Raw genomic sequence first — 72,089 nt, 5'->3', positions numbered from 1 at the left:
AACAGCATGTTTTATTAAAAATAAACATGTTCACCCGAGTATTAGACCTTTTTAGTTTGATGAGGGCAGCGGTGGCTCAGACGGTCGAGCAGGTTGCCCACTAATAGTAAGTATGGGGGTTAAATCCCCAGTTCCTCCGGCCCACAGGCCAGAGTGTCCTTGGGCAAGACACTGAACCCTCCGTGTGTGTGTGTGTGTGTGTGTGTGTGTGTGTGTGTGTGTGTGTGTGTGTGTGTGTGTGTGTGTGTGAGGCAGATTAAAATTAAAATAAATCCAGTAACTAAAACAATATCATACTTCTAGATTGTGATCAATTTAGTTAGATATTGATGTCATCTTAATTAGTTCTAATCAGATAATTGTGGGTAAATATTAGACACCAATTATTATTAAAAGCAAAGAATTTTATATATATGAATATTTTCTGAACTTAAAGACCAAACACGTGACGGAGCTTTACATGAATATAATATAGATGTGCTGTCAAAATAAGATCTTTAAATCCTGTTTGAATAAACTGTATGTACAGAAACTCACAGCTGGAAGTCTGGATGAACTCTATTCAACACTAACTGTACCATCACACTGATGCAGGAAGTGGGATGATTGACAGCCTCATTTTCATCATAAAACCACAGTCCCCATAAACCCTTTTACTTCCCGTTTTACTTTGTTTTTTTCCCCCCAGTCAAGCTGCATTTGGTTTGTTTTGATGATGAGGAGAGGATGAAGAGCTGCTGACTGAACATGAGGAGTTATGTTGATGAAGAGGCAGCTTTTATTTTGAAAAGTGTGCCTTAACACCATCATGGGAGAACTTTAATGTGGAGGAAACACAGGAACTTTGTATAAATCTGGTTCAGACTGGTTAAATCTGAATTTATTATTGTGCTTCCAAGATTGTGATTTTTCTGAAAGGACTGATAATTTCGAGCTGCATATGGAGGATCGTCAGGAAAAGAACTTCACAATAAATCTACAGTTTATGGGTGAAATCAGGCCTCTTAGAATAATGTGCTCTGACATGTGAATCAAAGATGGATCTGTTTGGTGGTTCAGGGAGAACTTCAGCCCAGCGGACTTCCTCCTGATCCAAACCATCGGTATCATATCGGCCTCGTATGACTGAACGTAAAGACAAGAGAAAAAAAAAAACAGCAGTGTTCCTGACGACTTCTGAAATCATCCTACCAGTCGACAGAGTTTAGAAACCGGTGTGTGTGTGTGTGCTGCCGGTCCTGGTCCTGGGGATGGTTCCGACCGGCAGACGTACTGGACCTGGTGTCAGTGAGACGAGGTGTTAGACAAAAGGTCTGCCGTCCTCACGGATCTGATTCACAACATCATACTGGATATTAATGTCCACTTCCGAACTAAGTGATTCATAACCTCGGGCGGTACTGCAAAGCATTATGGGATATGTTGTTGACACCACAATGTAGAGGATGTCACAGTGTCTTTAAATATCAATCGGTTATTTTGAATGAACTTCAATGGAGGTGCTGCTGCTGCTGTGAATGGATCAGAACAATGGTACCGGCAGCACCGATGGACAAACATTCATTTCTATAAGATTTCATGCTGAGGGATTTTTATACTGGTTAGTCTAGTACACTCAAGAAATAAGCAGTATTCAGGACCTGTGTGGCTCTCGGACCTGGATCAGAGGTCCAAGTCCACAGGAAGCACAAGAACCGGAGCCGTGGTGGGATTTTAAGAAAGAATGAATGAAAACAATGAAGTACATCATCCACGGTTCATTTTTCAGACTCATCACAAGAAAAAACTTCAACCAGGCAGGTGGGGCGTGGATGGGTGGGGAGGGAGCGTGCACGCGTGTGTGTGTGTGTGTGTGTGTGTGTGTGTGTAACATCTGTGACAAACCTCCTTATTTCAATAGTCAACAATGTCAGAGCACATCACACCGACAGAAAGAAAAGAGGAGCACACAGAAAGATGTCAAGTCACGGTTCCTCCAGATGTGCATGAGCAGCGCCTCCTGCTCGTCCCGGTGCCCGACTGGGAGCAGCCATCTCCCGGCAGCAGAGCGCCGTGTGCCTCCACTCCAGGGCAGGGTAGGGGCTGGGGCTGCTGCGGTAGCTAAGCTAGCGGCTAGTGTTAGCTGCCGTAGCGGATGAAATGCTGCAGGTCCGCCGAGGACAGTCCGGGCTGCTGGGACACCTGCAGCCCTGCAGCCGTCGCCATCCCGCACGGAACACCGCATTAAAACCCACATATGCTGCCGGTATATCGATAAGTTTCGATCACGGATCAGCACATTCATTCATCTCCCGTCCCTCCCCCGTTTTGCTCCGCCGGTGTCCCCAACCCCTTTCTACCGGCCGCCTTGAATCAAGTGAAGGCAGGTCACATAAGCGCCGTCACAGAAACCACCGCCTCACCCCTCCACATAGAACCCACAGTGACTGCATGAAGTACCGGCCCGATTCTGACCACCTCATCCCGGCAGATGGTGAGCTGTCAGACACGACGCCGTCAGCAGGTAGAGCAGAAGGCAGCGGGTCGGTGACGAGCCGTCGTTCAATGCACCGAGAACATACCAGCAAGGCGGAACCGTTTAGTATAATCCATTGTCCGGCAACGCCGTGAACCGGCCCGGTTCACCGGAGTCCGCCTGTCGCCCCGTTAGCCAGCGGCGACAGAGGCATGGTGGCACGAGGCCGGGTGGCACACGGGCGACAGGCGGAACATTAATCTACCGAGTGGCGTTAACGGTGACCGACCTGCAGGCATCCGGCACATGTACCGACCGACCGGCGGCGGCTCGTCCTCGTTTCATGCAGGACTAAAAGACAGCCGGCTCGTTCTTACCTCAGGCGGTGTGTCGAACCAGGTTCCGCGTAGCAGCCATGTTCGGAACCCCTATCTCCCTTCGTCCACACGAACCGAGCCCCCTCCCCCGGGTCAGCCGTCCCTCTTCAAACAGCACAAATCCAAAATGCTGGAATGCAGAATTATTGTCCGATAAAATCCCGGTGATGTTAGTTCCCAGTAGAACTGCGGGGGGTCTCCGGTCTCCGGTGCTCCGGGGGAGCGGGGCTGTCGATGGGAGTGATTGCCGGCGCGGCACAGCTAGCCGTGCCTAAGGGGAGGTGAGCAGCCCGCCGCCTCAACCCCGGACACCTCCAACTCAATTCAGAGAACTTAATGTACTGGATGGAGATTTATTCTCGGATGTACAAGAGGTCCCGGCGCGGCTGCAGCGGTGGGGTGAGGGCGGGAGTCCGGAGAAGCGATCCCGTCCGCTTTTAATTAATTTAAAGGCAAGAAGCTAACATTAGCTAGCTAGCGAGTAGCTAGCATGCTAGCCGTCTAATAAAACTTAGCCATTGGAGGGAAGACAGTCCGCAAACTGCAGGCTGCTCGGCGGCACCGGCCCACCGGGGGACCGAACATGCAAACCGCTGTGGGGGTGGAAAAAAAGCCCCGTGTTTGAAGCAGGCTCGGCTACAGCTAGCTCTGCGCTGGCCAGCCCCTCTGTGATGTTAATATCGGTCAAAGGAGAGGGGCTGCATTGAGCGCGCGCTCCCGACGCCAGGCGAGCACGGCCGGCGCGCGCCAGACGAACTCCCCACAAAATGGCTGCCAAAACAAATCCGCCGCGGACGGTCACTCCAATTTACCCCAAATTACTCTTTTAAAACGGAAGATTATGACGACGCTACACCGTCCGGATGAATGCAAGTCCAGACGCAGTCTAGTGTCGAAGCTCGGAGATAAAGGTGCCGGGTTAACACCGAACCGGGTTACGTCTTTACATCTAAACCGAGTCAGATGGACTCCCGCTGCCAGAGTGCTGCATATAATCCCTGTTTTTGTTTTACCGACAGGAGAGTCTGGCCATCATCTCGGTGCAGGTCCAACACACAGACGGACCGAGTCACCGTGCAGGACCTGAACTGACAGTCCGGCCCGGATGTGAGCCCGAACCAGAGTGCAGTGCTGCTGAAACAGTTCATCACATTATAAACCAATCAAAAACGAGAAATCCTTTATTAAAACAAAGGCGCCAGTTAGAAAAAATACACATGAACTGGTTCAAGCACACGTTGTAGGAAACAAGTCTACAAGCATCCTGCTGACATGAAGTCACCCTCATATCACATCACAGTCAGAACCGCTTCTCTATATCCATCTGCATACTCCGGTCCAGTAAAGACAGAAAAGTGGGTCTTCACATGATCTCCACAAGTACACACAACATATGAAGCACATCATACTGACAGGTCACATACAGGCTGAAAGGAAGCTTTCAGCAGAATAAAAGAAAAAAAAAAGGAGGGAACACAGGAGCCAAACATACATGAAAATAAAAGCACTGTCCAGAGGTCTCCATCAAACCATGTTTCAGTCCAGCTTCTTTTTTTTTTAGATAAATGGTTTCTAATATCTGTTGAAGTCGTCCTCGGTAAAGAAACGGACGTCACGCTGCCACGCTGAGAAGGAACCTGTAGACGGCCAGGAGAAGGTGGTTGGAAATGGAAATTGTTTGTCTGATCTTTCATCCACGCCTCATTTCTTTCCTTTGGGTGGAGGTCTGAGGAGAGAGAGAGAGAGGAGGTTAATACCGAGCTGAGTGCTGGTTCTGTGGGTCCAACACCACGGTGGAACATCTGGAGAGAACGGGGATCATTTTTCACAGTCTGATTTTATTTTGAAGAGCTGCAGGGCTGAGATGCATAAAAAAGGGTGCAAGTAAAAATGTGACGGATTTCGAACACCTGGATGATCTGGACGTGTTTGAAGAATCACTGAACTCGCATCCTACAAAATTACCAAAGCGACAACATTTTCATAACTAGAAAGAAGTTCAATGATGAAAATAAAACTTTTAAAAAAGAGAGAAAAATGATTGTCTTTTGTACATTTGTCGGTTTAGACGTGAACTTTTAACAAATGTTTATTCTGAGGTTTATTTTGGACCGGGGACGCTGACTTGTAATAGAAGTCCTTCATGAGAAAGAGACTCAGGTTCTGAGTCCGGGTTGGCGTCCTCATCACGCGTTGTTACTCCGATATCAACCAAAAACGAGATCTTTTATTTTAGGTCATATGTAACATTTAATTCTTCCCACGGTCCACCAGATGGCGCTGTTTGACCCGATCACTGCAGCTGCCATGTTACGTTCAACCAGAGAAACCCGGAGCTGCAGAACTAAAACTATTAAACACATCGAAGTGTGACGGCCACCAACAGGACGCATATTAAAAACAAACAGCAAAGATTGGAATGAAATTATTTTTTTATAAAGACGAGCAGAAGTTTTGAGTTTTCAAAGAAGTTGTCAGATATTCTTGACTTGAAGCCAAAGAAAAAAGATTATAAATTATAACATGGACTGATAAAATAAACCCACAACGACATTAATAAAGGACGAACTTTGACCTGAATCTTCAGAGAATACGCCGTAAACGTGTCGATGCCAGAAATCTTGTTCTTTTGCACATCTCACACCTCCCTCTTTCCCGGTATTCATCGTAAAGGAAGTTCATCCTCATGTAATCCATTATTTCCTCTCTATCCGTCCTTCAGATTTAAACGAGGAGAGTCATTACCTGTAGATGCCGACCACCACCGCGTGGTCCCTCTCGTATGGCTCCAGTGTGAGCTGCTCCTGCGGCTTCATGTTCTCAGAACTCATCTTCTTCACCTCGGCGGCAAACACAGCCTCCGGGGCTGCTGTGGAGTCTATACAGTTGGCCTAGAAGAAGAAGAAGAAACTCATGAACAAACACACAAAGACCTATAAACTGTGGACTTTGAGAAGGAACAGCGAACTGTTCAGGAAGTTGTTCTTCAATATCAAGATCCTACCCGGTGCCCTCAGAGAGGAACCAGGACCTTTATGGGTCTGAACTGGAGGACATTGACCGATCCTTTGATCTTTGGCCCTCTGATCACCCGGCAGCATCATGCAGCCGTGATCTGATCGCAGCGGACCGGCTTTAAGTCTGAGTGCTTTAACACGTCACTTCACATACATTGAGATTGGACCCTAACAGCCTGGCTTGTGTATGCAAATCAACATCACGTAAACATACAAGTAAATAAACACGTGAAAAAGTAGACATTTTAATCCTCCGTCAGTCAGAAATTTATTTCACGTTTGTAAATGTCTTAACACTCGAGGTTGTAATTTCTAACCTGAACCGTCAGACTCGACCCAATCAAGTCGGTTCAGATCACTGAATTATTCCAACGGGTTTGAGAGGTTCGGGCTCTGCGCTGCAGTGGGTCAAGGAACTGTGCGAGAGGGCAGAGCCCTTCAACAGCTGTAGGACTGATGCGTGTCAGACATTACAGAAAAATTAAGACTAAATAAACAAAACAATAAATAAATCCAGATGTGACCAGGGGAGGACCTAACTGAGAACACCATGCCCCACCGACCTAAAGCAGAAACCTGACTACACTCCAGACCTGTCAATCAAAAAGCCCCGCCCCCAAATATATCTGTGTTTGAGTCCTAATATGTAATGTATGCTGGAATTATTTCCAGATGGAGGGAGTTTCTCTAATGACACCATGACTCCTGTAAAACATTTACTGACTGTGTTTCAGGAGAGAACTTGATCCTTTTTTTTTTTTTAAATGGGAGTCTGTTGGAGCCTCTAGTGGCCCAGAGTGGTACTACAATTCCAGACACTTCACTGGCTTCACAGCTTTATACACCATGTATATTAGAATTATATATAATTGCACCTTTAAAGTTTTCATGTGATGGCATATTTTTTGTGACAAACAAAAATGAAGACAAAAAAACCTAACAAAAACCAAAGCGTAACAAAGAGTATTAGTGTGGTGTAGGTACAGTAGCAGTAACATGTTGGTTAACTTGACAGGTGGCCGTGACGACCATTAGTTTTCCATCTGCTGAGTCAGCGTACCTTGATGGAGATGACGAAGTGTCCACCATTCCTCAGGAAGTTGTGAGCATTCAGAGCAACGATTCTGGTCTGGTCCGGCTGAGCAACATCAGCAAAGATCACATCCACCATTCCTGCAGAGGAACCAGCAACACGTCACAAGGAGAATGAACACGCACGCACGCGTTACTGGAACCAAACATTAATGGACTAAATTCCTCCAAGGTCTCGGAGACAATCAGACAGAAGGCCTTTAATAGTTTGTTCTTTTTCAGGTCTTTTACTTTATAGACGTTTTGGGATTCATACCGATGCATTTCCTGTTACGCTCTTATTCTGAAGGACTGGAACCAGACGTAGTCCAGAAAGAAGCAGTAGAACGGAGAGATGACAAAAGACAAAGAGAAAGGTGGTTTCTGTTTGTTTAGCAGGTGGTTGCTATGGGAACAAGGTCGGCACATATCTGATCCCATTCTGGGAAAAATAGTCTGAAGATTGTTAAGTTTTTCATGGATGGTTAGTGGTATGAATGAGAGTTTAAGATGGCAAACTGCTGTTTCAACTTAAAAGCAGTGCCGTGCTTCAGCCTGCTGATAGGAAGGATCCAGTCCGGATGCTGAAACGTGGTTTAGTAACGTGTCTGTGCCGAGGTCCTGGACTACCTACCGACCAGCATCCTGTACTTGTGAGGGTGCCGAGCGTCTTCGATAATCGGGATGATGTTGGTGCGTTTCTTTGCCACGTTGAGGAGGTCACGGCCTGATCGATGGGAGAACTCCACGGCGTAGACCAGCCCTTCCTGTAACACCACAACAAACGTTACTGCACCGTGACCTTTCAACTACAAGAGCCACGACATTACCCATCCACCCTCAGAACAACAACCATCTAGTCTCCTCTCACTGTAAATATAATCATATACTGTCCATCTCTGATGAACCTCCTCATGTCTTCTCCATTGAGCATGTGCAGCACTCACCGGTCCAACGATGTCGGAGACGTGGGACACCGTGGTGCCCGAGGCGGCTCCCAGGTACATGACCTTGGTGCCGGGCTTGATGTGGATCTGGTCCACTCCTCCCAAGATGGCAGCAGCCAGCTTGGAGCGGAACGGGTTCCAGGCTCTGTACTCGATCTTCGACTCTCCTTCCTGACGAAGAGGACGAAGGTTGGACTGACACTCAGCTCGTATTTGACGTCTCACATTGTTTCAATTCAACTGATGACATCATCGCTCACCTCCACGTTGATCCTCTTCTCTCCGTACACCGATTCCCCCACCACCATGTTCTTAGTCACCAGGGCGTCCTCCTTCCCCCGGCAGATGAACACTCCTGACACACACACACACACACACACACACACACACACACACACGTTAGTCACCATCTTCTCCACTGCAGGTTTTATTCAGTCTGAATGTGGATTTGTGTTTCCTGTTGTTTTTCTGCCACTTTAAACAAAAATACTATAAAAAATACTTTTCTGCTTATGTTGTTTAATGGCAGTTGGCCAACAGCTTTCAGGTTCATTACTGCCACCTTCTGGTGGGAGTAACACATTACAACTAGGTGCTGATAAGTATGGGGCCCATAAGGAAGGATGTTCGATTTTCTATGTTTTAATGACTATGTCATATTCAAAATGAATGGCTCAGCTTTCTTTAGATTTACATGACGACATCTCTTGAGTTGTAACACTGATGTCGTTGCATTACAACAGAGAGTATGAACACAACCTACAATAAACAAACTCCGAACCCACGAAAAAGGAATTAAATCGGAGCTGCAGAGACTGAAAACAAACCTTCATGTCTGTGTGGCTCGATCAGGACTTTCCTCCCGGCTCCGAAGCCTCCCCTCCCCCCCGGCCTCCTCCTCTCCCTCTCGGGGCTCCTCTGCCGCCCCCTCGGCCCCTGAATCCTCCCCCATCTGGAGACTGGAATCCTCCACCTGCAGAACAGGTGCATGTTAATAGAAGCACCGTTTCACCTCCTTCTCTCACCGATTAGTCAATCAATGAGGATGCACATTCAGCGATCAGACGACCGGCGTCTCACCTCTTCCTCCTCTGAATCCTCCTCGTCCCCGGTCGCCGAATCCTCCTCGTCCTCCCCGGTCGCCGAACCCTCCTCGTCCTCCGCGGTCGCCGAACCCTCCTCTACTTCCACCCCGTCCTCGTCCTCCTCCTCTGTCCCCGCGAGGACTGAAACCTGAAACAAGACAAGAGGCATGTAAAAACGTGTGGAGCTCAACAGAACCACAACACGAAGCTCAGAGAGACGGGCTGCTGCAGACCAGAGACCTCCGGCGGTGGAAGAGCTCCGCCCCCTCACAGTTCACTGATGCACAGCAGCAGAACATAACACACTAGAATATTACTTAAATAATCTGACCCGAAACAATCGGGTCCTGACAGTTCAGGTTGTGAATTACAAACGGTCTGAAATGGTTTTCAGACTAGTGATTGACTAATATGGCTTTTACAGGGCCGATTCCCATTATTGGTAATCAAGAGACCGATATACATTTGCAGTAAAAATACAAATCTTTGTCAAAATTTTGAATAACAAATCCTAAGGGGAGCACAGGGACTTTTAATTAATTAATTTTATCAGCAATTGAATGAAAGAAATACCGATAATCATGAAAATGCTAGATAGATTTAAAAAGAGCGGGAAAGTGAGATCCAATCACAGGTGGTCACTGGAGTAGAGACGAGCAACAACATCAGGTATGAACCGGGTCATTGCTTTAGATCCAGATGTTGCTGCAGAGAAGTTCCAGATTGTAAAAGGTTCATGTTTCACACACAACCAGTTTAGATCAGAGTGACACATTCAGGATATGAACACAGCACAGTCAGTCCTTCTGTAAATCACTGGTGGAGCTGAAACGCAATGTTTGAATTCTGGAGGTAAGTGTGACGTCACCGTGACCTTTGACCCCATCGCCCAGTCCTTTCATCTTTGTGTTCAGCCTGCCAGCAAATCAGATTTTCTTTCTAAAATCAGATCTTTATGACAGACCACTGTTATTGGAGCGTGAACAGCTCGGATTTGGCGTCTCCAGACATCACCAATCTATCTGCGTGGGTTGCCACGGTAACGACGTATCAGGGATCGCTATTTTCAAGCAAAACTACAATTTTTAGATTTCTTTGAATTTGGCTGCAGCGGGGAACAGCGCGTCCTCCACAGCGCCCCCTGGAGGCCGTCAGACATGAGGAAAGATCGTCTTCTGTTTGTTATCGGACAACATGAGAAACTTCCAGGCTGCTCTCAGATCAGTGCCGGCTCCTCTGCAGCCGTGTGTCCGACACCAGAACATCCAGGCCCAGATGAACCCGCCTCACTGATCCCGGGATTACTCCAGAACACGGCGGGCACACAGCTGGACTCGGCCCGCTTTAAGAGTACACACGGGGACATGCAGTCCGCCACTCGGGCCTTTAACTTGTAAAACAGAAAAATAATACTTTTTGAGACGAAGACCACCGAACCGCTAAATTTGGTCAACACAAAACACACGAGCGCGGTTAGCACGAGCTGTGGTTCACCTCGGAGCCTCGTGGCAAAAAGAAAAGCAGCTCGGACAGTCCCGAACGAGACTAGCGACGAATTCCTGAGCGAAACACGGTTCAATACACCGCTGAGTGGACCGGGCTGCACCGAGCCTCGAGCGGCGTCTCAGCACGTGCTGACCGGACGGAGGACAACACGGGGCGCCGCCGCTGGTCGGTTCTCTGGTCAGAGACACGTCTCTCTGGTCAGAGACACGTCTCTCTGGTCAGAGACACGTCTCTCTGGTCAGAGACACGTCTCTCTGGTCAGAGACACGTCTCTCTGGTCAGAGACACGTCTCTCTGGTCAGAGACACGTCTCTCCACCCACACACATCATTAACATCACATATGTCTGAGGAGTTTCCGACACTAACGACGAAATGTTCACGTGGCTGGCGGCAGTTCGGCGGTGATGTTCACTGAGCAGCATGGCGGTGTAGGCCAGGCACACGTAAACACTTCCATCCCAAAATATCCATCAAATGTACCGACTAACGGGCCCTGAACACGGTCACAGACACACACAGTGTACCCCTACTGTACCTGGCCTCATGTCGTCTGGAAGAACGCGGTGAATAGACGCAGTCTGCGGGACTCTGTGTTTCTGTGCGGCGGTGATCGTCTCTGGACGGACGCAGAGTGAAGCACATGTGCAGCTACTGAATTCCGACTGCTTCCTCCTCTTCCGCTTTTAAACCGTGAACTGGCGCCACCCGCTGGCCTGGAGCTGAAATACACCAGATACGCTCATCTTCAGGTTTGGATACATGATAATCACCCATATTAACATTTAATGAAATCAAATTTGGAGTTATATTACAAGACCAAAAAGTGGAAATGCTATAAAACAGCCTAAATATTATGGCTAAACAATTCATCCACAGACGCAGATTCATTCATGTCATCTTTCTCTTCATTAATGATTTCATCAATTTTTAAATTAGTACAAACTAAACAAGCCTTGACAGTTTACAATCATATACAGAAATGTCTTTCTGATTAGATCTCTGACCTCTTTAGTTATTTTTCTTTGTCTTGTTTCTTTCATTTCATTTAATTCTTATTATTTATTTATTTATTTATCTATTTTCTGTTGCTGCAACTGATTTGTACTTTAAAAGAAAGTATTATAGCTCAGTTTATAATATATTGTTCCTTCTGTATAATTTCTTGTATATGCCAAATAATATTTAATTAAAGTTAAAAAAATAAATAAAAAAATAATAATAATAAAAAATTTAAAAAAAAACATCCCTTAACTTTCTGCAACAAGTTTTTTTTTTTTTTTTTTTTTTTTTTTTTTTTTTTAATTTATTTTATTTTTTTAAAAACTTTTTTAAAACTTTTTTCATTAGACAGGAAATTCCATTTTCTCCTCTTGTCCACAAAGGTCACATCTGCCTGCATCATGTTTAGTAGTGAACTATTTGACCTTGATAAGATTGACTTCCCCTGTAAACCACCATCCTGTCCTGAACTCTGGAGCTGTAGATGTGATGTTACAGACTGAATAATCTCTCATAATAAAACTGTAGAAGAGATGTCACTACAAATTGTTTCTACTTAGTGAAGGTATGATGATGAGTTGAGTTATTCTTGGTTCTTTGTGTAACTGTCCATCTATGTAAATATGTCTATTTCAAAGTCTCTGCTGTGACTATGATCCTATAAATTACTTCAGAGGAGACACTGTGTTCCTGTCCTCACCAGAAACACTGGTCTTGGACTCATATTAAATGTATTGACTAGTATTAATTCTGTTCTCTCTCCCTTCTATTGACTTTCAACCAGCCGTCTCATTGCATGTAATATTTTCTTACTGTTCTTTACTATCATCTCAAAATATACTGCTCATGTACCTCATCAAACCCAAATCCTTGCTTTAAATTACCACCAACTCTTAAAAACGTCCCTGCTGCTTGTAGTTTCTTGAGGATGATATAACCTATTGAAAACATCCATCAGGACTGTGTGATGTGGGTTAAAGAAGAAGACATGGTGGGACATGGTATTTGTCTGAGACAGACATTTAAAACCAAAAACTGTATATAAAAGGTATAAAACACACGGAGAGACACTCTGGATATAACATATATCTAATTAATTATTAGAAATGTAATATTAATTGTGTAATTTTCTACTCCATAATTTTTTAATTGTATTGTTTTTAGAAAACTGAGTTCGTTTTCAGTGGGAACTGGCTCACCCTCCAGTCCAGTAGGTGGCGGTAATGCACCTTCAACGATAGCCTGTAAAAGAAGAAGCCCCTCCCCCACGGCCACGCACGGTTGATGACGGAAGTAGTCGGCACGTTGACACGTCACTGAGGTCATACGTGAGGAAAGATGGCGAGCACCTATGAGAATTTCAGCCTGTAAGTGAATAAGTGAATAACGTGTAATATCACCTGTGGCTTCGTGTTGGTGAGGAGGCGCGTGAGCCTCCGCGAGCACTTCAGTGACGCGGTTAAAACCCGAACACGTCATCTCCACTGTGGAAGCACTGCTTCGTGATTCGTTCAGCCAAAGCTAACGTTAGAGATCCCGGAAAGTTTTATTCATTAACGATCTCTTCCGATCGAGCTGCGTCTGATAGCAACAAATCAATAACTCTATGTAACGGCCCGCGGAGTTCCGGTACTGTTTCTATCAGCTGTGGTCCGTTACAGTCAGCTGTGGTCGGTTACAGTCAGCTGTGGTCCGTTACAGTCAGCTGTGGTCCGTCAGCTGTGGTCCGTTACAGTCAGCTGTGGTCGGTTACAGTCAGCTGTGGTCCAGTCAGCTGTGGTCGGTTACAGTCAGCTGTGGTCGGTTACAGTCAGCTGTGGTCCGTTACAGTCAGCTGTGGTCCGTTACAGTCAGCTGTGGTCCGTCAGCTGTGGTCGGTTACAGTCAGCTGTGGTCCGTTACAGTCAGCTGTGGTCCGTCAGCTGTGGTCCGTTACAGTCAGCTGTGGTCCGTTACAGTCAGCTGTGGTCGGTTACAGTCAGCTGTGGTCAGTTACAGTCAGCTGTGGTCGGTTACAGTCAGCTGTGGTCCGTCAGCTGTGGTCGGTTACAGTCAGCTGTGGTCCGTCAGCTGTGGTCCGTTACAGTCAGCTGTGGTCCGTCAGCTGTGGTCCGTTACAGTCAGCTGTGGTCCGTCAGCAGTGGTCCGTTACAGTCAGCTGTGGTCCGTCAGCTGTGGTCCGTTACAGTCAGCTGTGGTCCGTCAGCAGTGGTCCGTTACAGTCAGCTGTGGTCCGTCAGCTGTGGTCCGTTACAGTCAGCTGTGGTCCGTCAGCTGTGGTCCGTTACAGTCAGCTGTGGTCCGTTACAGTCAGCTGTGGTCCGTCAGTCAGCTGTGGTCGGTTACAGTCAGCTGTGGTCGGTTACAGTCAGCTGTGGTCCGTTACAGTCAGCTGTGGTCCGTTACAGTCAGCTGTGGTCCGTCACAGTCAGCTGTGGTCAGTCAGCTGTGGTCCGTTACAGTCAGCTGCTGATAGCGGGATGGCGGCGTTGTGGTGCCCTGTTGTTGTGTTGATGGAGTTTGGTGGTGTTGTGGTGTTGTTATCTGTTCTGAATCGGTTGTGTTGTGCTATTTTTGTGTTATAGCGTGGTATTGGTGTGTTGTTTTTGTGTTATAGCGTGGTATTGTGTGTTGTGTTGTTTTTGTGTTATAGTGTGGTATTGTTGTGTTGTGTTGTTTTTGTGTTATAGTGTGGTATTGTTGTGTTGTTTTTGTGTTATAGCGTGGGTATTGTTGTGTTGTGCTGTTTTTGTGTTGTAGCGTGGTATTGTTGTGTTGTGTTGTTTTTGTGTTATAGTGTGGTATTGTTGTATTGTTTTTGTGTTATAGGGTGGTATTGTTGTGTTGTGTTGTTTTTGTGTTATAGCGTGGTATTGTTGTGTTGTTTTTGTGTTATAGGGTGGTATTGTTGTGTTGTGCTGTTTTTGTGTTGTAGCGTCGTATTGTTGTGTTGTGTTGTTTTTGTGTTATAGTGTGGTATTGTTGTGTTGTTTTTGTGTTATAGGGTGGTATTGTTGTGTTGTGCTGTTTTTGTGTTATAGCGTGGTATTGTTGTGTTGTTTTTGTGTTATAGTATTGTTGTGTTGTGTTGTTTTTGTGTTATAGTATGGTATTGTTGTGTTGTTTTTGTGTTATAGCGTGGTATTGTTGTGTTGTGTTGTTTTTGTGTTATAGTGTGGTATTGTTTTGTTCTCTTGTTTTTGTGTTATAGTGTGGTATTGTTTTGTTCTCTTGTTTTTGTGTTATAGTGTGGGTATTGTTGTGTTGTGCTGTTTTGTGTTGTAGCGTGGTATTGTTGTGTTGTCTTGTTTTTGTGTTATAGTGTGGGTATTGTTGTGTTGTGCTGTTTTGTGTTGTAGCGTGGTATTGTTGTGTTGTGTTGTTTTTGTGTTATAGTGTGGTATTGTTGTGTTGTGTTGTTTTTGTGTTATAGTGTGGTATTGTTGTGTTGTTTTTGTGTTATAGTGTGGTATTGTTGTGTTGTGTTGTTTTTGTGTTATAGTGTGGTATTGTTGTGTTGTTTTGTTTTTGTGTTATAGCGTGGTATTGTTGTGTTGTCTTGTTTTTGTGTTATAGCGTGGGTATTGTTGTGTTGTGCTGTTTTGTGTTGTAGCGTGGTATTGTTGTGTTGTCTTGTTTTTGTGTTATAGCGTGGGTATTGTTGTGTTGTGTTGTTTTTGTGTTATAGCGTGGGTATTGTTGTGTTGTGTTGTTTTTGTGTTATAGTGTGGTATTGTTGTGTTGTTTTGTTTTTGTGTTATAGCGTGGGTATTGTTGTGTTGTGCTGTTTTGTGTTGTAGCGTGGTATTGTTGTGTTGTGTTGTTTTTGTGTTATAGTGTGGTATTGTTGTGTTGTCTTGTTTTTGTGTTATAGCGTGGTATTGTTGTGTTGTTTTTGTGTTATAGTATGGTGTTGTGTTGTCTTGTTATCTGTTCTGAATCGGTTGTGTCCCTGCAGGCGCACTACTCCAGAGAAGTTTTACATCGAGGCCTGTGACGATGGCTCCGAGGACGTCCTGGCTGTTGACCGGGTGTCCACTGAGATGACTCTCACAGGTAAGAACACACCTGGCTGGATGAGAGCACCTGGATAATCAATGAATCAATACAATAATGATTAGTAATAAAATCCTGTTTTGTGTTGTGGACGTTTGTTGACACTAACCGTTGTCGTGTCCTCAGTGAAGCGGGACGTCCCCGCATCAGCAGAGACCCGGTCTATCTGTGGACTGATGGGGACCGTCCGTCTGGTGGCAGGTGAGTTCAGGGTGATGCGGAGGAGGATCGCAGCTGGATCTACCTGACAGGTGCGCTCTCACCTCCACCTGTCTGTTTCAGGGACGTACCTGGTGGTCATCACCAAGAAGAAAAAGGTGGGAGACCTGCTGGGACACGCCGTGTGGAAGGCTCTTGACTTTGACATCATCTCCTACAAGAAGACGATCCTCCACCTGACAGACAACCAGGTGGGATCTGAGAACAGATCAGCTGTCACTGGTTACAAATTATGAATGCATCGTTTCGGTCTCACATATCTTCGGCGGGAGAAACTCAGTTTAAACTGATCCGGGTCTCATCGGTCCTCCGAACAGAACTGAGACATCTTAAGAAGACGACCTCCAGACTTTTTATGTATTTTCTCTGAAGACTCTCACTGATGGGTTTTCTTCACAATCTGAATGTGGTGATACCGTTTGGTGCCGTTTCCCTCGACGGCCTGCAGATGGTGCCAAAGCTCTCTGAGAAACATCCTGCTCATGGATTCAAACACCATTTATCTGAAAGTCAGTGATGAGTGAACCCAGATAGTAGCAATAATTTAGATAAATATTCAATATCAAATAAATATATAAATGTAAATAAATGGCTGCACTGTTCCAATCTTTTGCTGGAAAAAGTCTTGGAGGAGCTGAAGCAACCATTAACTGACCTACATCACAGAGGCGACACTGTTTGAAGTAAAGTCCAAAAACACCGCTGTAACACACGGCAGCGATGTCACTGTGGTCCGGGAACATCTAAAAGTCAATGATGATGCAGAGAAGGCAGCAGGCTGATGGAGAACTGGAATACACGGCTGCTATAATTTATTGATGGTTGTTCGGGGAAACGGTGTGTGAGATCAAATCATCCACTTCCTGTTTGTGCTCAAATTCCATCACGAACTGGAGTGAAGGTGAACTTCTGAGAGGAAACAACGATGTCTTCTAACGGAGACTCGAGGTCCTTCCCAGATTTCTAACTGACTGACTGGGAGAGACTTCCTGCCACGAGCTTCCTGTTCTGTCTCTCAGCTCTGTGCTGGATGTGTCTCGTTGCAGATGCAGGACAACAAGAGCTTCCTGTCCATGATCAACAGCGTGCTCCACACAGATGGCTTCTACTTCGCTACGGACTACGACCTGACCCACACTCTGCAGCGGCTGGCCAACACCAGCCCAGAGTTCCAGGAGATGAGTCTTCTGGAGAGGGTGAGACGCACAGCAGCCCGTCTTAGAAGGACACAGAAAAACTGTCTCTTCTTCTGTCTCTGACCCCACAACGTTTCCTGATTGAGGTTGTGTCCTGCATGTCCTCTCCAGCTGCCTGTCTTTGTATTAACAGCAGCTCTCTGTCCTTGTTGCAGGCCGATCAGCGCTTTGTCTGGAACGGACACCTGTTGAGGGAATTCATGACGCAGCCAGAAGTGAGACGGAGCGTCCAACCTGTTCAACATGTGTCACTTCTGTCAATCATAGTATCAGAGTGTCGTGTTGTCCTGAAGCCTGTTGAAGCAGCAGGCTGCAGTCACAGTGTTTATCAGACTCCACCCGACTCCATCAGACTCCACCCGACTCCATCCGACTCCCTCAGACTCCATCCGACTCCACCCCACTCCATCAGACTCCATCCGACTCCATCCGACTCCACCCCTCTCCATCAGACTCCATCCGACTCCATCCGACTCCACCCCTCTCCATCAGACTCCATCCGACTCCATCAGACTCCCTCAGACTCCCTCAGACTCCATCCAACTCCACCCAACTCCCTCAGACTCCATCCGACTCCACCCCACTCCATCAGACTCCATCCGACTCCCTCAGACTCCCTCAGACTCTCTCAGACTCTATCTGACTCCACCCAACTCCATCAGACTCCATCCAACTCCATCTGACTCCCATCAGACTCCCTAGGACTCCATCCGACTCCATCAGACTCCATCCGACTCCATTTGACTCCCTCAGACTCCACCCTACTCCATCAGACTCCATCCAACTCCATACGACTCCATCAGACTCCACCCGACTCCCTCCGACTCCCTCAGACTCCATCAGACTCCCTCCGACTCCATCCGACTCCCTCAGACTCCCTCAGACTCCATCTGACTCCACCCGACTCCATCAGACTCCACCCTACTCCATCAGACTCTATCCGACTCCATCACACTCCCTAGGACTCCATCCGACTCCATCCAACTCCATCCGACTCCATCAGACTCCGTCTGACTCCATTTGACTCCTTCAGACTCCAGCCGACTCCATCAGACTCCAGCCGACTCCATCAGACTCCACCCTACTCCATCCGACTCCATCAGACTCCACCCGACTCCATCAGACTCCCTCCGACTCCACCTGACTCCCTCTGACTCCATCAGACTCCACCCAACTCCACCCGACTCCCTCAGACTCCCTCAGACTCCATCCGATTCCATCAGACTCCATCAGACGCCGTCTGACTCCACCAGACTCCATCAGACTCCCTCTGACTCCATCAGACTCCATCCGACTCCATCCAACTCCATTCGACTCCCTCAGACTCCACCCGACTCCATCAGACTCCGTCAGACTCCCTCCGACTCTATGAGACTCCCTCTGACTCCCTCCGACTCCATCAGACTCCCACCGACTCCATCAAACTCCATCCGACTCCGTCCGACTCCCTCAGACTCTATCCGACTCCATCAGACTCCCTCCGACTCCATCAGACTCCCTCTGACTCCCTCCGACTCCCTCAGACTCACTCAGACTCCATCAGATTGACAGGTTGAAGCAGCAGACTGTAGTTTTAACTGTAACGCTGAACCGTTCTAGCTGGTCTGCTGCTGTGTGAGGACGGTCTGACTGTGAGACATTCAGAGACACCAGGTCACATATGAGGATGTGGACCATCCCTCCATTAAAGTGAATGTTCAGTAGGAGAAGAACAGTGACACACTCTAATGGACACAGAGAGACAGAGAGACAGAGACAGGAGGACACATGAGTTAACTGAGGTTCCATCCAGCTCCTGTCTCTCAGTATGAGGAGTGAGGACGTGTCCATGTAAGAGACAGAGACAATGATGAGACTCAGAGTCTCTCAGAGACACCACAGCTGGTCTGTTTCTCTCTGAGGAGGAAGGAGACAACAGCAGAACCAGGACCTGACTGATGAGCTGGTTGGACTCTGTCCAGGATGAAAGATAACCAGGAGACAAGGACAGAGAAACAACCAGGAGACAGAGACAACCAGGACTCATAAAAAACAAAGAGACAGAGGCAGGAGGAGGAAAGAGACAGTCCCTCTCTCTGAATATTGTATGAATAGTGATGTAAACTGGATCACATGAAGTATCTGTTGTATTTTTAACAGAACCTGATCAGAACATTTCATCATCTAACTCTGCTCTCATTTCACAGCTACACAAGTTTGTATTTCCTGTTGTCCACGGCTGTATCCTTTCTGCTGCCGCTGTTCATCCTCCTCCTCATCAGAGGTCAGAGGTCAACACTCCTTCAGTGACTGAATGACCTTTCATGTTTGATTGGAAGGTTCATAGTTTTATCTTCATACCGACTGTTTACTGTTGTCATGAGAAACGGAAACAGCAGCTCAGTGGTTGAAGATGTTCATCAGGTGTGTGCGTGTCCTCACTGGTCCGTGTCAGTGCTGCTGCTTTCTTAACACGTGTGTTCCCCAGTCATCACCATGAAGTCCAGCTGCATCAATGGAAAAGTTTTTGAGTGGGCGATCGTCTCCAGGAGGAGCTGCTTCAGAGCCGGAGTCCGTTACTACATCCGAGGTAACTGGATTGCATTCTGGGTACTCCTGAGTCCACTGGAACTATTCTGCAGTGGTGTTTAGTTCTGTTGATATGTAAAAATATTTCAATGAAAACACTTCTTTATTCCAGGAGAACCGGAGTGTCTGTACACACCACAGATGGTTTATAAAAGTGTTTGTAGCTTCCAGGTCTGAAAAATTGTTCCGATTCAGAAGTGTCTTCAGCTGCAATACCAGCGAGTGCCACTAGAGGTCGGCTCCAAAAAGCCTCCGGCTCCATAGACTCCCATTCAACTTCTCTCATCAAATCCAAAGTGAATAAAATGTGTCCATCAGTTATCTCGGTGTTGTTAGCTAAAGTCACTCCTTCTTATTAGTTTTCTGGAGGTCCATCTGAAAATAATCCCTCATTCATTAGAAAAGAAGATTCAAAAGGACCTGTTTTGGGGGGCGTGTCTGTTTGATTGACAGGTCTGTGGTGCAGTCAGGTTACAGCTATCCGTGGGCGGGACGTAGTATCGTCAGGTTTCCAATCAGATCTAGTCAGATCCACCGCTGGCTCCTCCCCCAGCTCATCCAAATATGGTCACTTCCTGCTCCGAACCGCTCCGAACTAGCAAGATGTTGACGGACAGAATCTGAACTGGAGGATTCATAACGTTCACAAACCAACGATGACATCACTGCTGGATAATGCTTGGTACAGATAGACAAAAACAATATGAGTGCAGCGTTAGATATTAGTTTCATGTCAGCTGTTAAAGAATGAATTTCATGTGACCCCACCAGAAGAAATATGCCATGTAGACACATCCAGCGGACATTAAAGATGTCCTCCTGTGGACATCCTGTCCTTCACCTTGTTAACATGTCCGTGTTACATTATTTCATTTCCTCCAAGACATAAGAGTGAAATAATCCCGTCTGTTTAGAGATAGTCAGGCTTCCTGATATCACAGACTTCCTGTCAGTCTAGGGGCGGAGCTTTTTATATACTTGAGCTGCAGGCGAGGTAGAGCTGCACATGATGAATGAAGGCGAAGGTGTCGGGTACCATCTGAACCACATGAAGAAGCAGTAGATGTGTAACTGTGATGACCACAGATGAGTCTGTAGAGGTTTTATCTGTGTGTTTCTGTCTGCAGGCATCGATTCAGAGGGACACGCTGCCAACTACGTGGAAACAGAGCAGATCATGCAGCACAGCAGCGCCAAGGCCTCGTTTGTTCAGGTGAGCCTCAGACAGGAAGCTGCTAGTCAGAGGGAATAACTAAAGACTCACTCAGATCAGAACGTAGAGACACAGAAGTTCAAAACTCTCCATCTTAGTCTCTGCAGTGATAAATGTCCTGTTTGATGCCACATCATGACAGCAGCACTGTAAACACCCCGAGGGTCTGATTCACTGTACCAGTTCCTGAATGTGTCCCTCAGAGTTCACAGGTAGCTTCATAATGTTCCCACTGAATGAAACCAAGTCAGCTGCTCATCACGGAAAGGTCTGGACCTGCTGCTCAGTGTTTGTTGGAGGATCTCATCCACCGTCCTCCTCTTTTATGATCATGTTTTATTATTAGCCAAGTTTTTTTTTTTTTTTTTTTTTTTTGGCCTAATATCTTGTCACGGCATTGACTTTCTCGCTGTTATCTCCATATAGCGTTTTGATATTTATATTTCAAGAAGAGTAAAATTCCTTTTCTTTCTTCGGTCATTCTGTTGGCTGGAGTCTCTTTAAAACATGACAAACATCTAATTTAAAGAGTAATTTGCTTATTCACTTATTCAGTAAATCTCCTGCAAAACAAGTGCAAAATAAATGTGAAAACTTTTGGAATAAACACTAATATACACTGCTCAAAAAAATAAAGGGAACACGTAAACAACACATCCTAGATCTCAATGAATGAAATATTCCAGTTGAAAATCTTTATTCATTACATAATGGAATGTGTTGAGAACAAAATAACAGAAGAATGATCAATGGAAATCAAAATCATTATCCATGGAGGTCTGGATTCAGAATCATACTCAAAATAAAAATGGAAAAATCAGATCACAGGCTGATCCAACTTCTGTGGAAATTCCTCAAGACAAGTCCAAATGAGTCTCAGTAGTGTGTGTGGCCTCTACGTGCCTGTATCACTCCCTACAATGCCTGGGAATGCTCCTGATGAGACGACGGATGTTCTCCTGAGGGATCTCCTCCCAGACCTGGATCAAAGCATCAGTCAACTCCTGGACAGTCTGTGGTGCGACGTGGCGTCGGTGGATGGAACGAGACATGATGTCCCAGATGTGCTGGATTGGATTCAGGTCTGGGGAACGGGCGGGCCGGTCCGTAGCATCAATGCCTTCATCGTGCAGGAACTGCTGACACACTCCAGCCACATGAGGCCTAGCATTGTCCTGCATCAGAAGAACCCAGGGCCCACTGCACCAGCAGATGGTCTTCAACGGGTCTGAGGATCTCATCCCGGTACCTAATGGCAGTCAGGGTACCTCTGGCTAGCACATGGAGGGCTGTGCTGCCCTCCAAAGAAATGCCTCCCCAGACCATCGCTGACCCGCCGCCAAATCGGTCACGCTGGAGGATGTTGCAGGCAGCAGAACGTTCTCCACGGTGTCTCCAGACTCTGTCACATGTGCTCAGTGTGAACAGGGCGCCGACGGAGAAGCTGCCAATCTTGGTGTTCTCTGGCAAAGTCCGATCGCCCCGCACAGTGTTGGGCTGTAAGCACAGGCCCCACTTGTGGACGTTGGGCCCTCGTACCACCTTCATGGAGTCTGTTTCTGACAGTTTGAGCAGAAGCATGCACATTAGTGGCCTGCTGGAGGTCATTTTGTAGGGCTCTGGCAGCGCTCCTCCTGTTCCTCCTTGCACAAAGGAGCAGATAGCGGTCCCGCTGCTGGGTTGTTGTCCTCCTACGTCCCCCTCCACGTCTCCTGGTGGACCGGCCTGTCTCCTGGTATCTCCTCCGTGCTCTTGACACTGTGCTGACAGACACAGCAAACCTTCTTGCCACAGCGTGCATTGATGTGCCATCCTGGATGAGCTGCACTACCTGAACAACTTCTGTGGGTTGGAGACACCTCATGCTCCCTCTAGTGGTGAGGACACTGGCTAAATGCAAAAGTGACCAAAAATCATCCAGAAAGGATGCGGACAGAGAAACGGTCTGTGGTCACTACCTGCAGAACCGTTCCTTTATAGGGTTGTCTTGATAATTGCCTCATTTCCACCTGTTGTCTGTTCCATTTGCACAACAGCAGGTGAAACTGATTCACAATCAGTGTTGCTTCCTAACTGGACAGGTTGATTTCACAGAATTGTGATTGACTTGGAGTTACATTGTGCTGTTTAAGTGTTCCCTTTATTTTTTTGAGCAGTGTATTAGAGATATTAGTAAATCAGGCCCTAAGTGGAGTACAACAGTCTGAGCATGTCTGCAGCTCACTTTAATGTGTTGGTAAGACATACAGCTGCTATCCTGCTCAAGTGAGACAGTCCACTGCTGCTGTGTCCATGTTTGTCCATCTACGCCGGACGTGTCTATATGTTGTGAAGGAGGACTGAGTGTGTGAACGCTGGAACATGGTGTGTTTGTGTGATCTGTCTCTCCAGACGAGAGGCTCCATCCCCTTCTACTGGTCCCAGAGACCCAACCTCAAGTACAAACCAAAACCTCAGATCAGCAAAACGGTCAACCACGTAAGTTCCCTCCGCGCCCACCTGAGAACACCTCTGGGTCAGTTCACCTCTCTTCACGCTGCTTCCTCGTCTCTCTGGGTTTTTATCAGCTGGATGGATTGCAGAGACACTTCGACTCGCAGATTATTATCTATGGAAGACAAGTAATTTTGAATCTGGTGAGATCACAACGTTTTCATATCTGTCAGTGTGCCAGCTAGATCTCGATCTTTCCTGGTTTAATTATAAATATAATCCTGATTTAAGAAGCAGCAGACAAAGGAAATGACTGTTTGAAAGATAACTACTCATCTGTGTTCGCCAGATCAACCAGAAGGGCTCAGAGAAGCCTCTGGAACTGGCCTTTGATAAGATGGTGACCAGCCTGGGGAACGGCATGATCAAGTAAGATCTGTGTGTGTGTGTGTGTGTGTGTGTGTGTGTGTGTGTGTGTGTGTGTGTGTGTGTGTGTGTGTGTTGTATTCACTGCTGCAGGTTGTTGACTCTCTGGGAACACTTGTCCTCTTGCAGGTACGTCGCCTTTGACTTCCATAAGGAGTGCAGTCGGATGAGGTGGCACCGGCTGGAGCTCCTCTTGGACATGGTCTCTGAGACGCAGGAGGACTTTGGGTCAGTGAGCTCTTTGTTGTGTGTCTGAGACAGTACCCTTGTCTTCTCCGTCCAAGGTAACCGTGTGTGTGTGGATGCAGGTACTTCCTGGTGGACGCAGACGGAAAGGTGCTGCAGAACCAGGAGGGGACTTTTAGGAGCAACTGCATGGACTGTCTGGATCGGACCAACGTCATCCAGAGCCTGCTGGCCCGACGCTCGCTGCAGTCCCAGATGCAGGTAGGACTCTGGAGGAGAAATGAATAAAGAGCGGTGATTCACCCTGCAGAGAACAGCTGCTGTGCTCAGCTTGGATTCACGTCGGTTCCACTGGATCTCAGCGATGATGTAAAATGAAGAGTAAAAATCGAAACTGCAAGCAGTGCTGCACATCAGGGAGCCAGTGGGTCGGGGCCGCCGGATCTCCAACGCATTTAACAAAAAAGCATGGGCTTCTCGATATATCATCATCAATGCCTTAAGGCTATTCTGACCCGATTTGATGTCGACGTGATCTTCCAGCTCGACAAATCACGTGAAAGTATGAAATATTTAATTTCCTGTTGCCAGCAGGAGGCGCTATGACTATGAGCAAATATTACCATAGAGGTGTCTTCAGGGGCGGACTTTTATCAAAGATGTAACGTTTGAGGAAGATTGGAATATGTACATAAAAGTTACAGCAACTTGTAGTTTCATGGCGAGAAGCTCAAAATGGCCACCACATCACAGGCACACCGATCGACGAAAACAAATTCTTTTAACAACTTTTCATCTCCCAGTTGTTAAGATGGGACAGACAAAATTGAAAGTTGGTCCGACAAAGTCTGTAGGAGGAGTTCATTAAAATACAATTGCTAAAAATAGCGACTAAATTAAAAATGACGGACTTCATGTTAAGTTGAGGTCGGGATACCAACAGATTTTTTTTTGTACATCTCTGTGTGATACACATGTCCAACAAATTTGGTGCATGTAGTTGAAACTAGGTGCCAGGGCTGCAGTTTAGGGGGTGCTAGCGAGCCATTAGGCCACGCCCACTCACAAAACACATCTCGGATGTATTGTCTCACCACGCCACATGTATGTGCCGCGTTTCGTGAGGTTTCAAGATTCCTTTGACCTTAAACATTAACTTCCTGTGTCACGGCAAAACATAAAATTTTGCCGCATTGCCCTGGCAACGCCCTTCGACGATAACGCACAGGCTTCTCAATATATCATCATCAATGTGTTAAGGCCATTCTGACCCAAATTGAGGGTCTTGTGATCAACTAGCTTTGAGTAGCATGTGAGAGTATGAAAAATTTAATTTCCTGTTGCCAGCAGGTGGCGCTATGACTATGACCAAAATATGACCATACAAGTGTCTTCAGGGCTGGACTGTTGTCATGTGTAAAGTCTGAGGAAGATCGGACAATGTATAACAGAATTACAGCAACTTGTAGCTTCTCGGCGAGATGCTCAAAATGGCCGCCACGCCACGGGCACACGGGAGTATTTTTTGAGTACGATAAACCCTCCAAAAAGGCAATTCTTTAGTAAGACAACAAAGCGGAAGAATACTAATTCCTTGAAGAACAATAGAGGTTTCGGACCCTAAATATAATTGTGTGTGTGTGTGTGTGTGTGTGTGTGTGTGTGTGTGTGTGTGTGTGTGTGTGTGTGTCTGCAGAGGATGGGAGTGCTCCATGTGGACCAGCAGGTCGAAGAGCAGGCGGACTTCGAGAAGATGTACAAGAACGGTGAGTTTTCGTCACACCAGCCGACCTCAGCGGTCTCCATCAGACCGTTCAGCTACACACACGGTCACCAAACATCAGTCCACCACACTGCTGACTCAGCAGCTGCTGGTTCTGTCAGAGGCCCGGTGAGTTCTGCACCAGGACGCTGCTGGAGAGACGCTCTGACCCAAAACAGTTCACATTTCTCCTGCTGGTCTCTCAGCGCATCCGATGTCCCTCACCTGGACAGGCTTAATACTCGTCCTTCACCTGATCTGTGAGCCGTCATGATGTTTAAATATGATCTTCTCTTCCACTTCCTGTCTGTTTACATGCAGCCTGGGCCGACAACGCTGATGCCTGTGCCAAACAGTACGCCGGCACCGGTGCCTTAAAGACGGACTTCACCAGGTCAGCGCTCGTCCACGTAAACGTAAAGCTTCCCGTCGTGTCCTCCATCTGAAAAAGACTCTGGTGGCAGGTCTGATGGAGGTTCCTCCCTGTAGGACATCACAGTTTCACCAGCGATCCACTCTCCTGCCCGACACTCCTGCTGCCACCTTGTCGACATGTTTAGTCTATTTTAGCTCTATGTTTTAGCTATTTTAGCTCTGATTGATGACCTGACACTTGTTCAGGTTTACAGACAGATATTATGTCATATTTCACTGTGATATGTGGACTAGAAGAAGGACAGAGTGAAAAAGAAAAGCTTTTAATGGAGACGGATGGTCCTCTGGACAGCATGAATGTCCTCAGTTGTGTCCTTTTAACATTCAGATGTGCAGCTGTGAGTGCTGAGATGAGTTGTTGTCTCTCAGGACCGGGAAGAGGACTCAGTGGGGGCTGGTGATGGACGGCTGGAACTCCATGATCCGATATTACAAAAACAACTTCTCTGATGGCTTCAGACAGGTGCGTCCAGGCTCTCGTGTTTCTGAGTGACTTCGGCTTCACAGTCCAACTAGAACTGGGTTCTCCAACCGGTTTCCTACTAATTGGAGAACCTGCATTAGAACCATGAATACATATAATGTCTGCCGAGGTCAAATAAAGCTGCTACACCTTCATTGACCAGATGGGGCTGCTGCAGCCCTTTACCACGTCGCAATGTTTCAGAAGTATGTGGACTCTGTGTGTTGGTTCGAGTTCAGACAGGGGTGGAGTTATTTGTCCATACGAGGAGTAAAGAGGAGCCAGTACCAGGGAATTCAGTTCAATTTGATTTATATAGCGTTAAATCACAATACAGGTTATTTAATTTTGCACTGAACACATTAAAGTCCTTACAGCAGAACTTTATAACATCGTACAGAGAAACCCAACAATTCATATATAAAAAACATCCTCTTAACGGGAAGAAACCTCCACCAGAACCAGGCTCAGAGGTGGGCGGAGCATCTGAGGGGAGAGCAGAGAGAGAAAAGGACAGTATAGAGATACAAGACATGAACTGTTGGTGAAGACGACAAGCACAGAGCAGAGACATGCAGCTCCATGATGGGACATCTGCAAAAGAAAGAAGAGAAACTACGCGAGCGAAGGAACTGAATGGAGACAACAGATAATAAACAGAAACTATTGGAGAGAAGAAGCTTGAAGTTAATGAGATGTGATGGTGAGATATGAGTTATAGAGAGTTAAAGAGTGAGAGGAAAGAAGCTCAGTGTAAAACGAGGTCTCCATTCAGTGTTCTCCTCTAATGCAGGACTCCATTGACCTGTTCCTGGGGAACTACGGTGTGGATGAAGCTGATTGGACGACCCCTCTGCGTGACCCCAAAGACTGGAAGTTCCTGACAGTAAGAAGGACTGAAGATGATCCACTGATCAGTTGTTTTTCTTCTGACATCTCTGATGTGACTCTTCTTCTTCTCCTCCTCTTCTAGCTGCCCATCATCATGGTCGTAGCATTCTCCATGTGCATCATCTGCCTGCTCATGGCTGGTAAGACATTTTCCCGCCAAACATCAAAAGGTTTATTAGAAATGAGTTCACGTCAGTTGCTCCTCAGTCTCAGAGAACAGAATTCATGTGACGTCTGTCCTCTGCCAGGTGACACGTGGACTGAGACGCTGGCCTACGTCCTGTTCTGGGGGACAGCCAGTGTGGTGACGGCCGGCGTCATCCTCTTCAACGGACGCGACTTCGTAGATGCTCCCAAGCTGGTCCAGAAGGAGAAGCTGGACTGAATGTGTGTGTGTGGAAAGCAGCTTGGCCCTGGCGAACTCACCACCTCTTCCTCCAGCTCTTCATCACTCGACCCGCAGCATCAGCAGGCGTGGAGCCTTTACTGACAGGCTGGGGGGAGAGAGGAGGATGGTGGGTGGCCGGGCCAGCCCGCCGTACGAATAAAGCCCAAAGACAGAGACTGGACGTGCGTGGGCCTGCTGCTGTCCACACTGCAGCCGCTGGAGAGGACAGGACTGTCTGTCCACTCGTCCTACTGGACACCGAACGTCCACAGGTTCTTCTGACGGAGCTCTGGTTCCTCAGCAGAGGAGCGCTGTGGCACCTGTGTACATTATCGTTTCTCCAACTTTATTCTTCTATTGGATGCTTTGTGATCAGCTTCAGACCAGCTTGTGCGATGTCACTGACAGCTGTAATAAATGACTGTATGTACGGTTTGTTTGCCTTTTTAGTTTAGCAGCTGTCGCCGTCGCTCAATGTTCAGCAGCTCTGTCTCAGGTCTGTGCTTCACCGTGACTTCCTGTTCAACGCCTCAAACAATTCTGGATAAATGACATGAAAATATCCACCAGCTGCTTGTTGAACGGAGCAGTGGCACTTCATCACTTTATTTACTCTGGAAGTACAACCCCGTTTCTAAAAGAGTTGTGACAATGTGTAAAATGTAAATAAAAACAATAATAATAACAGAATATGGACATAAACCCATATTTCATTTCAAATAGTCCAAAAACAACATATCAAATGTTGAAACAGGGAAATTTTATTGTTTTATGAAAAAATGATGCTCATTTTAAATTTGATGGCAGCAACACGTTTCTAAAAAGTTGGGAGAGGGTCAACAAAAGACTGGAAAAGATGTGTAATGCTAAAAAAAACAAAGAACATCTCACAACTTATTGGGTTACCATGGCAACAGATCAGTAACATGATTGTATATAAAAAGATGATTTCAGAGAGGCAGAGTCTCTCAGCAGTGAAGATGGAGAGAGGTTCACCACTCTGTGAAAGACTGTGTTGGAAAATAGTGCGACAATCCAAGAATAATATTCCTCAACATAAAATGACAAAGAATTAGTGGATTTCATCGTCTACGGTTCATAATATCATTAAAAGATTCAGAGAATCTGGAGAAATCTCTGAACACAAGGGACAAGGCTGGAAACCAATATTGGATGGTGGTGATCTTCAAATTCAAAATGAGCATATATTTTTCATAAAACAATTACAAATGTGTCTGTTTCGACATTTGATATGTTGTCTTTGGTCTATTTTCAAATACATAAGTTTACATCATTTATAAATCACCATATTTAGTTTTTATTTACGTTTGCCCAGCGTCCCAGCTGTTTTATAAATGGGGTTTTACATCTGATTCATATTTTCCAGGTGTTTGGGATCAGTCGGTAAATAAAGAGTGTAGGAGTCACACATAGACTCCACGGTTTCTTCTGCACACTGTGTGGTCTGTTGGAAAGACACTGAAGGATGTAAAGTCAAAGACTGGGTGTTGTGTAAGAGGCTCAGTATGAAGTGAGTGCAGCAGCAGCAGGTCCCGACCAGCTGCTCGTCTCCATCAGAGGAGCAGCCGGGTGTTAGCGGCAGGCTAACAGCTGTGTTTTGGTTCTGAGGCCTCACATTGACCGAGTTCTTCACTTCACAACAACATCACCGCTCATCACTGCTATTTTCTCTCGTTGGTGTTGGTTTTGATTTGTGGCCGAGACGTTGTGTTATCCGAGCACTCGGTAGTTTTACCTTCCATGAACGAGGTCCAAACACATTGATTTATACTTGCAGGGTTGATTTGGTGAATTGGTGATCAGCATTTTTCTCTGAGCTACAAGCAGATGTTATGATTGTTCTGAGCCGGATCGGAGTTATGTCACATGATGTGAGTGTGATAAAACCACAGACTGAATATAAAAGTGTTCGTAGCTTCCAGCTCTGAAAAACGAGGCCGATGTGGAAGTTCCTTAAATTGCAATACCAGCAAGTGCCACTAGAGGTCGGCTCCAAAAAGCCTCCGGCTCCATAGACTCCCATTCAACTTCTCTCATCAAATACAAAGTCAATAAAATGTGTCCACAAATTTCCTGTGTGTCATTTGCTAAATTCACTCTTCCAGGTTAGTTTTCTGGAGGTCCATCTGAAAATAATCCCTCATTCATTGTCAAATAAGATTCAAAAAGACCTGTTTGTGTGTCTGTTTGATTGACAGGTCTGTGGTGCAGTCAGGTTACAGCTATCCGTGGGCGGGACGTAGTATTGTCAGGTTTCCAATCAGATCAGTGAGATCCACCGCTGGCTCCTCCCCCAGCTCGTCCAAATATGGTCACTTCCTGCTCCAAACTGCTCCGAACTAGCAAAGATGGTGACGGACAGAATCTGAACTGGAGGCTTCATAACGTTCACAAACCAACGATGTCGTCACTGCTGGTTTCTGATTGGATCAAACATGTTCACAAGTCCATATTATTTCAGTTGCAGACATGAACTGCCACGCACACTATATCTGATCTTTTTGTCTCACAGCTGCTTCTTGGTTGTTGCAGACTTCTGTCATACAAGCAGCAGTCAAACATCCGTGTGTGAAATAATATCTGCTCGTAAGCGTGTTTAATGTGACTCGTGACGTGTGAATATTATCTGACACTTCAGCTCCAACATGACTCGTTCATCTCAGTTAATATTCTGTTCTCCTGAACGTCATCACGGCTGTCAGTTTACTCAGGTTAGTAAAACGTGAATGTTTTTTGGTCATATTTTGGTAAACCTCAGACTGCGGGTGTGCTCACATGCTGCTGTGAAGGTCGCCGTGTCCTCCACGAGGCCCAGTGAGCTGCAGATCAACGTCCTGCGGGCGGGTGGCCACAGCGCTGATCTGGAGTTCAGTCATGGCTGCACCAGGCTCCTGCATTGTGCACTGGTTATTGAACTGAAACTATTCACGCCTGAGTGATCTGGACAAACAAAACCATGTGTGAAGAGAGGAGGAGAGCAACAGTTTCCTGGAGAATCATAAATCTGCTTTAAGGCTTTAAGGCCGACGCGGTCTGAGCCTTAAAGCAGATTTACGGTTCTGCGTTGTGTGAGCAGGGTTCCGGTCCGGCCCACTCGGACTCGGTCCTCTGGAGGTTCCACCTCTCTGAAGGAGGAACCACGTGGTCCGACAGAACAGAGGACTCAGTGTAGAGTCAGACGGACCATGTAGAAACGTTCAGCTTTATTACGGAGTAAACAACATACTCATGAAAACTACGTGTCCTGTTCTTTAAAAAAAAAAAAAAAAAAAAAAACGCATTTTTTTATTAGTTTATTTGGGAAAAACAACAAACAGCAAAATTGAATCTGACAGTTTGATTGATGGTTATTTGATTTTGTCCTCCAACAGTCTCTGAGTCAACTCAGAGAAACGTTTGGAGATAAGTCAGGTTCAGGATGTTGCTCTTCTTCAACTCTTCTCATGGCAGTAGATCTGAACTCTGCAGGAACTTAAAGGACCAGCCTGCTGTTATTCACTAACGGTTGTCCCACCCCGTCTGTCGGCTCAGCTGATTGGTTCCAACTTCAGAAGTCGATTCTACAAACAGCTCGATGTGCTTCTCTAAAAGTAGTTTAATTATCCACCTGGCTGCTCTGGTTTCTTATTAATATTATTTAACTGGGTCTCATCCAGGAGGAAACTGCACGCTGGTGTTATCAGTTGGTTTATTTTGTTTTTTTTCTCAGCAGGATCACAGAAAAACCAGCCGTCTGATTTTAATGAAACTTGGTGGAAGCGTGAGGAAGAACCTCTGACATGTTGGCGCAGATCAGAGTCACAGGGCAGATCTAGGAATCATTTTTCACTTTCATTAACTTTGCGAGTCAGGGCCGCTAAGTGCCATACGCCTTAAAATCCAATAGATGGCAGTAAAGTTCAACAGAGACGAGGGTTGGTTGTGATGGATCGTGATGCATCGTCCTTCTCCGATGGTTGATGTCACGTTGTGAGCTCAGCATCGTGATCTTTGTCCCGGTCAGCAGGATGACCTGTGAATGGAGCTGAACCTGTATGTTATGATTTTATGATTAATAATAAACTCTGCAGAGCGTCTGAATATATTCTGCTGATTGTAGTGGCACGACTGAGGCAGGACACCGTCTCCACCTTCAGTCTTTTACATGATATCAAGTTAACATTGTGTATGGGAACTGACTGCACAAACACATCATCATTATTCGTGGACATGGCTCAGCTCTAACGTCGACAAATCGTAGGCTGTTCTAGAAATAAGATGATTGTGCATCTCAGTCCACATTCACAGTTCCCAGTGATCCTCGGACACACGTGGACTGCAGTGTCTCAACCTGAATTTTCAGGAACGACGACCGATGATCCTCCCTCGTCTCCAGAGGTGTAGCTGGGCTTTTACCTGGTCACCCAGCGCGCTGTCTTCTGCGGATGATTTCCTCTATTAGCACTATTAATGAGCTCCTCGTGCACTTTACTTGACAAAAGCGCAGCTGTTAGCATCCAAGCAAATCAAGTTCAAAGACGTTAGGGAGACTGCTAGTTTATCACTAACTGGAGTCTCACACTAAACTTTCATTGTCTAAACACTGCATTTAACTAAAAAAAAACAGCGACAGTCCCTTAACTTCAATATAACTCATTAAAGCTCACAGACAGAAGTACCGTTACATTAAACGGGCTGAATATCGGGGAGTTACTACCGAGACGACCAGCTACCAGGAAGCCAAAAGTTGCATCACCCTCATAGGTCCCGCCCCCTAACCAATTAGAAACCAGGAAACTCTTGCCTGACTAATTAGAAGTAGACTGAACAAACAACAGCAAAATTAACAAGTTAAGTTTTACATCATGCCTTGCAAACAAACTTCTCGGGGTGCATTTAAGGTCATAGTAAATCACATTACTCTCAGTGAAATAGACATTTAAAGACAATGTTACCCATAGTATGGTCATACAAATAAAATAAAGAAATAGCATCGGGTTTTGAGAGCAAAATAACCCAGGGTGTTAGAGCATGTGTTGATTTATGTCAAAGAAACTCCATCAAGATGTTCATTAATAATAATAATAATAATAATAAACTTGATTTGTATAGCACTTTTCAGTGTACTTCACAGCAAGAAAATTACATCTAGTGTTTCATATATAAAGAAACATAAATATATAAAAAATAAATAAAATGCATAAGAACAGATCAAATTAAACACAAATAGAGTATTTAGATAACACGTTCATGAAAATGAGGACCAACAAGTAAACACACCCGTCTGCTGCTGTAAGAACTGCTCTGATTTAATATATTAATTGGAAATATATAGATAAACTCACATTGAGAACACCATAAAACTGTGACTCAAATGTCTCGACACAAATTTACTGATACACCTGTGATGCAGTAAAACCTGCAGCGAGATGCTCAAAGGTGGTATTTATGGCCGGGCTGCAGTGTCACACAGGGATTTTCTGTAGTGACCAACATGAGGGTGAATTGTGAGTCTTTGAACCTCACATCTCATTTTACACGACACCACACTTATGAAACGAAGCACAACTCCATCAGGCTGTCTGAGCTGGAAGGACTTCTCTCTACAGCCGACCATTTAGTTCAAATATCCAGCTTCCTTCCTTCCCCGAGCCTTTGCTGATGTTTATGAAGTGAATGTTGATTAGATATATGATTAGATATGTGACTTTAACTATTGTTATTTATCAGAGCAGGCACCAGTACTTTGAACAGCCTTGATCTAATGGTAATATAGTGTTTCCGTATTCATTGTTTTATTGTATGTTTATTGCCTTGAAGTCCGTTTCTGCCTCTGCGTCTGTATCAGCTGTTTTATAGGCTCGATTGTTTTATGAGACTACTGCGATTTAATTTTATTCTGTATGTGATTTCGTTAAAACAGGAGTTTGAAGATCTCAATCTGTGGGACGCCAAAAACATCCTGAAAACTAAACATATCAAATGATAAATATCCACCAGTGTGTTTGGCTGCAGACAGGTTACAACCTCCTCATGGTTTATATGAGCCTGCCTGGATCAGACCTTCTCTGATTACAGTCTGGAAACCCTGTTCACATTAAAGTTCACTCTGAAGGACGGACCAATCAGAGGCCAGTATCAGTGGCTCAATACTGCAGTGGTGGTAGTGAACACAGTGGTCGGTGCTGATTGGTTAAAGCTGTTCCAGTAGTTTCAAAGCTAACCGGACGTCTACGTACAGCAGGATGACATCATGGCTGCAGACGGTTCCCTACAGAGCGGACCCAGACCCAAAGATTCACACGGTGGGTCTAGCAGCACCAGGCTAAGTTTATATCTGTCACCAGCGGTTTCAGGGAACGTACCAAAGAGAATGGTACTGGGAACAGTACGGTTCTGATGGGAGACAGAACCACCAAGGTCCAGAAGGAACCGTGTTAGATGTTCAGATGTGGTGGTCCACATCATATGAGAAAAGAACAACAGGAATTAATTCAAACTGCAAGCAGTGATATACGGGCCCTCGCACGGTGCGCGTCGGCTCCCCGAAGCCGGCTCCCCGACGTGCAGCACGCGAGGGACCGCATATGCCCACTTAAAGTTGCATTTTTTTATCTCGTTTCCTGTCTCCAGCAGGGGGCGCTATGACTATGACGGAATATTACTATCAGGTGTCTTCAGGGTGGGACTGCTATCAAAGATGTAATGTTTGAGGAAGATCGGAATATGTACATAAAAGTTACAGTCAGTTGTAGGATCAAGGTGAGATGCTCAAAATGGACGCCACAACACGGTCACACCGATCGATGAAAACAAATTCATAATGCCAAGAGACTTGTTGGTACATCTCGGTGTGATACACGTGTCCAACAAATTTGGTGCATGTAGGTGAAACAAGGTGCCAGGGCTTTAGTTTAGGGGGCGCCAGCGAGGCGTTTGGCCCCACCCACTTGCAAAACACATATCAGATGTATCGTCTTACCACGCCGGATGTATGTGACACATTTCGGGAGGTTTCAAGCATCCTTTGACTTTAAACATCAACTTCCTGTGTCACGGCGAGACATCAAACTTTGCCGCATCGTCGGGGCAATGCCCATTGATAAAGTCAAACGAATTCCTCAATATATTATCAACTACATGTTTAGGTTATTGTGACATGACTGTACATTCATGTGATCAACCAGCTCGACGTAGCATGTGAAAGTATGAAAAGTGTCATTTCCAGTTGCCACCAGGTGGCGCTATAACTATGAGCGAATATTACCACACAGGGGTCTTCAGGGCGGGGCTGTTATCATACCTGTGAAGTTTGGAGAAGGTCGGTCCATGTACATAAGATTTAAAGCAACTTGTAGTTTTATGGTGAGATCCCATGCTACGGGCACACACATCGACGAAAATGAATTATTTTGATCATTTTTAATCCCAAACATGTTATCTATCCATAGAAACTAAATTCAAGTCGGTCCGACAAAATCCCTAAGAGGAGTTCGACAAAGTATGTGTCAGAATCGCCCAAAATGGCAACTAAATTAAAAATGGTGGACTTCCTGTCGAGTTGACGTAATGGTGCAATGTAGCTTTTTTGTGCGTCTAGGTGTGATACACGTGTCCACCGGATTTCGTGAATTTAGGTAAATGTGGCTGCCGGGGCATCTCTTTAGGGGGCGCTAGCGAGCCATTTGGCCACGCCCACTCACGACTCCACTAGAATATGAAATTTTTCACCGGGAGACATATGCGTATCCACTTTCACGAGTTTTTGAAGATGATAAAGCCTCCAAAAGTGCATTTAAACTTTCAGGAAAAAAGGAATAATAACTTTACGAATAACAATAGTGCTTTCGCACCATCGGTGCTCGGGCCCTAAAAAGATTGACACAACCTGCAAAAGTTTGAATTTCCAGTTTCAGAAATAGAACGATGTATAAAATGATGAAGGCATCTTCGAATAGTTTTTAATTGGGACTGAACGTCTGTCAGTGGAATGACAGATGTTTATGGACAGGAATATATGACTGAACAATAAGGACAAACCAGATATAACAGGTTTTTAAGAGATGTGACACCACATAGATTTTATCCTGACAGTGTTCAACACAATCAGATATGATATAATATGTAATCAAAAGAAAGGCTTCATCACATGCATAAAAGATGGTTGAGGACAATAAACATGAACAATAAACCCTCCATCCAGGTAGGATGTTATGTTGTTGAGCTGCATGTGACACACAGCTCAATCACAATGGTTCATTTTTACAGCCTGTCACACTCAAGATGCAAGATGGCGCCGCGCTAGCGGCAGCCTGTTGCAGCAGCTCCCCTCCCCTTGTTATTAGTATTATTAGTATTTTTAAGCCTTTCTCCTCTTCGGAGTTGTTGTTTTTTTCTTTCTCTCGTGTGTTAAGTTAACGGTCAGACAATGGACCGTAATTTTTCCACGTTTCTGGCTGGGGGCTCTGTTATTGTTTACTCGCGTGATCAGCTGATTGCGCTGAGTCGCCCCTACTGCTGCTGCCCGGAGCGAGGCCTGAGATCCCCGTTGAACTTCGGAGAAGACGGCGGGGTTGCAGAGCTGGAGCTAAGCTAAAGGCGGAAAGGAGGAAATACAAACCAGCGGTACCGGAGATCTTAACGGGGAACGTGAGGTCGTTGGCCAACAAGACGGACCAGCTCGGCGCTGGTAAAGACCCAGAGAGAGTACCGGGAGTGCAGCATCATGTGTTTCACCGAGACATGGCTGCACTCACATCTCCCGGACCACAGCGCGGCCGTACCCGGCTTCAGGACTGTTCGGGGGGACAGAGACGTTGTGCAGAGCGGTAAGAAGAAAGGTGGAGGGATTGCAGTCTATGTGAACGAGAGGTGGTGCAATCCCGACCACATGTGTGTGAAGGAACATTTCTGTAGCCCGGACATTGAACTTCTAGCCGTGGGGATGCGCCCTTATTATTTGCCGAGGGAGTTCACGTCCGCCATTGTTATCGCTGTGTACGTTCCTCCATCAGCTGACGCAGAGGCAGCAGTGGACACCATCCACTCCACTGTGTCCAAACTTCAGACTAAGCATCCCGGTGCATTTTTGTTAGTTACTGGAGACTTTAACCAGTCTGGATAAAGTACTGCCAACTGTTCACAAGTATGTTAACTGCCCCACAAGGAACAATAAAACTCTGGACTTACTGTATGCTAATGCCATGGATGCATACAGTACTACTGCCCTTCCCCCCCTTGGTAGATCAGACCACAACCTGGTCCTGCTGACTCCCAGGTATGTCCCCCTGGTGCAGAGGCAGCCTGTGTCCACCAGGACTGTGAGGAGGTGGACACAGGAGGCTAAAGACACCCTGCAGGACTGCTTTGAGTCCTTGGACTGGAATGTGCTGTGTGGACCACATGGGGAGGACATCAACAGCAGGACGGACTGTATCACAGAATACATCAAATTCTGTGAACACACCACCGTACCATCCCGGACTGTAAAATGCTTCCCCAACAATAAACCGTGGATCACCAGTGACCTGAAAGTTCTTCTTAATCAGAAGAAAGCAGCCTTCAGGTCTGGGGACAGGGAGGAGCTCAGGAGAGTGCAGCGCCACCTGAAGGAGAAGATGAGGGAGTGCAAGGACTCCTACAGGAGGAAGCTGGAGGCCAAACTCCAGCAGAACAACGTGAGGGAGGTGTGGACCGGTATGAAGGAGATTACTGGGTTCAAAGGGAGAGAGAGAGACAACCAGGGGGAAGCTGGAGAGGAACAACCAGGGGGAACCTGGAGAGGAACAACCAGGGGGAACCTGGAGAGGAACAACCAGGGGGAACCTGGAGAGGTCCAATGAGCTAAACTGTTTCTTCAACAGGTTTAGTTCACCACCCTCATCTGTCTCCTCCACACCTTACACCTCCCAAACACCTCTGTTGCCTCCCTCCCTCTCCCCTCTGCGCCCCCTGGTGAACTGCATAGAGCCCTCAATCTCAAAGGGCTCTTCCTCCATCGACACCTTGACCCCCCACCTCACTCCCCTCTCTGTGACTACTGGCCAGGTTAGGAGACAGCTGGAGAGACTCCACCAGCTCAAGGCTGCAGGACCTGACGGCATCAGCCCCGGGGTCCTGAAGACCTGCACCGTCCAGCTGGCTGAGGTCCTGCAACACCTCTTCAACCTGAGCCTGAAGCAGGAGGAGGTCCCGGTGCTGTGGAAGACGTCCTGTCTGGTTCCTGTCCCTAAGAAGAAGACTCCATCCGGCCTCAACGACTACCGACCGGTTGCCCTCACATCTCATGTGATGAAGGTGCTGGAGAGGCTGGTCTTGGCCCACCTCAGGCCGCTGGTAAAATCTTCTCTGGACCCTCTGCAATTTGCGTACCAGCCTCATGTGGGAGTGGACGACGCCATCATCTACCTGCTGCAACGAGCTCAGTCTCACCTGGATGGAACCGGTGACTCTGTGAGAATTACTTTCTTTGATTTCTCCAGTGCATTCAACACCATCCAACCACTGCTACTGAGTGAGAAGCTGCGGGTGGTGGGGGTGGACACGTCCACCGTCTCCTGGATCAATGACTACCTGACAGGCAGACCACAGTTTGTCCGTCTGGGCAGTGTGCTGTCTGATACGGTGGTCAGTGGTACTGGAGCTCCTCAGGGAACTGTTCTGTCTCCCTTCCTGTTCACCTTATACACCACTGACTTCCAGAACAACTCAGAGTCCTGCCATCTGCAGAAGTTCTCTGATGACTCTGCAGTGGTAGGATGTATAAGGGATGGACGGGAGGAGGAGTACAAGGCAGTAGTGGAGGACTTTGTGGAGTGGGCGGGAAGAAACCACCTGCTCCTGAACGTGGCCAAGACCAGAGAGATGGTGGTCGACTTCAGGAGGAAGACGACGGCTCCACAACCGCTGAGAGTTCTGGGAGAGGAGGTGGACATGGTTGAGGAGTACAAGTACCTGGGTGTGTCCATGACAACAGACTGAACTGGAAGACCAACATCAACGCTGTCTACAAGAAGGGGATGAGTCGACTCCTTTTCTTGAGGAAACTTCGATCCTTCAATGTGTGCAGCATGATGCTGGAGATGTTCTACCAGTCTGTTGTGGCCAGTGCTTTGTACTTCGCTGTGATCTGCTGGGGGAGCAGCATTGGAGCCGGTGACACCAACAGACTTAACAAGCTGGTTAAGAAGGCCGGCTCCATCATTGGCTGCAAACTGGACAGCCTGGAAAAGGTGGTGGAGAGGAGGACGCTGAGGAAACTATTGTCCATATTGGATAATCCTGACGACCCTCTCCACCACCTGCTGCAGGGACAGCGGAGCACTTTCTCTAAAAGATTCCTCCAGCTCCGCTGTCACAAGGACAGATACAAGAGATCATTCCTGATACAGGAGATCATTCCTGATACAGGAGATCATTCCTGCCCACTGCCATAAGACTGTACAATAACTCACCTCTGGCAAAATCCATCACACAACAATAACACTGTTGACTGTGTTTCTTGGTTTGTTTGTATATTATATATATAGATATATACTGTACTGTATATATATATATATATATATATATATATATATATATATGTTGACTGTGTTTCTTGGTTTGTTGTATATAATATATATAGATATATAATGTACTATATATATACTGTGCATTTTATATTTATTTATTTTTTTTACTGCTATTTACTGCTATTTTATTTTATTGCTTTTTTATTATTATATTCTATTCTATTATTTTATTCTATTGTTTCTATTATTGTCTTATTGCTTCTGTATGCTGCTGTAGCGAAAAAATTTCCCCTCTGGGATTAATAAAGTAAATACCTACCTACCTACCTACCTACTCTAATGGTGTTAGGTTAGGTTAGGTTAGGTTAGGTTAGGTTAGGTTAGGTTAGGTTAGGTTAGGTTAGATTAGGTTAGGTAGTTACTTTATTAATCCCCAAGGGAAAAAAAAAAAAAAAAATTCCGCTACAGCAGCATACAGGAAGCAATAAGATAATAATAGAATAATAGAAAGCAATAAAATAGCAGTAAAAAAAATAAATAAATAAATATAAAATATAAAATGCACAGTATATATAGTACAGTATATATCTATATATATTATATACAAACAACCAAGAAACACAGACAACAGTGTTATTGTTATGTGATGGATTTTGCCAGAGGTGAGTTATTGTACAGACTTATTGCAGTCGGCAGGAATGATCTCCTGTATCTGTCCTTGTGTTCAAGGAAAGACTTGGTTTAGTGCTGTGATTTCATATAATAGCTTATCAGGAGGGAGCACGCTGATAACAATGGTGCAGCAATTTAACAAATCATTGACACAAGAAATGTGATGTCTACAGGAAGTCTGGTGAACTGGTCTCCTATGGTGAGATAGAAATAAAACCTGCAATGACAGCACAGGTAGAGATTCATTCTCCACGATGTGATCCATGAAAACAGACAGATTCATACATGGAGGAACAAATTCAAAGATATCTGTAGAGAAGTAGATCAAACCATTAAAATGATGAATGGATGCAGAAGTAAAATCACATCTCTGATAATCAAAGCTGCTTCAGAAAGCATACGTGATACAGTAATGACAAGGAACAGTGATCAAAAAGATGAGAGGAAGAAGAAGAAGAATCTCCTGTTGTCTCTCCATGCTCTTCTTTTCTCTTTCTGCTCTCCTCTCACTCCAACCGGTACAGTCTGGTTCTGTTAGCAGATGTTCTCCACCTCTGGTTCTGGTTCTGTTAGCAGATGTTCTCCACCTCTGGTTCTGTTAACAGATGTTCTCCACCTCTGAGTCTGGTTCTGTTAAATTATGTTCTCCTCCTCTGGTTCTGGTTCTGTTAACAGATGTTCTCCACCTCTGAGTCTGGTTCTGTTAACAGATGTTCTCCACCTCTGAGTCTGGTTCTGGTTCTATTGTAGGTTTCTTATGGGAGATATTTGTTGGGTTTCTGTCTGTAACACTCTGAAGTCTTTTGTAAATGTGAGTAAACTGTCCAACATGAAATGAGCGATTGTAGGAAGTTCATCAGTGACGGAAATACTGACGAAGGGCACGGTGAGCAGTTTGGGAAGAGAAAGGAGCACCGAGGTCCAGTTGGAGATAGAAGACGTGTTTCATCAATAAGTAAGAACCAAACTGCATTATTGGAACTTTCACTAATCGGACTTTAATGTAACATTTTAAAATGTGTCTTTAAGTGTGATGTAGTTCTCTGTGGTTTTAATTCTGGAGCTCATGGAAAAGGATTTTCCTTCTCTTTCTCCCACCGTGATGTTTTAAGGGATTATTTGCAGGGGTCAGATGATGAGGAAACAACAAGCTTAAAATGCCTGCTCAGATTAGTCTCAGGCAGCAGGAGGAGAGAGACCTGCTGCGAGAGGTCAAACCTGCAAGACACCAAGTAATTACACGCTGTTCAGGAAAATACTCCGAGTTGTATTTATTAAAAGGAAGGAAACCTTTGTCCTGCGCAGAGACCAAAAAATAACACAGAATAAAAAAAAATGTCACCTTAACTTAACTGATGAGTTCAAATGTTCAGAGGTCACTCACTTCTCCTTAAATATTGAACATTAAAGTGTGAGCTGCGTCCGGATCCATCAGCTGCACTGGCTGTCAAAGCACGCCGAGCACGTCAGAGCTACAGTCGGATCAGCCGGACCACGTTTGTTCACGGGTCTCAGCCAGTGTGACCACATTCTTGAGAAAAAGCTCTTTGGAGCAAAGGTCAACGGTCAACTCACTACAACTGCTGCCGTCAGCGGATGTGATCCCAGTGAAAGATCCAATCAGGACAACAACAGGAGGGGCTCTTCGCTCAGAGACGACGCCAGTCCAGGACTTGATTTCCTTTGAGCCGACAGGTCTCGTCCATGAACTCACCTGCAGACTGAGATCAGTGTGGTCGCAGTCGGGATGATGAGTGTGCATTTTGAAATGTAAATGCTGACAGCGTGGATCCAGAAAGGCCTCCGCATCACATGTGTGAGTGATGCAGATTTCATAAAAAGGTGATGTTATTACTGGAAAATGAAATAAAATGGTGACTGTAGTTATTCAGCAGCTGGTTCAACGCTGAAAACACAGAAAGATACACATCTGTGCATCCTCATCATGTTTGACTACACACACACACATACACACTGACATTATTAACATGGTCCATGTTTAATAAAAAAACTGATCCCATAAAGCTGACAGACAACAAAGTGGTTCATCGTGATGTCAATTCAATTCAATTCAACTTTATTTATATAGCGCCAAATCACAACATAGGTTATTTCATGACACTTAACACATTAACGTTCTTACAGCAAGACGTTACAACATGTGTTACTTGTTACAGTGTTACATGTTAGTGACAATCGACGTGATACTTATATGTCTGATTACTAATTACTAACCATCTAGCCGATGGCACAACAAAACAAAAAATCACGTGTTTAGTGATCCAATAATGACGACAAATATCTACAATATATACAAACATTTTAAAAATGTGAGGGTGGACGGACAAAATATTTCAGTATTAACGTTGTTTATCACAGTATCTGTCTTTCTGGTGCACACGTGACCTCATATCTCCTCTGGTTAACAGTGACGGTACGACAGCCAACCATACGACAGCCCTTATAAAACAGATAGAAAAGTAGTTATCAAAAATAATTAGTTTGTAGGAAAAACAGATATTTGTACACCTTTCTACAAAGAGAACACATATAAACCTGCTCAGTACAGAATATGTTCAGATGACTGGACTTTTAAATGATCAACACCTTAATCAGAGTCCATATATTTTTGTCTTTGTGCACTATGACATGTTTTGTCAGCAGTTTCCAGTATCAGAATAATTTTTTTCTAGGATTAAGTGTCATTCTTGGTTTTAGTGATGTAAACTGCCTCTTTCCTTATTATTCAAAACACAAACACAGAGTTTGTCTTAAAACAAGTTAAATGCATACCATAAGTCAGAATCTGGTGGCAGGAGGACTCGAGCTTCTGTAATCTCATTACTAGACTCTAATCCTGTTGTGGGATTTTATATTCTACAAATATACTTGGCTTGATTTGACCCTAAATTGGCTCCGCACACTTCTAAGAGAAATTCATATTTAAGGCTTCATATAAGGCTTCATAACAGGACTTCAAAAATGTCTGCATAGTATCAGATATAAAAATAAAGTACACAAACACTACGTCTCATAGCGCACTATGCAAACGATACATCTACACACATTCATTGTGTCATCGCACCAACATTTATAACTGCGTCTGTTATCAGCGTGTGACGAATGCACTGCATCTACACTAGAAACATGACCGACAACATGTTCCTCGGGGAAGCTGTGGAAACTGAGGGTGAAATGTGATGAGTGTAAAGACTACGGATGACTTCACCACAGAGAGAAATTTTGCAATAATAGATTCAGATTATAAAAAAATACAAATGTTGAACCTGGTTTTCATCTGGGTTTTATGTCCCCATGTCTCCAGTTGTGTTTCTCCAGGAAGACTGAGACATCCTCCTGTCAGCTGAGAGACGATGTCACCGAGGTGGAGTTTGATGAAAGCGAAAAGAAAAAGTGAAAGAAAACACAGATGACGGCTCATCGTGCTCCTTACATGCAGAGATGTACTTGTTCAGCCGGAGGACGGAGATGTGGAGCGGTCCGGGAGGCAGCGGGAGGTCGGAGGCTCCATCACAGTCTGGTCTCTAAGCAGACACGGTGCTCACCGTACGCTGCCGCTTGTCCTGGTTTCGGTGTTTTCTCTTCTTGCAGAAGGCGTAGAGGGCTGCGAGGGGAACGCAGCTGACTGATGACACCAGCAGCAGCCCGATGAACACTTGACCAAAGACGGGGTACTCCATCACCACGGATTTACCCTGAGGAAACAACGGTACCGTGAACATGCCTGTTCATCACTCAGCAGACCGACAACCAGTTTGTTGGTCATCAACATTGTGTTTATAACAACACGTGCTGCAGAGGTTCACACATGAAGACAGAATCGCAGAGCACCTTTCATTGAAGTTGATTTATAATTACTTTTTTCCTCTTCGTATCTACTGCAGATTGATATATTTGATATTTGCCTCAAGTGTACTTTGACCAATAAAACTGTCCACATGTGACCTGCGGAGTTTCTGACAACTACTTGTACAACGTTGGATTTTCTCTGTGCAGCAGATGAAACATGAAGTCAGCACACAGCAGCAGGACATCAACAGTCTCTGATCTGAGAGAGGAGCTTTGAGTCATGTTTACATTTGAATGATAATAAAATAAATAATAAAGTGACAGGGCCAATAAGGATTTAATTGGAAGCAAAAGGTGACTTCACTAATTCTGAACTTAATTGCTGTGGATGCATATGATTGTCTCTGAACTTCTCCCAGACCGTATTTTAAAACATCTTCCTCCTTCTTATTACATGCAAACAGTTTCAAATTCAACAAGCTGATTTGAAATTGGATTAAAATTTGATAAAATACTATTTCCTTTACCCCTCTGAGCATTACAACAATATTTTACATGAACGTTTGTGTTTGAGGTCATTTTAAGACCAGAGTGCATAAACTACTTATTTTACATGTTGGGAAATATCTTGGTCAAAGTTTTTGAAGTATCATAAAATTAATTCCTCAATCAAGTATACCTGCGAAGGTTTTAAAGATCCAAAACAGAAATCTTTTATTGATAAAAGTATCCATGCCCATCATGCAGTACTTTGTAGAAACCCTTTTGGCAGCATATAAGGCTTTGAGTGTTGTTGGGCAAGTCCATAGACTGTGTGTAAAAGTGGACGTAGCTTCTGGGTCTGAAAAGGGAAACCAATGCAAAAGTGCCTTAAAGTGCAATACCACTGAGGGCCACTAGGGGCTGGCTGCAAAAACCCTCTGTCTCCATAGACTCCCACTGAAAAAGCATCAAGTTCTCTCATGAAACACAAAGTCAGTAAATGTTTTCCACAAGTCATCATGCTGTCATTAGATAAACTTCCCTTCTGATCAGTGTTCTGATCCTTCTGGAAATAATGACAGCATTCATTACATATTAGGACTCAAACACAGATATGGGTGGAGGGCAGGGTTCTTTGAGTGACAGGCCTGTGGTGCAGTCAAGTTTCCTCTATAGGCGGGTGGGACATAGGGTCTGATCCACCCCTCGCTCCCCCCCAGCTCGTCCAAACATGGTTCAGGCTCCAAAATAGGTGGCGATGGCCGAAATGCTTAACTCGAGGTTTCAGAACATCGCAGTTGGTTACCGCCTGAGTAAATCTCAACAAGATTTGCACATCAAGAAATGGGCGTCCAATTCAGGAGGCAGAACTGAGCTCTGCTTGGCTTAGACTATATTTAATCTTTGCACATGTGCATGTTTGCACCAGTTTAGAGATTAAAAAGCTGCATGTTCAGGTCATTGGGACTAAAAAGGCTGAACTCACCATCTCTTTGTCCCATGCCTGATAGGTGGGTGTCCCTCCCTTGATGTAGTTGACAATGTAGAATATGAAGAGGAAGATGAGGAGAATTGGACTGGTTCCAGCCAACATGATCTTCCAGTACCAACTGGGGCGATGACCGAGCATGTCTTCTATGTCTTTTTCAAACCTGAAACAAGCAGATCATGTTTTTAGATCTGATATTATTCCATACAATTTGAGAGACAGTGCTGATTATATCATTACGATTGTCACACTAGCCAATAGTTGAGCCAACCTTTACAGAAAAAAACATGAATTTCACATGAGGAAAAACGTGTTTGTGCACACGGGAAACATGTACAGTATGTTGCCAATGGGAAACATGAGGTTTTGAAACACTTTCATGGTGTCATGGTTGAAGCCCATATAGATTCCCATGTGAAAACCTTTCCACATATTTTCCCCATGATGGCATACGTTGAAACATGTGATATGTCATGCGTGGGATCTCATGGGTCTTTTTTCTGTGCTGTAAAACAATAGTGGAACTGAAATGAACAAATGTGCATCCTACCACACACGAGCGAAACACACCTTCTGATCCCGTAGATGTAGCTGACGGTGATGACCTCGAGGAGGACGACGAAGAGCAGGGAGAACGTGGCTCCGTAGTCGTTGAAAATGGTGAACCAGTAGTTCCCTGATGTGGTGGTGAAGCCCAGGCCGAGCAGCAGACAGAACAGACACACAATGCCTGCAAGAAAAACTCAACCCTCAGTCACTGATATCTGAGTCACAATAATGAGCTGCAACATTCACTGCATACGATACTGCAGTCAGCAGCAGACATGTACTGTATACTGTCTATGTAGATATTAAAACTAAATAATGCACCCTTATATCATCACAGATGCTGGCTATGAACTGAGCACTGATAACAAGCTGGATGGTCCCTCTCCTCTTTAACCTGGAGGATGCACCGTCCATGATTTCCAAAAAGAATCTCAGATTATGATCCATCAGACCACAGGACAGTTGTCCACTTCACCTCAGTCCATCTTCAATGATCTCGGTCCAAAGAAGGCGGCGGTGTTTCTGGATCATGTTTCTATCTGGTTTCTTCTTTGGAGAGTTTTAACCTGCATTTGTGGACGCAGTGATGAACTGTGTTCAAACGATGGCTTTCAGAAGTGTTCCTGAACCCATGCAGTGATTTCCACTCCAGAATTGTCTGTTTTTAATGCAGTGCTGCCTGAGGGCCCGAAGATCACCACCATCCAATATTGGTTTCCAGCCTTGTCCCGTGTGTTCAGAGATTTCTCCAGATTCTCTGAATCTTTTAATGATATTATGAACCGTAGACGATGAAATCCACTAATTCTTTGTAGTTTTATGTTGAGGAACATTATTGTCAGATTGTTGCACTATCTTTCCCACAGTCTTTCACAGAGTGGTGAACCTCTCCCCATCTTCACTGCTGAGAGACTCTGCCTCTGAAATTAGTTAATTCATTGCAATGTTCCACCAAGTGGTTTTTTTTTTTTTATCTTTAGAGGAATTTTCTTTTCTTTTCTTGACCCTGTCCCAACTTTTTTGAGACGTGTTGCTGCCATCAAATTCAGATTGAGCAGATATTTTAATAAAATAATCAAATTTAATTTAATAGTCCACAATAATATTGAACATGCTGCATCAGCGTCAGTGTGGATCTTACCATTGAAGAGCTCGTTGCTCATGCGGGACACCACCTTGAAGTCTCGTAGCGGCGTGATGATGGCTGTGATGTTGCCCACCATGCTGCCCATTCCCAGCAGCAGCAGCATAACGAAGTACAACACGGACCATATTTGAGACAAAGGCATGTTCTTAATGGCCTCACTGTACACGATGAAGGCCAGACCCGTCCCCTCCACAGCCTGGAGGAGCAGAGAGGGGAGAGCAGAGTTTATGGGTGCAGTGGAAGAGGATGTCTGCTTTGACTTTGTTTTACAAAGTAAAACTGATCAGGTTTTTAGAAAGAGACTCAGCTCACGTCAAAACATATGAGGTCTGTGGGTGACATTAATTCATCAAATTTCCTTTTAAGGCAGCTTTCACGTGGAACATCTTGTTCACAACTCGGCAGAAATGTGGATTCAGACAGGTTCACCTTGGAGTCCTGGAGATGTCCTAACGGTTCCCCTCCCTCTCAAAGCAAGCATTCAAAGTATGTGAGAAGTTACTTCAAATGAGTGTCTCTCATCCTTCAGATGGACTGCGAGTCCTGTCCTGAGTTGTCTCTCCTGTGGTGTGCCATGTGTTTGTGAAGAGGTTGTTTTGTCTTGTACCAGTCTGATCCTCCCTCTCCACAGTGCTCATGTCTGTTTGTTCTGTCCTCAGGTGGACGAGCTTCTGTGTTTAAACAGCACATGGACGTTTTGCAGCTTAAAGCAGACAAGAGTCTGTCTTCTGAGTGAATACTGATCTGTGTGGGGGTTTTAACTGTAATCTTGAAGGTTCAGTCATCTTTGATGTTGAATGTAAATAAACCCACTCACCGTGGTAACCACACCCTCCATCTGGTTCTGTCGTATGGCATGGAAACTGAAAATTTAATTGTATTTCCTCAAAACCCTGTTTTGTCGGACCACTTCTTATTAACATTTGAAGTTACAATAATGGACTACACAGCATGTGGGAATAAATCCCACTACAGTAGATGTCTGATAGATAAGGCCGTGGCCAAGTTTAAGGAAGCAGTTACATGTTTATCCTCTTCGACGCCGTGTGTTAAAGCAGTAAAAGGCATCTACGTTGATCTTAGTCCCACACAAGTGGATCATCTGGTAGAAAACACTGCAGTATCTCTGCTACAACTCTAGATGATGTCGCCCCTCTGAAGAAGAGAGTCATGAACCAGAGGAAGTTGTCTCCGTGGTACAACTCAGAACGACGCTCTGCTAGTCAGCGACTAGAAAGATGGAAAGGAAATGGAGTTCCACTAATTTAGAAGAATTTCACCTTTCTGGAAGGATAGTCTAATATTATGTAAGAAAGCTCTTCGTAAGGCCAGAACTTTATATTATTCATCATTAATAGAGGACAACAAGAACAACCCCAGGTTTCTTTTCATCACTGTAGCAGGCTGACAAAGAGTCCCAGTTCTGTTGAGCCCTCTATTCCTTCAGCTCTCAGCAGTAATGACTTCATTAACTTCTTTACCAATAAAATTCATACTATTAGGGAGAGAATCGGGCAGACCCTTCCTGTTACTGTCACTGATGTGATGTTAAGTACAGCAGCCCTGAAAGCAACTGTAGGACCAGATGTAAACTTGGAACATTTCTCTCCTGTTGAGCTCTCTGAGTTAACTAGAATTATTTCTTCATTTGGATCCTCGAGCTGTCTGTTAGATCCCATCCCAACTGAACTTTTTAAGGAAGTCTTCCCTTTAATTAATACTTCCATATTAGATCAGATCAACCTATCTATTGTAACCGGCTATGTACCGCAGGCTTTTAAAGTGGCTGTAATTAAACCTTCACTTAAAAAGCTGAGTCTTGATCCAGCTATTTTAGGAAACTACAGACCAATTTCCAACCTGACGTTTATTTCTAAAATCCTTGAAAAAGTTGTTGCAAATCAACTTTTTGATCATTTACAAAGGAATGATCTGTTTGAAGATTTTCAGTCAGGCTTTAGAGTTCATCATAGCACAGAAACAGTTCTGGTGAAAGATACTAACGACCTTTTATTAGCCTCAGATAATGGACTTGTCTCTGTACTTGTTCTTCTGGACCTCAGTGCTGCTTTTGATACGATTGATCGTACGATCTTATTACAGAGATTAGAAGACGTTACGAGGATTAAAGGAACTGCATTAGACTGGTTCAAATCCTACTTATCAGATAGATTTCAGTTTGTCCATGTCAACAATGAGTCTTCCAGACAAACAAGAGTTAGTTATGGAGTTCCACAAGGCTCAGTGTTAGGCCCAATACTTTTTACTTTGTACATGCTTCCATTAGGAGATGTCATCAGGAAGCACTGCATAAACTTCCATTGTTATGCAGATGACACTCAGCTACATCTTTCTATAAAACCAGATGAAACTAATCAGTTAGTAAAACTTGATGTCTGTCTAAAAAACATAAAGGTCTGAATGACCAAAAACTTCCTGCTTCTAAATTCAGACAAAACAGAAGTTATTGTACTTGGTCCTAAACACCTCAGAAACTCTTTCTGTAATCACTTAGTTACTCTAGATGACGTTGTCTTGGCCTCCAGCAAAACTGTGAGGAACCTTGGAGTCATATTTGATGAGGATTTGTCCTTTAGACACCATATAAAGCAAATCTCCAGAACTGCCTTCTTTCATCTACGTAATATTAATAAAATCAGGAAAATCCTTCCTCAGCGTGACGCAGAAAAACTCATTCATGCGTTTGTTACTTCTGGGCTAGATTATTGTAATTCCTTGTTGTTAGGATGTCCAAATTACTCATTAAAAACCTGCAGCTGATCCAAAATGCTGCAGCAAGAGTACTGACGGGATTTAGCAAGAGAGATCATATTTCTCTGGTTTTAGCTTCTCTTCACTGGCTTCCTGTGAAATCAAGAATAGAATTTCAAATTCTCTTGATGACTTACAAAATTCTTCATGACCAGGCTCCATCATATCTTAGAGATCTTATAGAACCATATAATCCAAGCAGAGCACTTCTCTCTCAGTACGCTGGTCTACTTGTGGTTCCTAGAGTTTCCAGAAGTAGAATGGGAGGCGGAGCTTCAGTTTTCAGGCTCCTCCCCTGTGGAACCAGCTCCCAGTTTGTGTTTGAGGGGCAGAAACTCTCTCTAGCTTTAAGATTAGTCTCAAAACGTTCTTTTTTGATAAAGCCTATAGTTAGGGCTGGCTCGGGTAGACCTGAACCAACCCTTAGTTATGCTGTTATAGGCCGAAGCTGCTGGAGGACCTCGTTACATGCTGAGCTTCTTTTCTTTCCTCCTACTCTTTAACTGACTCATACCTCACCATCTTCTTCTCTCCCATAGTTTCTTATTATTATCTGTTGTCTCCATTCAGTTCCTTCGCTCGCATAGTTTCTGTTCTTTCTTTTCCAGATGTCCCGTCATGGAGCTGCATGTCTCTGCCCTGCACTTGTCATCTCCACCAACAGTTCTTCTCTTCTGTCTCTATGCTGTCCTTTTCTCTCTCTGCTCTCCTCCCACCCCAACCGGTCGAGGCAGATGGCCGCCCACCTCTGAGCCTGGTTCTGTCGGAGGTTTCTTCCTGTTAAGAGGGAGTTTTTCTTCCCTCTGTTGGAGGTTTTTCTCCCTTAAAGAAGAGTTTTTCCCTCCTAGCTTATGTGGGAATTGTTGAATTGTTGGGTTTCTCTGTATAATATTGTAAAGTCTTGCTGTAAGGACTTTAATGTGTTAAGTGCCATGAAATAACCTATGTTGTGATTTGGCGCTATATAAATAAAATTGAATTGAATTGAATGCACAGTCCCAGAAGATCGGATTTTTCCATAGACAAGCAGCTCCCGTGAGGCAGCTCAAGGACCTGCTCTCCTGTCCTGCTCAGATGAAACTTATACCCTGACATACATACATACAGTACATCTTCTCTGAGTCTCACAGAGACTACATCTCACATCAGGACTCCTCAGACCAGAATCCAGGTCCCTCTAATGTCCCAGCAGGTCTCTTCTTCTTCTTGGTCTTCCTTAGTCGTGGGTTTTGGAAGGTCTGATTCACACAGTCTCCTCCGACAGCTGATGTTGAGATGTGTCTGTAGTTTGAACTGATGTGGTTTCTAATCTGAGCTGCTGTTAACTTTTGTTTTCTGATGAAAACTTCTCCTCTGAAGCAGAGGAACTCCTGGTCTTCATCTCCTGGTTGAATGAAGCTCAGCACAACACAACTCTCGGTCTCAAACACTTTAAGAGGGCAAGAAGCTGCAGAGACCAGGTGTTGGTGGTGTCAGCATGTCTGACACATGTCCTGTAGTCTCGCGTACTGTGGTGTGTCATGGAGGTCGTCAGTAATCCTAAATGGTGGAATGAGCTCCCCAACGACATCAGGACAGTGGAAACTCTGTACATCTTCCGCCGCAAACTAAAAACACACCTCTTCCGACTTTACCTTGAACAGTCAAACTTTAGTAGCACTTAAAATGACACTTACTGATAGAACTTTATAGTTTGGCTTTCTTGAAGAAATTGTATTTTCTTGATTCTTGTTGTTCTGGGTTTTGTACCCTCATGGTTGAAATGCACTTATTGTAAGTCGCTTTGGATAAAAGAGTCAGATAAATGAAATGTAATGTAATCCAGGACGGCAGGCTGTCTTTCTGCTGTTTTGTCCCTGAGCTGAGCAGCAATGGACGAGTGGTGTTGAAACCACTGGAAAAGTCATAAACCCTGATCCTGAGAAAGCCTGCAGCTCTGTGGAGGTGTGAGAGGGATGTGAGCAGGAAGACGGGAGGAAATATAAACAGATGTGTGTGTATCTCTCTTCAGTTCAGGGTTATCTCCAACCACAGGAGGCACTTTATGATTAATGTTTATGCCACTGGTGATATTTATGTTTTTGACTGATTTTCAGCTGTGTTCACATGAAGTTAGTATCTGATAAATATTCCTGCTCTGTGTGTGTGTCTCTGTCAGAGTGAAGTGGTGAACGTACAGTGTTCAGTTCGCTCTCCAGGTCGCAGGGTTCCAGTTTGGAGGCGAGCTCGATGAACTCCTGCGGGTACGTCAAGTTCAGCCTCTCGATCCACTCGAACACGTTGTCGATGGAGATGCTGTCCTCCGATAGGCTGAAGGTGTTCATCAGTAGGACGCGGGTCCTGCACAAAGAAGGAAAAGGACATGATGACATGAAGAGACCACAACTCTAACCCTAAAATTCACAGTGTTAACACTTAATAAGAACAGTTCAGTATATCAGTATCTAACCTACAACCTACAAACCCTGCTTGGTGATGGATATAGAAATGAGGTTTTATAAATAAGCCCTGGTTAATATTGTACATCAGTTCAAAGGAAGATGGTCACACAGGAAGATCACTGAGATACACAGAATATTATGTCAGTTAATGGCCACAAATAACTCACACTTACAGCATAATATAAAATAATATAAAATGAAATATCAGCACAGGCCAATAGACATATTATCAGTATCTGGACTGCTATCGAGTGCCTTCAGATGGAGTTCATATCAATAGGACAATTGAAACCAAATATTTGGCTATATTTTTGGACCATAGGTTTTCTTGGAAACTGTATTTCACAAAAAGACAATTAGTCCTTTATTTGAGCTGTTTTTACATTTCATTTCAAAGTAAACTGAATATACTGTTTATAATTATAACATAAAAACATTTGTATCTTTTAATTGATGAAGAATGCAAACATAAGGACACCAACGTGGACGGTAACTCATTCAACTAAGAAAACTGTTCAGACGGACACAGTGACAGAGGTCAGATTTAATGGGATTCATTAAATCTGGATCTCTTAAACAAACTCTACTCGGAGACAACAGCATGTCTTTATGGACAAACTGTCCTCAAACAACAGATCAACACTCAAACATTTTAATTTTAGTTCTCATCTCTGACACACAACGACTCTCTTCACCTCTCTTGCACATCCACTCCTCATAACAACCCCCCTCCCCCCTTTGTATTACTCTTTGTGATATCATTGCATCTACCCGACTACAGTTTACTTTACTAATTCATGTACTGTATATGATCTCCACATGTAGCCGATTGTTGGTCTCTTTCCACTTTCTCTCTTTTTATACCAACAACCAGGTTTTTACAAAGTTTCCATCCAACTTCCACCAGCAGCGACCAAATAAATCACAGAGGGATCCACGAGACACAGCAGCTGTACTGAAAGGTGCACACACACACACACACACACACACACACACACACACACACACACACACACACACACACACACACACACACACACACACACACACACACACACACACACACACACACACACACACAGCCGGGCGTAAGGGCACAAAACACACACAAAGTACACACACCTCTCCAGGCAGTTCTCGTAGTTGATGGTGGCCTTGAAGCCGTAGATGGAGAAGGTGACAATGCTGGCGAAGATGGAGGTTCCACTGTTGATGAGTGCGACCACGATGGCCTGACGCTCGAAGTTGTTGTTGTACTGGTTATAGCTGGCGAACGCTATGAGTGAGCCGAAGCCCAAACCCAGAGAGAAGAAGATCTGAGTGGCAGCGTTGATCCACGTGGTGGGGTTGGCCAGATGTTCCATCTACGAGCAGAGAAACATATGAACAAACTGCGTAGACGACCTACAGCAGTCCTGCACGCAGACCCACAACCTTCCTGCACAACTCTACCTTGGGTGTGAACATGTACTTGACTCCGTTGATGGCTCCATGAAGAGTGATGCCGCGGATCAGGTAGATGAAAAGGACCAGATACGGAAACGTGGCGGTGAAGTACACCACCTACAGGCAGAGAAACGCTCAAAGTCACAGGTGGAATGTGGATGTGTGAGGACAGAGAGGCATTTTGGGAGCTTCGTTATATCGTCCCTGTAGGAAACAACATTTTCATGAGCAGGATCAGTGAGGCAGTCTGCTGCTCTACAGAGTCTCTAAATGATTCATGCTTGTAGCTGCATGTGTATTTTTAACATTGTGTCCTCATCGCACATGTTGGACAAACTGTGGACAAAGGCTCATATTGATTTAATAACATGAACATACCTCCACATCCATTTACTACAGTGGCATTGCTATAAAGTAAATTGTAAACCTAGATATTTATGGGAGCAGGTAAACAAAATTCTCCTGTAGAAATTGAACCCAAGTATCATCCATCAGTGACGTCATTGTTGGTTTGTGAACGTTATGAATCCTCCAGTTCAGATTCTGTCCGTCACCATCTTTGCTAGTTCGGAGCAGTTTGGAGCAGGAAGTGACCATATTTGGATGAGCTGGGGGAGGAGCCAGCAGTGGGTCTGACTGATCTGATTGGAAACCTGATGATACTGTGCCCCGCCCACCGATAGCTGTAACCTGACTGCACCACAGGCCTGTCAATCAAACAGACACGCCCCTAAAAACAGGTCTTTTTGAATCTTATTTTCTAATGAATGAGGGATTATTTTCAGATGGACCTCCAGAAAACTAAGAAGAAGGAGTGACTTTAGCTAACAACACCGAGATAACTGATGGACACATTTTATTCACTTTGGATTTGATGAGATAAGTTGAATGGGAGTCTATGGAGCCGGAGGCTTTTTGGAGCCGACCTCTAGTGGCACTCGCTGGTATTGCAGCTTAAGATACTTCTGCATTGGAACCATTTTTCAGACCTGAAGCTACGAACACTTTTATATCCAGTCTGTGATGTGGACTCACATCTGAATCATCAGAATTTGTTTTGGCCGCCTCTTTATGACTGAATGTAAACTTCCTGATTTCGTTCTGATTTGGTTCCGTTTCCATAGAAATGAATAAAAATATCAAAACATATTGCTAATTGTTGAAAGCTGTATCATAGATGTGCAGTAAAGTCTTTCTCTTTTTTAGTGTCTTTTACAGTTTTTACACCAGAACATGTCCCATGAAAAATAAAATACCTGCCAGAGTGTAATCGCCAAATATTCAAAAACAAAGCGCCTCCTCACCTTCCCAGTCGACTTGACTCCTCGAATGACGAACATATAGGTAATCACCCAGGCCAGCACGAGGCACAGTGCCTGGCCCATGTGGATGCCTCCGTGCTCCTCAATAGTGGGGGAGATGTTGAGTGTCTCCCTGAAGAAGAAGTACTGGGTGGGTGTGGCCCGCTCACACTCCTCTATGGGTCCGGTCCGGTTGGAGTTTATGGGGCAGACTGACCAAGGCAGCACTGACTGGGAGGAACACAGAGCAGTGCAGGTGTGTTACCTGTCTGAGCCAACATACTGGACACACAGCAGCAGCATCTGCTACTGAAAACATGACGGTAGTTTGTGAATTAGCAGCTCACTTGAAATGAATGAAAGAGGTACCAGAAACTCCATGCATTGATGATGTTGTAATAGAGACACAGATACAGGGATGTCACAACACTAGCAAGACCTAAAACGAGAGAATTATTTAACAATTACAAATCTTACAAAAGACAATTTCATTTCCATTTCACATCTTCTAAATCCACCTGTTTACCCACAATGCCTCTTGGTATATATCTCAGTTCATCTGTGTGATCAGAGCTCCAAGCTGCAGAAGTCCCATGTTTTTTTAGCTGGACTCCAAGAAGTTTTTTCTTTGTATAATGACTCTCACATCAGGGAACATTACATAGTGATCGTTTGCATAAATGAAAATTAAATCAAGCTTACTTAGCAAAACATAAAGATAAACATGGTGTTCAGGCAGGAACCAACGACCACACAGAGCCTTTCACTGACACTACAGTCGCACCTAAAGATGTCACACTTTTCCTCCACGTGCTGGCTGCAGCCTCCTCATCCTCCAGCCTCATATAACCCAACACAGAGCCACTGTTCCGTCAGCACTTACCCAGTCCTCCCAGGTAAGGGCTGATGGCAGTCCATGCCCCGATGCTACCTAAACGCATCTTCTGACCAATGGCCAGCTCCATGTAGAATAAGGGCACACCCTCCAGAAACAGCATGATGAGATATGGGATCAAGAAGCCCCCTGAAAGTGGAGAGAGATGCAACTTAGCTCAGAAAAACAACGACTATAAATAAATAAATAATACAGTTGGTGCAAGTGTTGCCATTCATTTTTTAACAGGAGGTACAGAGTGATAAATGTGTAATGAAGGTTTTCTAAGGCACTGAGGAGAACACAGACAACACCACAAAGACATCTCTAGAAAACGAAAAGCAAAGCAAACGACAAGGACAGAGCTGATCTTTGACGATATACAAATCTGCATCTGCAACTTATATAGAACTCTGTTTGCAAAACAAGTTGGGATGCCGTTCAAAATATAAATAAAAATGATGATTTGTAAAACATATACACCCATTTTTAATTTTAAATAGACCAAAGACAATATATCAAATGTTGAAACTTTTATGAAAATATATGCTCATTTTGAATTTGATGGCAGCAACACGTTTAAAAAAAGTTGGGACAGGATCAACAAAAGACTGGAAAAAATGTGTAAAGAGTAAAAAAAACACCTCGTGGAACATCTCATAACTAATTAGGTTACCTGGCAACAGATCAGAAACATTATTGGGTATAAAAAAAAAGCATTTCAGAGAGGCAAAGTCTCTCCGCAGTGAAGATGGGGAGAGGTTCACCACTCTCTGAAAGACTGTGTGGGAAAATAGTGCAACATTCTAAGAATAATGTTCCTCAACGTAAAACTACAAAGAATTAGTGGATTTCATCATCTACGGTTCATAATATCATTAAAAGATTCAGAGAATCTGGAGAAATCTCTGAACACAAGGGACAAAGTTGGAAACCAATATTGGATGGTGGTGATCTTCGGGCCCTCAGGCAGCACTGCATTAAAAACACACTATTCTGGAGTGGAAATCACTGCATGGGCTCAGGAACACTTGTGAAAACCATCGTCTGGTGAACACAGTTCATCGCTGCGTCCACAAATGCAGGTTAAAACTCTCCAAAGAAGAAACCAGATAGAAACATGATCCAGAAACACCGCCGCCTTCTTTGGACCCGAGATCATTGAAGATGGACTGAGGTGAAGTGGACAACTGTCCTGAGGTCTGATGGATCACAATCTGAGATTCTGTTTGGAAATCATGGATCTTTAAAGAGGAAAGGGACCATCCAGCTTGTTATCAGCTCAGTTCTAAAGCCAGCATCTGTGATGGTACAGGGATGCATTAGTGCACATGGCATGGGTAGCTTGTACATCTGGAAGGAAGCATTAATGCTGAATGATATATTCAGGTTTTGGAGCAACATATGCTGCCATCCAGACAACGTCTCTTTCTGGGAAGGTCTTGTTTATTTCAGCAGAACAACATCCAACCACATTCTGCACGTATTCCAACAGCATGGTTCTCTAGTAGAAGAGTCCGCTGATAAACTGGCCTCCTGCAGTCCAGACCTGTCAATCATTGAAAACATCTGGAGCATCATGACATGAAAAATACAACAAAGGAGACCCTGAACAGTTGAGCAGCTGAAATCCTCTATCAGGCAAGAATGGGACCACATTTCACTTTCAAAACTCCAGTAACTGGTCTCCTCAGTTCCCAAGTGAATGAGTTAAAATTTAATGAGTACATTTTTTTTTTTTTTTAAACAAAACAATTTCTGCATTTCAACATTTCATATGTTGTCTTTGGTTTATTTTCAACGAATTATGAGTTTATGAGATTTATAAATCATTGCATTCAGTTTTTATTTGCATTTTACACAGCGTCCCAGCTTCTTTGAAAACAGGGTTGTTCATCATATCACATGAACCACAAGTAATAATAGAGGCATTAAGGTGTGCCGGATGATAAAAACTGTGATTTTGCAGAGTAGTGCAGGAGCGGTGTCCACGTTTTGTGCCTTCGGCTGTTTGCTGATTTCCTGGTTCCTGGTCAGTGGTCTGCTGTCTCTGAGGTTGTGTTTATGCTGATCAAGCAGAACAGGGCAGTTGGCCATGTGTTATAAACTGCACCAGGAACACCTTCTATTACAAAGGCGGGGTGTTTTCTCTTTACTAGTATCAGTATTTTTCCAAAGTTTCAGTAACGGAAAAAATGTCATTATGCATTTATAAAAGTATATTTATTTTGCTTCCTAAACAATGTAAATCAAACTCAATCTAAAAGGATTTAATCAAAACGTAAACAAGAGATGTTTAGTTTGGAGTTCGTTCACGTTCATTTAGTGATGACCTCCGACCCTGAGCACAAGCTGTCACTTCTCCACTGGTCTGCTGCTCTGAAGTTACACATCAGGGGCGTAATTACAGTAGATGTGTACTCATTGTTCAATGATCCGTGCAGCCCCAGTAAGGACATAACAATCAGCCCGTCCAACCTCATTATATCTCCTCTGGAAACTCTGAGGACAAACTCTCTAAACTCTCCACCTGGACTGTAACTACTGTTTTATCTGTACTGGGAGTAGAAAGAGCAAAGAAGAAACACTTCATTCTCATCAGCAGTGAAATGTGAAGAATAACAAATGGACCAACATGTAGAGTCCATCTAAACCCGTGTTTAATACATTAATACAATCTGCTGAGCACGCAATCCCATTTTAAGAGACGTGCGTACAGTCAATGGTATCATTAACTCTCTACTGTAACTGGATGTTTTTACGGTGAATGGTTGCGCAATAACTTTTATATAACCTGCTCCTGGAAATACACAGACTCTTAACTGAAGGTGTGGATCGCCTTCAGTAGATTTAAATACATTCCATTACAGTACTTTACTGTAGGTTATTTTATTTTCAATTAAATTATATTCTATTCTATTCTATTCTATTCTATTCTATAGCGCCAAAGGTTATTTCATGGCAATTAACACAGTAAAGTCTTTACTACAGAACTTTACAGCATTATAAAGAGAAACCCAACAATTCATACATAAAGTAGGAGGAAAAAACTCCTCTTTAAGGGAGAAAAACCTCCATCAGAGGGAAGCAAAAACAACAGAATAGAGATCCAATACAATTTTTAATAAAGAATTAAAGCCACCCCTCCTGACAAGAAGACAATCTAAGTTTAAGACTCTAATTTATAAATTCTCCACCTTTCACCAACATTTCTCCATTTTGCTCCTCAGAATCAACATAAACTGTTCAACTGTCTCTTCATGATTTAAATCAGTGAATCTACACTGCGCTGCAGTGAACTGATCTGTTGTTTATAACATGAGGTATTACTCAGTATACCACAGTACTATAATATAATACACCAACAATAACCCAGGCTCATACAGTAAATCAAAGGTGACTAAAACCAGGCTGCTTCATGAACCATGATTTTGAATTTATCACAAGGTTTATATTAGAGGTATATCATTTTTATTTTTATATTTCCAATGTATTTACTCTACATGTCTTTATTTCTTTGTGTCTGACATAACTTTAAATATATTTGTAGTGTGTGCCGCTCCATCACTGAATAGCAGCTGTAATCTCAGTTCAGACGTTCATACTTTTTCAGGTAGTCGCTCCCTGTTCGACCTGCTGCTCCTGAACTTTAATTACTTTGCTGATGTTTTCCTCTGAGATACTCCTGACTGTAAAACAACAGCTCACTGACTCTGATAAGGATTCCTCTGGACCTTTACCACCAGGAACCACCTGAAACATCCCACCTGGACCTTTACCACCAGGAACCACCTGAAACATCCCACCTGGACCTTTACCACCAGGAACCACCTGAAACATCCCACCTGGACCTTTACCACCTGGAACCACCTGAAACATCCCACCTGGACCTTTACCACCAGGAACCACCTGAAACATCCCACCTGGACCTTTACCACCCGGAACCACCTGAAACATCCCACCTGGACCTTTACCACCCGGAACTACCTGAAACATCCCACCTGGACCTTTACCACCCGGAACCACCTGAAACATCCCACCTGGACCTTTACCACCCGGAACCACCTGAAACATCCCACCTGGACCTTTACCACCCAGAACCACCTGAAACATCCCACCTGGACCTTTACCACCCAGAACCACCTGAAACATCCCACCTGGACCTTTACCACCCAGAACCACCTGAAACATCCCACCTGGACCTTTACCACCCAGAACTACCTGAAACATCCCACCTGGACCTTTACCACCCGGAACCACCTGAAACATCCCACCTGGACCTTTACCACCCAGAACCACCTGAAACATCCCACCTGGACCTTTACCACCCAGAACCACCTGAAACATCCCACCTGGACCTTTACCACCCAGAACCACCTGAAACATCCCACCTGGACCTTTACCACCCAGAACCACCTGAAACATCCCACCTGGACCTTTACCACCAGGAACCACCTGAAACATCCCACCTGGACCTTTACCACCCAGAACCACCTGAAACATCCCACCTGGACCTTTACCACCTAGAACCACCTGAAACATCCCACCTGGACCTTTACCACCTAGAACTACCTGAAACATCCCACCTGGACCTTTACCACCCAGAACCACCTGAAACATCCCACCTGGACCTTTACCACCAGGAACCACCTGAAACATCCCACCTGGACCTTTACCACCAGGAACCACCTGAAACATCCCACCTGGACCTTTACCACCTGGAACCACCTGAAACATCCCACCTGGACCTTTACCACCAGGAACCACCTGAAACATCCCACCTGGACCTTTACCACCTGGAACCACCTGAAACATCCCACCTGGACCTTTACCACCTAGAACTACCTGAAACATCCCACCTGGACCTTTACCACCCAGAACCACCTGAAACATCCCACCTGGACCTTTACCACCTGGAACCACCTGAAACATCCCACCTGGACCTTTACCACCTAGAACTACCTGAAACATCCCACCTGGACCTTTACCACCCAGAACCACCTGAAACATCCCACCTGGACCTTTACCACCCAGAACTACCTGAAACATCCCACCTGGACCTTTACCACCTGGAACCACCTGAAACATCCCAAGTTGAACTTTACCACCTTGAACTACCTCATAGATAATCCTCTATCACGCCAACTCTTATTCTCACTGAATCACCTTCTTTAATCTTTAATATGCATTTTAATTTGATTTACACTGATGATTGAAGATGATGATGATGATGATGAAGGCGGCTGAGTAAATCTTCCTCCTCTATTTAAATGCTCATGAGATTTCATGTCGCTCACGCCTTGTTAACCATGAGCGGCAGGTGTTGCGTAAGGAAGCCGCCACTCACCTCCACCGTGCATCTGACACAGGTACGGGAACCGCCACACGTTCCCCAGACCCACCGCGTACGACACGCACGCCAGCACGAACTGCATGGGGTTGTCCCAGTTCGGTCTCGCATCTTTAATCATGTTCCCGTCCTCTGTCAATACAGAACCTCTGAACAGCAGCGAAGAGTGTGTGTGAGGCTGCTGCGGTTTATAAGCTCTCTGTGAATGTAATGTGGTCACTGAGGAGGAGGAGGGTTTTCTCAGCAGCACGGGTCTGCCTGCATGAAGGCACTACACCTCCCATGATGCCCCGCTGCGGAGCGCCTTCAGAGCTGCGTGGGAGTAGTTCTTTAAAACTAAACAGCTATAAACACCAACAGGTGTTCATCACTAATGAGAGGCACTATTTTAGACTTTCTTTATGTTGATTGAACTTTTATTGAATGCTATATTTTATATTTTAACTATTTGTGTTTAATTTATGCATTTTGTGTTTTTATGCATTTTATTTCTGTTATTTCTGTGAAACGCTGCCTGTAATTTTCTTGCTGTGAAACACTTTGAGCTGCATTTCTTGTGTGAAAGGTGCTGAACAAATAAAGTTCATTATTATTATTTTCTGTTTTATTTTCTTTGTGTATTTGTATTTGTATTTATATTTTATTAACTTCTGCCTGCTGTGTTTTAAATGTATGTAAAGCACATTTGTAACTTTATAGATATAGATATTTCGATAAATATGTTATTATTATTATTATTATTATTATCATCAGGGAGGAAATTACAGCTGTGACCTGACAGGTTCGGCTGAACACAGACAAAAGTGTCTAGTCACCTCTTTTATTGGTTTTATATTTTATTACTTTTTTTTTATTGGTATTTTATTTTTAGCACACAGGATTGGGTTTTTTTTCTTCTCTTTCCGAGCCATAAATCACATATGATAATGACTTCAGTTACTGTGTGACTAGTTCATTGCTAATGTGAGTAGTGCTGTGTTAGCTGTGTGTTCGTCATGTTTGTGTATCCTGAACATTATTATTATTATCATTATTACCAGTGAAGAGGTGTGTGGAATAAATACAGAACTAGATATTACATTATATTTATAATTATGAATTATTCTGCTGAGAGGATCCACACTGGGAGGCTGCTGTCTGTCAATCAGAGCCTGAGGTGGGTGGGGCCTGAAGATAACCCAGGTGAATGTTTAATTGTGCAGGTTGTTCCACCCCTCAGTACTCTGTCTTCTGTTGAAAGTCCGATCTCATTTCATTTTAACATTAAGTAAATATTACTCAGTTTTCCTTTTTTACGATTATTAAACTTCTGATCTGCTATTCATTTACTTCCTTCCCTTTTCTCTCTCTGTGCTGAAGTTTGATGCCTTTCCATCTCTGTCTCGGTCAGCCGAGAGAGCCTGAACAAAAGGTCAATTTAAACAGAGGACATTTGAAGATGTACGAATCATGTTATCTTTCACTCTGTTTAATGATGCTCGAATTTACATTGGAATGGAAATGTTCTCTGTTCATCTGTTATAAATGTAGTTCTGTGGCTTCTCTCCTTAAAATGAGTGTTCAGCTGAATAATTCAGTAATTTCCAAGCTTTAATAATGCAATGAGACAAAAATAAAAGAGGCTCAGACTAACAGCTGAAGGCTGAAAAGAACATCACTACCTGGAAATGATGTCACCAAGGCTGCACCCTCATAACCACAACATTTGTTCTCCTTTAGAAGAGTGGCCTTGTGGGTAACCAGGGTGACCCAGGTCCTCACTGTCGGACGTGAGGGACTCTCACATGTGATTAGTAACATCAGCAGCATGTAGCTGCATGCTGCCGGCTCTGATCAAGTTTCTGTAATCAGGTTGTAAAGAGTTCAGATAAGAACCAGTTTAAGTATCTTACTGGAAGAGAAGATCCAGATGCAGATTTTCTTCATCGTTTCCTCATCTGTCTTTTTTTTTTTTTTTTTAAATCTCTTCATTATATCACATGAAGCTGTAGAGCTCCTCCTTTGTGGTACATGTTTCATATGGATCCTCATTATTCCAAACTCTTCTCTTCATTGCAGCCATGTTACTGCTCGTTTTGTATTTTTAGAGTCGTTTAAATCTTGGTCACCTCTGATGTCTGAGTTTCAGCTGCACAGACCACTGCACCAATTTCAGTGTTGTGAACCATCATGTTTTCATGGAGAACAGGATTTATGTCACTTTACTTCCCAGACAGACGAGTGACCCCACATGTGTCGACACTAACATGACATCTGGATCTTTGAAAAGCTCAGACTGTGTCAGGGTTATTCTGTTGTCTGAAAAGATCCAATTCAGTTTTCAGTGTTGCAGCACTTTATTAAGGTTGTGAAAAATGTTCTCAGCTGTTAACGACATTTTTAATGGAGATCATACTGGATTTTACTTCTACCTTTTGTCTCTTTTCTTCCAGACACACTAACACTAGGACTGTCAGCCATGTTATGATCTGAGATGAGAGTCAAGGACACATTCTTCATCCTCCTGCTCTGATAAGGAGGAGGATCATTATTTTAGCTTCCTTCTGGCCTAAATGAGTCTTCTTTAAAGAAGGAGGTCTGAGAGCCGTCCGACTCCTTAAACCTGCAGCTCAGGTCAGATCATCAGTCTGATGATCATCGCAATCCTTTTTCTCCACAGACACACGTCATCTTTCACTGTTAACATACAAATCATTTTCAATCAACTCAGCTTTAGCACTCTGAACAACATCAATCATATTTCTTTTACACCCCAACAACTTTTTCTCATTTATGTTATGTGACAAAAGTTTTATTATCGGCCAACGTACATGTTGATAACGTCACATCTGTAGGCAAATATCAGCTGATAGAATCCGCTGACTAATAAATCAGTGGGACTCTAGCTCTTCTTATCTTTTCTGTTCCAACAGAACATTTACCGGATTAATAAGACTAACATCTGACACAAAATAATCGACTGTCATTATTTGTCATCTGTACTGCCTTTCAAAATAAGAGTTCCCTTCTTGCCTCCTTCCCAGCAGGTGGACTCTGCCTCTGTGTCGGGTTCTGTCAGAGTCCAGACCTCAACCCAAGGACACTTTGGCATCTGACAGATGTGAGTTACGAACACACCACAGCACTACAGGGTCGATCAACCAGCACTGCACACATACAACCACAGTATGTAATGCATAAAGAAAATGAGTTGATCCAAAATTGTCTGAACCAACTGCAACACTTTGAATTTCATACCTGAGTAACTAGAAGTGCTGTTGGAGAGCGCATAGCTCCACAAAACTTCCATCTCTCCTCTTTAGCTATCTGCATTTATTTCCAAAACTAGGATTTCCAAACACTTCTGAGCTGCAGCGTCACATCTGGTTCTCCACTATCAAACCTCTGAGTGCTGTGGTCAGTTTGAACAGGTTCTCCCAGGTACCAGTAAACCCAGAGGATTTTAGCTAAGGACTTTGTTCTGATTATATTTACCTTCTTTAAAAAACGGGACTTTAACTTGTAACAGCATCTTTACAGCGTAATATTCATACTTTTACTCGGGTCTCACTTTAAACAATTTCCAGGTTTCCTGCGATGATCTAAAAACTTTTTTAATGTAAACTTCTCTCTGATAAAGACTCCGTGCCAAAGAAAACACTGATCCTCCTCCATGAAAGTCACCGTGACTCTCAGATGGAGATGCAGCTGCTTGTGTAATGGCCCACGTGTGGTTTCCTGCTGTGTCCCACTTAACTGTTGTTCAGTCCACATGAAACAGTGTGTTTGTCAGACCTGCGGGGGGGCAGAGGCTCCACGTTCAGGACGACAGGCAGGGTGACACGGAAGGATGCCGGAGTATCGTCTCCACATCGTCATTACTTTAACAGAGTTTCTACATGAGAAGGACGTCAGTCTTGAAACTTCAGCTCTGAAGGAGTCCTCAAAGAGCTCAGTGTGAGTTTCAGTAACGTCTCCTGACAGACTCCTCATGCAGAATGAACACTGCTCCTGCTGTTTGAGTCCACTGGGACAAACACATCCCGACAGCTGAACACTGGTAGATCACGACTGGAGGAGGAGGAGGAGCTCAGAACAGGAACTTAAATTGATTTTCTCCACTCAGTGTTAAAAATAAACCAACACAGCTCCACTGAGAAACATGAAGTCAGTGACCACTCAGATGTCTTCCTGGTGCTGCAGAGGAATCATATTTTAAACTGCTGTCTATGGATGAGTGTGACTTGTGAATATCATCATCCCTGTGTCTGCAGGTCCTGGTGTGAGTGGCAGCGCTCAACTCTCTGCTCGGCTGGAGGCAGCTGCAGCTGCACCGCTCACAGGAATCTGTTTTCCTGTTCCCCACAGACCGGCCAGCTCTCTGTCCTACATACAGACCTCCGTCTCTGATGATGTGTTTATTTGGGATTTTGTCACAACTTGGGTGGGTGAGAGGCCTGGAAACTAAATATGTGGAGCATCTCTGGAGGGGGACACTGTGGAGCAAGCCAGGCTGACGGAGGGGGGCCGAGGAGGGAAGAGGGGGGCCGAGGGGACCCGGTCTGTCAACAGATAGGGAATTTTATGAGGCCAGAATCTGAAGGAAGTCCTGACTGTGTCCTGTCTCCATAAACCAGAAGGAGGGACAGCTGAGGACAGTCTATCACCACAGTAATGATGAACACTTTGTCAGAGTACCGGCGCCATCACAGTGAGACTCTTTTCGGAAGAAGTGTTTTATTAAGTCAGGGACAGATTAACCTGTCTGGTCCGTTACTTCTTTTATTTTACTAAACTGGTAAATTGAGGAGTCATGCTTTCCTACCGGATGCACCAGTGGACAGTTTGTGTCACTCAGATGATCTGCTGGATTCAGAGACGTCGACAACAGACACTGCTGGTGAACTATGATGGCTACTAATCATTTATCTGTAGCAGCTTGAGAGAAACTGAAGTTTATGTGTTTGAGGGGCAGCGATCTTCCCGGGATGCCGTACAGTCGGGACACCCATGTTTGGAACATAAAGAAGCTGCTGCTGCCGGACATTTCACTAGTGCTGTGTTCCAGATGTTGTACTTGTGTTCCAGATGTTGTTCTTGTGTACTAACTCTCTCTACTCTGAGTGCATCAGTGTGTTCACACTGTCAGTACAGAAACATCAGAACACTACAAGTACCAGGATGAAGCACTCAGAACGCTCCAAAAGAAGAAGTGTGAAACTGGACACTTTCCACCCTAAACGGTCGCCATCTTGGCTCGGTAGAGGAAGGGGGCGGGGCCACCGACGTAAAGGATTTTCTAATTAAAAGCGTGTGAGGAAGCTGCAGCTGTTCCTGAAGACAAAGTGTTTCTTTTCCACTGCTGCTGCTGGACAGAATAATCAGTGTGTTTATTGAGTGTTAAACAGAGGACACAAAAACATGTTGATTTCTGGGTAAAATAATTAAAGCTGCAGATATTTTGGAGGGTGATGTGGTCACATGAGGAGGTTTCCTTATGTGTAGGAGCACTAATCTATCAGTGCACTGAGGGAAGGATGTCATCTGGAACACAGCATACGTCTCCACGTCCTGCTTGTTTCTGTCAGATCAGACCTGCTCAGTGAGGCGGACACAAGACGCTCAGCTAACCGTTCAGTAATGTTCCTCCACATTCATCTAGGACACAGACGGCTTCCTTTAAGAAATGTGCCGGCCTCTAATTGGAGGTTACATAATCTCCACAGGTGGCTTCTCTGGTTGATTGCAGCCTTTCCTGGAACTCTGGAAAACTCACATTCACTCTGACGGAGACATAATTGTCCCCCATGTGCTCAAAGATAAAGAACTATTTACAAATGTACACATGGAGGAGGAGCAAGATGTCACAGAGGATTAGACACTCAGAACAGCAGGTGAAGACCATCCAGTCAACCTGGCACACGGAGAACAAGCTGCAACTCTGCTCTGTCCTCTCCACCATTCAATCCAGATTAATTAATGGGGCACTTTTCACCTCTTAAATAACTTGTCGATTCAAAAACTGAATAAAACAATCTGCAGCCTTTCTTCCTCTCTGTTTCGTCATCATCTTCGTCACTGAATCCCATTTCTCTCCGATGCTTCTGCTCATGTCAGATTTATGAATTCAGATGTAGTTAGTAGAGTCTGTTGGATGTGTGAGGCCGCTGCTGCCGAGGTTGTCCTCTCTGCCGGAAGGTTTTTTCTAACACTCAACATTATCTCAAGGTCAGAGGTCATTAGTCGGACGTTTGTCCTCCTCAACTGTTGAGGTCACAATCCAGACCCTGAGTCACTTTCTCGGTAATCTGACACTCTGACATGACAAAACTGTTATTGCCAAATTAGCATCTGATGGTATTATGCAGTCCCACTGAATTCCATTCAACTTTATTATTATTACCATTATACTGGTACTCAGGTATCATGCATAAGAAAAGCTTATATCGATGGTCAGCCCAAACCTCCGTCTCCCCAGGAACATGTGCCAGCTCCTCCTGGAGAATCCCGAGATGTCACAGGCCAGATGGGATATATATTCCCTCTAGCGTGTTCTAGGTCTGCCCTGAGGTCTCCTCCCAGCTGGACCTGACAGGAAAACCTCCAGCGGGAGGCGCCCAGGAGGATCCTGATCAGCTGTTCAACCACCTCAGTTGACTCCTTTCGATGTGAAAGAGCAGCGGCTCTCTGCATGGTGGTGTTATTACTAAGGTGGTCCTCAGTCTGTAGCCTGCAGGTGTTTCCGGTGACTTCATGACATGCTACAGTTTGGTTCCTCTCTGCTGCCTGTTGTGAATGTACAGCCTCTTTGACTGCGTTCCAGTGTGTTACCTTCAAAGCAGTCCAGAAGCATTTATTCAGTCACCCTGTTTGGTGGCGGTCTGCATGCAGCAGCAGGAACAGATAGATGTAGTCCGTCTGTCCAAGGTGGAGGTGTGGGACTGTTTTACATATGTTGCTGTAAACGTCTAATCCTCCTCCTGGGACGGTCCACATGTTAATGATTACTTTTTAAAGGCTGATTCTGTCACGTTTAGCTGAAAGCACTGAACCCTAATGTGAAACATGGGACATGGCAGCTGAGGTGAACGGCTGAATGTTTGATGTGGTTGGAGGTCTGAGAACGAGGACACACCGAGGTAAGACCGACTGAAGATCAACATCTGGCTGGAGGTCTGAGAACGAGGAGACACCGAGGTAAGACTGACTGAAGATCAACATCTGGCTGGAGGACACTGAGGTAAGACCGACTGAAGATCAACATCTGGCTGGAATACTGAAGACAGGAAGAGTTTCAGGGGTCAGAATAACTCGGTAGGATACCTGACTATCTGAGTCACTGCAGGTCTGCAGGTATTTAACTCGAGGAAGGAGATGAGCTGATTGAGTCCAGGTGTGTGACAGGTGATCAACGACAGGTGGATGATCTGGAGAGGGAGGAGCCTCAGCACAGAGCAGACAGACAGACACAGGAGACACAAGAAAAAAGATGAAGGGAAACTAAAGGGATCAGGGAGACCAGAAACTGTCAAACACTAGTGATGTAGACTATTTTAACATGTAGCCACGTCTCAGTATTCACATACTTCACTTTGTTCTTGAAGGATCAAACATTAGCAGGAACAGGAGAGGCAGCTGTCTGGTTTAACTTTCAGCCCAACTTACAACATTTCTTTAAACCTTCATTCTCCGAGCTCCATCAGGAAACTGTGGTTTCAGTCAGTCCTGAAGATGTTGAGCTGCTGTGTCTGCATGCACTGCCATGTTGGGAAGATAAAAAAGGCCTTTCAAAACTCTACGACCAATGTTTAGCATCCACAACCAGTAGAGGCCTCTCAGCGCTGGGACACAACAACTCAATGTCCTGTTCTTAGAGATACGTTCCTGCAGTAGTTCATCCTCCCTACATTTTAGTGTTCATCAGATCTACAGCCTGTTGTCAAACACCACCAGGTGACGACCGACTGACAGCTCTCCTCCTGCACATCCACTGATCGGTGTAAATCATACATTCATTATGTTCAGGGGTCATATTATAGCCCGGTAGATATCATACTAACAAAGACCATACTGCAACAGAATGATGAATAAAGCTTTATTGTTACATGAATGAGAAGACAGGATGTTGGCTGGGTGTCTTCAGGCTCTACTGTAACCTCACAGGCTCCTGAGAAGAGAACACACATAACTTAGGATTCACCGAAGGAATACAGGCAGACTATCTGTGTCCTGACATCTAAAACTGGTTCATAATTATCACATGTAAAAAGAAAATACGTCATACACACCACAGTGTGTAATTCTCCACAGTATTTATCGCTCTACATGTTTAAGGATTCAATGAGTCTTGATGAATTGAATTAGCATTAATTTCTGTCCACAAACCATCAAACATTTTCTCCAGAGATTCTGTCTGTGTTGTGGTGAGGCATAACAGGACGTGGCCCCAATAATAAAATTAATATTTCTAAGTTTTATTACAGAACACCAGCCAACCTCCAGCAGATTTACCGGCTTAATGATTTTTAACATACATACATACAAACATATACGAGGGCGGATTAAAAACGGTACACAACACGGAGCAGGAGGAAGCAATAATCTTTGAAAATATTCCCGGTTTCAGGTGATCAACATCAGCACCCGCTACCCAACCAGTTTTAAATGCAGTCCGGTAGCAGCGAGCTAACGTTAGTGCATGTTGGTGTAACGTTGCCATCAGCAAAAGCACCTGCAGCTACAATTTGGTTTAACTCCAGCCCAGAACTTTCTGTAACTACAATTTACAGAATGTGATGATTTGCAAATCATGTAAACCCATATTTAATTCAAAATAGACCAAATACAACATCAAATGTTGAAACGGAAAAATGTTATTGTTTTATGAAAAATAATTGAATTTGAACTCAAAAAAGTTGGGACAGGGTCATGTTTACCACAGTGCTGCACCCCCTCTTCTTTTAAAAACACTCTGTAAACATTTGGGAACTGAGGAGACCAGTTTCTGGAGTTTTGAAAGTGAAATGTTCCATTCTTGCCTGATATAGGATTTCAGCTGCTCAACTGTTCAGGGTCTCCTTTGTTGTATTTTTCATGTCATGATGCTCCAGATGTTTTCAATGATTGACAGGTCTGGACTGCAGGAGGCCAGTTTATCAGCGGACTCTTCTACTAGAGAACCATGCTGTTGGAATACGTGCAGAATGTGGTTGGACGTTGTTCTGATGAAATAAACAAGACCTTTCCTGAAAGAGACGTTGTCTGGATGGCAGCATATGTTGCTCCAGAACCTGAATATATCATTCAGCATTAATGCTTCCTTCCAGATGTTCAAGCTACCCATGCCATGTGCACTAATGCATCCCTGTACCATTACAGATGCTGGCTTTTTAACTGAGCACTGATAACAAACTGGATGGTCCCTCTCCTCTTTAACCTGGAGGATGCAGCGTCCATGATTTCCAAACAGAATCTCAGATCGTGATCCATCAGACCACAAGACAGTTTTCCACTTCACCTCAGTCCATCTTCAATGATCTCGGTCCAGAGAAGGCGGCGGTGTTTCTGGATCATGTTTCTATCTGGTTTCTTCTTTGGAGAGTTTTAACCTGCATTTGTGGACACAGCGATGAACTGTGTTCACAGACGATGGTTTTCACAAGTGTTCCTGAGCCCATGCAGTGATTTCCACTCCAGAATAGTGTTTTTAATGCAGTGCTGCCTGAGGGCCCGAAGATCACCACCATCCAATATTGGTTTTCAGCCTTGTCCCTTGTGTTCAGAGATTTCTCCAGATTCTCTGAATCTTTTAATGATATTATGAACCGTAGATGATGAAATCCACTAATTCTTTGTAGTTTTACGTTGAGCAACATTATTCTCAGATTGTTGCACTATTTTCCCACACAGTCTTTCAGAGTGGTGAACCTCTCCCCATTTTCACTGCTGAGACTCTGCCTCTCTGAAATCTTTACACAACTTTTCCAGTCTTTTGTTGATCCTGTCCCAACTTTTTTGAGATGTGTTGCTGCTATCAAATAAAAAAAATGCATATATTTTTCATAAAACAATTAAATTGCTCTGTGGACCGTAGTCCACCTACAACGAGCTTTGAAAGAAAAAGGGATACCTCTGATTATAAAGCAAAGCTATTCCAACTCCTCACAACTTACCAGAAGTCACGTTGGGCAAAAATCATGAACATACCTTCATCCGAAAGGCTTGGCCGTGACGTCACCACACACCCTTAAGACCCGCCATCCCAACCGCAAAGCTCTGGGTTGCCAGGTTTGCACCATGTCACCTATTTTCCCGCTCTACCACCTAAGGCAAACTCATCTTTTCTAGCGGCTCCGGGATGCCGGCTCCCCTCACCTATTCCTTTCAACTTCTACAGTCTTCTATCCCAATTTCTAGCTCAGGTTCATCAGTCTCCACTTCTGCTGTTCCTCCTCATGGGGTTGCTAGATCCTCTTCCCTCTGTCCCCCTTTCCCATCCACCTACAGCACCCATCACTGACACCGGGTTGTCAGCTTGCAATTCTTCTGTCCCCCTATCTCAGGCACCTCCCATGTTCATCCCCGGCACTGCGAGGGCTGTTCCTGACTCTTCTGTTCTACCTACCACGCTGTTTTCTGGCACCAGACTGCCAGTTACCATTTCTTCCTTCCCCACTTTCCAACCATCTCCTGCTCCCTTCTCTGGCACCAGTTGCAAGCCCCTCTCTTTTCCATCCCTCCAACTGAGCAGTCCCACAGCCACGCCCAATCACCCTCCTTCCCTTTCCCCCGCTCCAGCAATTACACCCAGCCAGCACCGGAAATCCAATTTTTCAGCCTGCCATTCTTGCTTCACTCCAACCTCCTCATCAGTGGGACTGGGTGGCCATCCTCACATCCTGCTAACATTACCTCTTTCCACCAGTCACCTTTAGCTGCAGTTCCCAGCACTGGGTCGCTGGGCCCACAAACCACTGCAAGATTGATCACACCTCTGGCCTCTTTCCCACCCGCCGAACCCACTCTCCAACCAAACATCCTGCACTTCTCCTTGGCATCAGCGATTCCTCCTC

At 44.6% G+C, this 72,089-nt stretch overlaps 4 protein-coding genes across 4 annotated transcripts in view; 1 reads left to right on the top strand and 3 right to left on the bottom strand.

Annotated features, from left to right (window-relative positions):
- dyrk1b (dual-specificity tyrosine-(Y)-phosphorylation regulated kinase 1B) overlaps positions 1-3,522 on the bottom strand; it is a 39,069-nt gene extending 35,547 nt beyond the window's left edge. The window contains exon 1 of the mRNA XM_069717233.1: positions 2,833-3,522. The gene's annotated coding sequence lies outside the window, so the exon portion shown is untranslated. The remainder of the gene's footprint in view (positions 1-2,832) is intronic.
- A 473-nt stretch (positions 3,523-3,995) lies between these two features.
- On the bottom strand, positions 3,996-11,117 carry fbl (fibrillarin). The gene is given in 10 exon segments (XM_069717270.1): positions 3,996-4,558; positions 5,578-5,723; positions 6,910-7,022; positions 7,555-7,687; positions 7,868-8,038; positions 8,128-8,222; positions 8,695-8,746; positions 8,749-8,840; positions 8,948-9,100; positions 10,996-11,117. Coding segments are annotated over 10 exon segments (990 nt in total). The 5' UTR covers positions 11,006-11,117; the 3' UTR covers positions 3,996-4,533.
- A 1,645-nt stretch (positions 11,118-12,762) lies between these two features.
- sacm1lb (SAC1 like phosphatidylinositide phosphatase b) lies at positions 12,763-28,130 on the top strand. The gene is made up of 20 exons (XM_069717225.1): positions 12,763-12,826; positions 15,418-15,515; positions 15,642-15,716; positions 15,798-15,925; positions 16,781-16,930; positions 17,086-17,145; positions 19,117-19,150; positions 19,398-19,499; positions 20,626-20,711; positions 23,103-23,189; positions 23,279-23,347; positions 23,494-23,573; positions 23,700-23,798; positions 23,879-24,017; positions 25,453-25,522; positions 25,840-25,912; positions 26,323-26,416; positions 27,210-27,302; positions 27,390-27,447; positions 27,556-28,130. Exons 1-20 carry the CDS (start codon positions 12,798-12,800, stop codon positions 27,690-27,692), a joined length of 1,761 nt encoding a protein of 586 aa, XP_069573326.1. The 5' UTR covers positions 12,763-12,797; the 3' UTR covers positions 27,693-28,130.
- Positions 28,131-42,591: 14,461 nt separating this feature from the next.
- LOC138632016 (sodium- and chloride-dependent transporter XTRP3-like) lies at positions 42,592-61,209 on the bottom strand. The gene is made up of 11 exons (XM_069717269.1): positions 61,036-61,209; positions 55,698-55,838; positions 55,162-55,253; positions 54,818-55,045; positions 53,520-53,630; positions 53,190-53,431; positions 51,804-51,966; positions 46,849-47,050; positions 45,729-45,888; positions 45,156-45,321; positions 42,592-43,593 (listed from the first exon to the last, which is right to left on the bottom strand). Exons 1-11 carry the CDS (start codon positions 61,157-61,159, stop codon positions 43,423-43,425), a joined length of 1,800 nt encoding a protein of 599 aa, XP_069573370.1. The 5' UTR covers positions 61,160-61,209; the 3' UTR covers positions 42,592-43,422.
- Between the last annotated feature and the right edge of the window lie 10,880 nt (positions 61,210-72,089).

This window comes from Brachyistius frenatus, unplaced genomic scaffold, assembly GCF_029030835.1.
Source record: "Brachyistius frenatus isolate BFR_SWC_R1_liver_20210118 unplaced genomic scaffold, ASM2903083v1 Contig_171, whole genome shotgun sequence".
Taxonomy (NCBI): Eukaryota; Metazoa; Chordata; class Actinopteri; family Embiotocidae; genus Brachyistius; species Brachyistius frenatus.
The sequence above is the reverse complement of the archived record's forward strand: the minus strand, read 5'-3'. Positions and strand labels throughout refer to the sequence as shown.

Excerpts from the sequence above, each read along its gene's own strand:
- sacm1lb (XM_069717225.1), top strand. The coding sequence starts at position 12,798 with ATGGCGAGCACCTATGAGAATTTCAGCCT. Across the intron at positions 23,348-23,493 it reads GACAAGTAATTTTGAATCTG|ATCAACCAGAAGGGCTCAGA; the intron begins GTGAGATCACAA and ends TGTGTTCGCCAG. Across the intron at positions 23,574-23,699 it reads CTGGGGAACGGCATGATCAA|GTACGTCGCCTTTGACTTCC; the intron begins GTAAGATCTGTG and ends GTCCTCTTGCAG.
- LOC138632016 (XM_069717269.1), bottom strand. The coding sequence starts at position 61,159 with ATGATTAAAGATGCGAGACCGAACTGGGACAACCCCATGCAGTTCGTG. Across the intron at positions 55,839-61,035 it reads GTGTCAGATGCACGGTGGAG|GGGGCTTCTTGATCCCATAT; the intron begins GTGAGTGGCGGC and ends CTCCACTTTCAG. Across the intron at positions 53,631-54,817 it reads GAGTCAAGTCGACTGGGAAG|GTGGTGTACTTCACCGCCAC; the intron begins GTGAGGAGGCGC and ends CTCTGCCTGTAG.